Source organism: Lactuca sativa, chromosome 7 (assembly GCF_002870075.4).
Source record: "Lactuca sativa cultivar Salinas chromosome 7, Lsat_Salinas_v11, whole genome shotgun sequence".
Lineage (NCBI taxonomy): Eukaryota > Viridiplantae > Streptophyta > Magnoliopsida > Asterales > Asteraceae > Lactuca > Lactuca sativa.
Window position 1 is genome coordinate 41,549,754 of NC_056629.2, and position 72,089 is coordinate 41,621,842.

At 35.4% G+C, this 72,089-nt stretch overlaps 1 protein-coding gene across 1 annotated transcript; it reads left to right on the top strand.

Annotated features, from left to right (window-relative positions):
* The first annotated feature begins 22,260 nt into the window (after positions 1-22,260).
* On the top strand, positions 22,261-54,932 carry LOC111880847 (dammarenediol II synthase). The gene is made up of 14 exons (XM_023877262.3): positions 22,261-22,461; positions 28,340-28,528; positions 34,011-34,100; positions 51,368-51,562; positions 51,821-51,905; positions 52,065-52,231; positions 52,320-52,508; positions 53,048-53,404; positions 53,489-53,647; positions 53,721-53,767; positions 53,846-53,989; positions 54,107-54,365; positions 54,440-54,523; positions 54,604-54,932. Exons 1-14 carry the CDS (start codon positions 22,261-22,263, stop codon positions 54,712-54,714), a joined length of 2,277 nt encoding a protein of 758 aa, XP_023733030.1. The 3' UTR covers positions 54,715-54,932.
* Positions 54,933-72,089: the final 17,157 nt, after the last annotated feature.

Here is a 72,089-nt window from a genome sequence, read left to right on the forward strand (position 1 = left end):
CTAGAGGGCACAACAAGGAATATAGATGGCGCAAGAGGATTCAAGTGTGGTGCAAGAACATCAAGATTTGAGCAACAACATCACCATGGCACAACAGGCACAAGCAAGGCACCACAAGGCCATGCATGGAACAACAGGAGTGCCTCATGGTGCAAGAGAGGTACCCCATGGCGCAAGAGGGAGTGCCATGGCACAAGAGAATCACTCTTGGGCCATCCTTTTTATTATACGCAACAAGGTCCCTTTGTTGCTCCATATCACTCCCAAGTGCTCCAAACCTCTCCCAGCTGCTCCAAACCCCCCTTATATACGATCTGTTCCTTTGGCACTTGATTTGTTCCTTTATTTGCTCCATGAACCCCAAGTACTCCATTGAGCTCCAAGTGCTCCAAATGCTCCATGAACATGATCCAAATGCTTGAGTCACATTTAACAGTATACTTAACAGTATTAATATTTTTCTATCCATTTTTTAAATTTATTCCGCGTAACACAACGAATGTATATAAGAAATTATTTTTTTACACGCTTTTTAAAATTTATGAAGCTGAAATAGGTTTGTCCATCATTACTACTATCATCGGTCTTGATTTAGACGAAGGCTGGTATTCTTTTTAATGTCGTGATTATTCAAAAAAAGTAAGTAAGAATGATGATGATAGTAACGTTGAACCATTTACTTGTGATGGTTGTGAGGAAGTTTTGATGTTTACGAAAAATAAGTTCACAATTTTACATTTGTAAAGTTCTTGTGACATTAATCTTTATTCAAATGTTTCCATATTTATTTCATTGTCCATTAAAGTATCATTTTATAATTTTAGGGTGAGGGTGGTAATCTGTGTTCAAGATGAAATTGGGTCTACTTCTTTTGTATTGTTTGACTGTCATGATAAATATGCTATTCACTGTGGTAATCAATGGTTGATGGAAAAGATATATGTAACATCCATAAAATTCATAAAAAATTTAAACTTTTCAAATATCCAAAAACCAGCATTTATTACAAACTGTTTTCAAAATGGTTTAACATCAGAGAAGTCCCATAAAACATAATATCAAATGTGAGGAGGTGCACGATCAAGCCTTTGCCTTTGCGCGATCATCCGAAGTACTTGAGTTTCCGCCAAAATACCAACACCAAACCAGATAACATATACAAATGACGGCATGTATACATGGCCTTCAGCATGACTGGAACGCCCCATCGGCCTACAGTCTATCTGGTACGCCCACAAAACCTTCAGCATGACCGGCACGCCTCACCGGGCCTTCAGCCTATCTGGAGCGTTCTCCGGGCCTTCGGCCTGACTGGTATGCCTCGCTAGGCCTTTAGTCTATCCGGGATGCCCTGAGTTTGTTAGCCTTTAGCACAAAGCAGGATCGCCTCAACCTACTCACCATCAAACAACATCACATATCATATCAAACGCTAGCTAGCATATATAAATAATCATACAGGCCTAACAAACCATCAATCATAGCATTATCCTATATACTAGGATACAGATCTAACAGATCACTACACCTAGTGTAACGCCCGTAGATCAAGGCTAGTCAATTTAGAGACGATAAGCGTCAAAAATGACTTTTTGATGGAAGATTACTTAGAAGGATTAATCTTAACTAATTTGTAGTATATGTTACAAGGATTCCGTACATATGAAGAACGTTGAAATCCGAGTTATAACGAAGAAATTTCTGACATGTCGAAGTTTCGCGACAGAACCGGCACGACACAGCGCGACCTAAATACTGAATTTATGTTAGAGCGATATTTGGCCTTAGCGATCTAAACGAAAGTCGTAGAGTTCGTTAAACTGAGAGTGTGCATCAAAAGAACGTCCAAATCTGACTTCGTATGAGGAAGTTATGATTTTTCTAAATTTTGACTTAGCAGTATGCAGCCCGAAACTTGAATTCGAGATCGAGTGATTTCTAGCCAAAACAATCTAAAAGATAGTCGAAGATCTCGTTGATAGTAGTTCAACGGTAAAAAGACAGACGAAAACAAACGCCGGATGAAGAAGTTATGAATTTTTAACAGATATTTCATGTCCCGGCCTATTAAAAATATAATAATAAAAATAAATTTAAAATTAGTCGACGAAGTCTAAATGAAAGTTGTAGAGCTTAGTCTGGATATAAAGAAGGTCGAAAACGGAACTTGTATGCTCAAGTTACGCAATTTTGAAGTTTGGTATGTCGGTGTACGCTAAGTGTAATGGAGTACGCCCAGCGTACCCATATGCATGAACTGAAATGGGCCACGTCGACCTGACCCAATACACGAGTGCATGAGTTCATAAGCGATGACAACTTCGGCCTGGTCCAAAGCGTACACCCAGCATACTCCGAAATTACGCCCATCGTAATCCTCTTTTTAGCACCCTATAAATAGAATGCGGGGGCAGCCGATTCCTTTGCTCATTTTCTCTCCTCTCTCCCATTTTGCATCGATTTTCGCGCAAGAGATACCCCGAAGCCCCGGTATCATTCCCGAGCCCGGAAGCAAGTCCCAAAGCCCCGAAGATCCCGAGAAGTGAAATTTCCAAGCCGAAGCTCCGCCCGCGAGAAGCCCGGTTTTTGTGAAGATCTCCCGGTTTCACTGAAGAATACAACTTCTACAAGCCATAGTGTTGTCCGATCATCTTCTGATCAGGTGAGTGTATAGTTACTTTCTTCTAACACATAAATATAAAGTATTAGCTATGAAATACGTGCTATGTGTTATATATTATTTGTCTATTTGAGATGGGTGTGGAATTGATGTTTTATACGGGTATTAAATGATTTAAACTGTGTAAATATTTATATCTACGAAAATGTTGGGTAGAACATGGGTAGATGGAATAGTTGGTGTGTGATGAACGATGGTATTGAGTAAGCCTTGGTGACGATGCGACTTCGTGCCTCTTTAGTAAACCTTGGTGACGATGTGACTTCGTGTCTATTAAGTAAGCCTTGGTGACGATGTGACTTCGTGCCTATTGAGTAAGCCTTGGTGACGATGCGACTTCGTGCCTATTGAGTAAGCCTTGGTGACGATGTGACTTCGTGTCTATTGAGTAAGCTTTGGTGACGATGCGACTTCGTTCCTATTTGATAAAACTTGGTGACGATGTGACTTCATGCCAACTCCTTAGGTAAATCCTTAGGAATGAATGAATGAAGGATATTTGGTTCTTAGGGTAAAACCTTAAGAAATAAAGGAGATAATGGGGATGGGTGTTAGGGTTAATTGTTTGATGATTGAATAATAAATGTATTATTGTGGGTTGAAAACCCTATATGCTCACCAGGCTCCAAAGCCTAACACGCTCAGTTTTCTTTGTATCACAGGTATCAATACGAAGACATATTTCACTGAGAGATTAAGGGAGATGTAAATCATTAGTGTAAATAAATGTAAGTTCTGTTTATGCTTATGTGGTTGTATCGGAACATGACATCCTGAGATTTTGTTATATAATGAAAATACTTTTCTTTAAGAAATGCTTTCATAAATTATTATCATATTTTGTTTTGGGGACAAATTCCGCAACAGTTTTGTTTAAACGATTACTCTGATTTTAAAAACAAAGCATAAACAAATCGGTCTTTTCTGGCCAGGAAATTGAGGATGTCACACCTAGCATCATACGATAAACAAGAACACAATCAAAAGGGTCGGCCTTGGGTCCTTAGACCCTGTTAATATAGTGAAGAGAACTCACCTCACAAGTAGTGTTGAACTGGTAAGATCAAATCCCAACTCATGGCTCCGAACTCAACTGCCTATAACCACCATGTGTCTAACTTCATTAAATCTCGAATACCCAAAATGCCCTCAGAAGTCAAATGTGGTCAACCATGGTCAAAGTCAACAGTCAACAGTCAAGGTCAACAGTCCATGTTGACCCAACTCGTTGAGTGCACATACCAACTCGTCGAGTTACCACAATACTCAGAAAAGAGAGAAAAACATGATGAAACTCGCCGAGTTATCAGATCAACTCATTGAGTTCCTACAGTATCCAGAAAACGGGAAAACTCGATCCAACTCGTCGATTTGTCAGGACAACTCGTCGAGTTTTCCCAGTCTTAACATGTTCAGCCCATTCCAAGCAAATCTAACGTTCCAAACTATAGATCTGGTCCCATAGAACTAAAATACCACATAAAGTTGTTAACCTTACGTCCATGCATCACATAAGGAAGCTAATACACTTCATGAAAGCTAATTAAGCGACTTAGATTTTGAAGGGGGGGCAAGACTTGATAAAGTTGGCAACTTTAAGTCCATGGAGGCCATGAGATGTCTAGATCTGAATTCATAGCTTCATGACATGCTCAAATCCAAGAATGACTCCAATATGAACCAATAATGACCATAAACTCTCAAGTGAAGAGATCTAACAAAGGAATGATCAAGGTATCGACTTTATACCTCAATGTGGCTGCAACAACAGTGAAAATTCCGGATCTAAAGCCTTCCTCTGAATCATACCTCTTCAAACTTCAAGTTCCTTCCAAAAGAGCACCAAAAGTTACTCTCCAAGCTCACACACACTCAAAATGAGAGATGATGCACGAATTAGGGTTTCTCTGGACCGAGGGGCGTATAATGAGGCCACCTCAAGGAGTAGAAGGTCGTTAAATAGGGTGCAACACCTTAAAAATTAGGGTTTTATAAACAGCCGCCAACTCGTCGACTTTTCCTCAACAACTTGTCGAGTTGAGAGCTTCCAACACGTCGAGTCTGAGGCCATCAACTCGACGAGTTCCAAAAGAGAATTTGTCTTTTAAGCCATAAATATCATACCTGGGAGTCAGGATGTTACAAGTCTCCCCCACTTGATCTAGGATTCGTCCTCGAAGCCAGCTGCGATGAATAAATCCAAATAATGCTCCCGCATCTCAGCCTCTGGCTCCCAGGTCCACTCGGAACCCTTCCGATGCTGCCATTGTACCTTTACCAAAGGTACCTCCTTGTTACGCAGAACCTTTACCCTTCTTTCCATAATGGCCATCGGATTCTCAACATAGTTCAGGCGCTCGTCGACCTAAATATCATCCAATGATACCACCATACCCTCATCCAAAACGCACTTCCGCAACTGCAAAACGTGGAAAGTGCTATGAATCTTACTGAGCTCCTCCAGAAGATCCAATCTGTAAGCAACCTTGCCAACCCTAGCAATAACCTGGAATGGTCCAATAAATCGGGGACCCAACTTTCCATTCTTCGTGAAGCAGATCACACCTTTCCAAGGTGAGACCTTCAATAACACCATCTCACCAACCTGAAACTCCAACTCAGATCGGCACCGGTCGGCATAACTCTTCTGCCGAATCTAAGTAGTCTGTAACTGCTGCCTAATCTGCTTAATCATCTCGGTAGTCTGCAAAACCACCTCTGTCCGAGCCTATGACTTTGTGGCCAACCTCGCCCCAACCGTCTGGGGTACGACATCTCCACCCATACAATAACTCAAATGGTGGAGCACCAATGCTGGAATGAAAGCTTTTGTTATTGGAGAACTCTACAAGGGGTAGGTAGGAGTCCGATCTCCCACCAAAATCAATGACACATGCTCGCAACATGTCCTCGAGAGTCTGAATGGTTCGCTCGCTCTAGTCGTCGTTCTGCAAATGATAAGTCGTGCTTAAATACAGCCTCGTACCCAGTTCCTCAGGGAACTTCTGCCATAAATAGGAGGTGAACCGAACATCACGATCTGAAACAATAGAGACCGAACCCCATGGCGAGCAATCTCGCGAATATACACATCGATCAACTTCTCAGCCGACGACCTCTCCCGAATTTCCAGAAAATGGGAACTCTTGGTCAATCATCCACGATAACCCAAATAGCATCGAAACCCTTTGTCGTTCTCAGAAACTTGGTGATAAAATCCATCAAAATTTACTCCCATTTCCACATGGGAACCTCCAAAGGCTACAGCTTGCCATGCGGCCTCTGATGCTCGGCCTTGACCATCCTGCAAGTCAAGCACCTCTCGACTTAGCAAGCGATCTCTCTCTTCATGCACAACCACCAGTAACTCAGTCTCAAATCTCGATATATCTTGGTGGCTCCCGGGTGAATAGAGAAATGAGACTTATCAGCCTCCTCCAGCACAATCTGTCTAACCCTACCAGTCATCGAGACCCACACCTGACTGCAACGGGTCAACAAACCACAACTGTCCTGAACAAATTTGGTGACCTCGCCCCTGATCATCTCAATCTTACAATTTTCCTCCCGCACTCCCTCGAGTTGAGCCTCTCTAATCAATCCCACAAGTGGAGAAGCCGCAGATATCCTCATACACGATGCCAGAATAGAAGATCCAACTGACTTGCGGCTCAGTGCGTCCGCCACAACATTCGCTTTACCCGGATGGTAAAGGATCTCGCAGTCATAATCCTTGTCTATGTCCAGCCACCTGTATTGTCTCATGTTCAGGTTCGGCTTATCCATAATACGCCTCAAGCTCTTGTGATCTGTGTAGATGGTGCAGCGAACCCCATATAGATAATGTCTCCAGATCTTGAGGGTGAAAACCACCACTCCCAACTCAAGATCATGTGTTGGATATCCTGTCTCATGCGGCTTCAGTTGCCGCAAAGCATAGGCTATTAGTCGTCCCTTCTACAAAAGGACTGCTCCCAAGCCGGTGATGGATGCATCACAGAAAGCCACAAAATCCTCTACTCCCTCAGGGAGGGTCAACACCGGGGCCTCACAAAGTCTTTGTCGAAGGTTCTCAAATATTGTCTGCTGCTCAAGGCCCCACCGGAAATCCACCCCCTTCCTTGTCAGACGAGTGAGGGGGACCGCAATCTTGGAGAAATCTTGAATAAATCTATGGTAGTACCCTACCAGACCCAGAAAACTCCTGATATTCGAGGGAGATGTCGGAACCTCCCACTGCATCACCGCCTCGATTTTGGCCGGATCGACCAAAATCTCATCCTGGTTAACGAGATGTCCAAGGAATTGAACCTCTCGCAACCAAAACTCATATTTCGAGAACTTGGCATAAAGCCCAGGTGCCGGTCCAAGACGATTTGAGGCCTGGGGCAAAATAAAATTTGAGTCCCTTCACTGCCGCACCTCGATATTTTTTGGTAAATTTAAAAACTTAATACAATATTTTAAAATTGTCTTTGATCCCTTACAAACTTTGTTTTTATAGTTTTCATTTTTATTAATATAATTTTTATTATTATAATTTCTTAATTATTATTTACTCCCTCATACATAATTGCTTGGATTGAAACTTTATTTTTTTAAATTGTGGTCCACTTTGCAAATGAGTTCTCCGACTATTGTGATTAAATACTAATCGTATAAAAGATAAAGCTAATACGATAAAACAAAATAAAAAAATCTCGTAAAAATCACCTTATAGAACCAAACATAAACCTAGTATAATCTAATTGATTAAATCAACCACATGCAAAGGTTCACAAAAAAATGACGTTTTGTTGTTGAATCAGAATTTAATCTCCTTTCGGAAGCTGTCAACATGAACTAACAATATTCCCTTCATCATTTTTATGATCTTTCTATTTGAATTTGTATAACAAGATAGGAAATTTTACTGTTGAATCAAAAGTTTTAATAGGATATATTTGTAGAGTGCACTTTTGGAAAAAAAAAAAAAAAAAGGATATGTTTACACACATGGAATTTCAACAATTTCTACTGGCTGATTTCTTCCCATTTTAGTTGCTCCACGTTGCATTTTTAGAGGGGCCATAAAATTAGAGTAAAATATATATACAAAAGCATCTAATTCGGAGTTGTACAAGGTTCGAACACGGAACCCCATATAGATCCATTTCTACGCTTCAACCAGATGAACTACAAGGGTATTTGGTTATTTTAGAGAAAAATATATTTTTATTATCTCTAAAACACAACCCTTATAGACAGAAGAGGCGGAAACCCCGTGTTCGTTGGCGATAGAAACTCGCAACAGACACTCCAACTCTCCCATGGGCATGAAAAACTCCCTACTAAAGGATCGAGAAACAAAATATCGACTCGCTCCCGAGTCAAACAACACTAGGGCAGACAAAGAGTTTACTAGGAACGTACCTAACAGAGGTAGAATCATAAGAGCACAATACAACCATAAACAATAAGATAAGAGATAAAGACATACCAGTCACAACATCTGGTTTTGTCCTGGCCTCCTTGGCAGTGAACTAGAAAGCGCGACCCCGAGCCTTCGGGGGCTCTGCCCTACCCTGACCCTTGTCGGTGATCCTCAAAGTAGTCGGTGTGGGGGCCTGTGCTGGCTTAGCGGTGAGTAACAGACAGTTGACCTTCACATGGCCAACCAGATCACAATGGTAGAAAATCCTCATACTATGAACTGGGGCTAACTGGCGGCAATCCCTTGCATAGTGCCCCTTCCTGCCACACTTGTGGCACACACCCTAGGATCGACAAGCTCCTGCATGAACCTTCCCGCACTTTCCACAAATGTGTCCACGCTGACCTCCAAACCTAGAATCAGTGGTCTTGAACCATTTTGACGCCGGCTACGATTGTGTCGGGGTCTTTCTCTGCTCCCTCAACTGAAGCTTTATCTCAAGCTCACACCGCCTGGCGGCCTCCTGTAACTCCAACAGAGTATCACACCGCTGGGTAGAAACAAACTGTGTGGTATCCGTCTTGAGCATGCTCAGATAACGAGTCATCTGAGCCTGCTCAGAAGCAAACTCAGGGCAAAACATCGCCCTCTCAATAAACATCTGAGTGATCTCCATCACCGACTTCGATCCCTACCTTAAATCCAAAAACTCCTGAGCCAACCTCTCTCGCTCAACCTATGGAATGTAGCGAGTGTGAAACATCTCCCAGAACTAATCCCAAGATACCGCATCTCTCTGCTCATCAGAATACGATCCTGTCATCAGTCTCCACCAATCCTTCGCTCTGGACCTCAACAGGCTCAGAGCTCACCTGACCTTCTGTTTATCAGGGCATGAACACATGAAAAAACATTCCTCAACGTCATATAGCCACCTCATGGCTATGATCAGGTCCTAAAATCCATCGAAATTTGGGGGCTTCGTATTACCGAATTCATGATACTGAAAGGCCCAACCTGTATCTGCCACGGTTGTCGAGGCTGCAACAGCAACTGTCTCAGCAATGGTTGCATAGCGCTCATCAAATTACTCAACCATAGCGGTCTTAGTAGACCCAAACATCTCCGATAACTGAGCCCGGAATAGTACATCAACCTCATCATGTAGGATCTCCCTAATCCTGGCATCCAACACATCTGATCTCATATGACCAATGGTCCCTGGCAAAGTTGGCACGCCCTGACTGTCAGCTCCTGATCCCAACCCGTATCCGGTCTCAAATCGCCTCGTAGTCACCGTACTGAAAATACACCAGGAAGATATCATACATTCCATATAAATAACGGGGAACCAACTCCCAATGAAGCCCTAGGGGTTGTGACTTCCTTGCTACGTGTATAGGTCCTGTGCTTTTAGTAGTACAGGCCCATATTACCTTCCACACATACCCATATTTGTCTCAAGGATCATTACGGCGCCTTAAAATACTCGCAAGGATGGTTATACTCTCAATCCTCACTCTCATTAGGAAAGGCTAGATATCTCCCGACTGGCCGGCTGACCCCACACGACTCATCCATGAAACTTCCACCAACCTTGCAGCGCTCGTGTATGCTAGTCATACATGACGTTGGACCCTATAGATATTCGAATGTCTGATCCTACCCTAAGCCCTTCATCAAACAAGAACAGGAAATAAGGCCAAACCAAACATTCTCAGGCTATAAGATCTTAGTTATATACAACTATGATGCATACACTAAGAAACTACATTAATGATGTCAGTTTCATAAAAGAAAGACCCTAGGTTATCAGGCATCATATAATCAAGCAATTCTATCATGCAATTCCTAAAGATCCCTAGCCTATCACTAGCATGATGTTCTAACATATCACAATATTGAATAATAGTATGGTATTTTGGGGTGTACTTACTGGCACCGGATACTCGTACACATCGCATCCTCTTTTGTATTTTGAAAACCATTTGAAAATCATTTTGAAAATCTTTCCTTAGTTTCAGACTGGATTCACATGAGTGTTCCTCCAATTCACTCAAATCAAACCTCAGATACCAACTTGTAACATCCATAAAATTCGTAAAAAATTTAAACTTTCCAAATATCTAAAAACCACAATTTATTACAAATTGTTTTCAAGATAGTTTAACATCATCAAAGTCCTAGAAAACATAATATCAAACGTGAGGAGGTGCACAATCAATCCTTCGCCTTTCCGCGATCATCCGAATTACTTGAAACAAAATCCACAACTGTAAGCCCGAAGCTTAGTGAGTTTCACCCAAAATACCAACACCAAAACAGATAACATATACAAATGACAACATGCATATGGGGCCTTCAACATGACTGGAATGCCCCACCGGCCTACAGTCTAACTGGTATGCCCACAAAACCTTCAGCATGACTGGTACGCCTCATTGGGCCTTCAGCCTATCTGGAACGTTCTCTGGGACTTTGGCCTGACTGGTATGCCTCCCTAGGCCTTCATTTTATCTGGGATACCCTGAGTCTATTAGCCTTCAGCACAAAGCAGGACCGCCTCAACCCACCCACCATCAAACAACATCACATATCATATCAAATGCTAGCTAGCATATATAAATAATCATACAGGCCTAACAGACCATCAATCATAGCATCATCATATATACTAGGATACAAATCTAACAGATCACTACACCTAGCATCATACGATAAACCAGAACACAATCAAAAGGGTCGGCCTTGGTGCCTTAGACCCTGTTAGTATACTAAGAAGAACTCACCTCACAACTAGTCTTGAACTGGTAAGATTGTTGAGTTATGAGCATTCTAACACTCCTAAGTGTACATGCAACCCTAAATACCTTGGATCTATGTTTTCTCTATTATACATGCAATTATGAACATCCAAGGTATTATCCTAATCTAGCATACAAAATAATGAATATAACAAGATAGAATACATACCTATTTGATGTAGAATGTCTTCATGAAGCTTGAGTGCCTAGTGCCTCAAGTGTGACACCTCAAATGGTTCACACAACACCAAATACACTTGGAATAACTTGAGAGAAACTTGAACACTCCTAAAATCGTCTAGCCCTTTCTTATTATTCATAGTGGCCGATTTTTCCCAAAGAATATGATCTTATATAGTTGTTACAATTAGGGTAAACCCTATTTTTCATGGCCTTCCATTTCCTTGGATCCATGGGTTCAAATACACCATGGAGCATCCATGGACAATCCTATGGGTTTTAGCCCAACTTGATTATCCATGGAGCATTAGCCTACTATACAAGTACGGATGATTTACACAATCAACCCATATATTTAATTAGTCTTCTTTTGATCACTTAATTAATTCTAGATTAATTCTTAATCAATACTAATTAAATAATCCTATTAATATATTAGAACTTATAAAATATTAATCAGCCTTAAGTGTTATTTCTCTCATTATAGTCTATCCAAGTGCATGATGCCATGCAACCCAAATGGACCATGCTTGGTCGGGTCAAGTCTTACCAATTATAGTTATGGACTTAGACATTAATCCAACAGTCTCCCACTTGGATAAGTCTAAAACTATTATTGCAAGTATGACTTCAAGAACCGACTGGGAATCGTAGCTCTTAAAAGCTTCCGTCGAACTCTAACCTTGCCGATGAACTCTGACCTTTGTCAATGACTTGTCCATTAGATAAGTGATCGTATATTCCTCCATTATGGATATTGAATGGACTGACACATGGATTATCAATAATTCTCTCTGTCTATTTGTTGTTTCCCGATTTCCGATTCATGATGACTGACTGATTGAACAAATCAAATCAGTCCTGGCTTGGCCAAGCACTCACACGTGTCATCATTAAATCATCGAGGGGCCCACAGATATCGCTTTTATCCCGAAGGTAAAAGGAATGGATAAACTTCAACTCATATGGCTTGTTCTGCTACTTGTTGAATCATACACAAAGGCACGTTTTATAACATCGAGTTACCAATGCGTTTTCGTGCAATCAATGTACTATCAACTCATAGTAACAACTCATATCTCTAGGTTTGAAGAATATAAGATATTATCGTCTCAAGATCACTCGTGATAAAATCCATGAAGTGATTCAAATGAGTGTGGGTTGAATCCAATACCACGAACTTATGAGCACTCATGAGTGTTGTAGCACAACTTTGTCCACCAACTTGGACCTCTACAAACCAACCCATGACAGTCTTGATTCATATCTACTTCCAACATATGACCGGCTGTGGGTGGTTTGAATAACTTAGTCATTCCGGAATAATAACCTAGTTATTATGGAAGTCAAAACATGCAAAGTGAAACACAAGAATAAGTGAATCTAATATGGTCTCAGAACTTATGAATATAAATAAAACACCTTTTATTTATCACCATATGATTGCACATTATTCATTGTATACTGTTTCAGCTATCAACTTTATTCTTGAATTTAAAACAATAGTTGTCCCATGCTCCAAGCATGTACACTATGTTTTCTAAACACTAGTCATTCCATACACCAAGTATGCATACTATGTTTGTTATGACCCTTACTTTGTGAAATAAACCAATTGACCAAACTTTCAATGATTCTAATTTCACACTCCCGAATTCTTATGGAAAATGCAGGAATTCCAAATTCATGCCATTTTACCTAAATCTGTTAGATTCTCAACTTATATGCAATGATTCTCTTGTAATGATTATGCACAAAGTCACAAAGATTTGACAACAAACATTACAGAGCATTCCAAAGAAGATCAAATCCTTGGAAACATCCTTCATGCATTAAGTTTCCTAATCTTACACAGATTTATTGAACAACTTCCACCAATGGGATCATTTCCACATTCCCTTTTTTACTATCACTTCTGAACAAGAGTTGCCTCTTTTCAGAATATGTCAATATGGTCCTTCCAACAATTAACACTATACTTCCAACTTTCCCTGAGCAACCAATCTTTGGTAAACCTTAGATTGTCCTCGACAATTGTTTAATCCTTTTAGTCATATCCAGTTCTAAACCTTTTCCCTTCTTAATGCCCCAGGCATTTGGAAAATTTTAGAAAGGATGAATATAGCACATGTAATCGATCCTATATCCGAAGCATATGGGACTCCATTCATGATGTCTCACATAAAGACTAAACCAGTCTTTTGCTATAATATTTTCATTTCTATTTGCCAAGTTCTCATAATTCAGATTATGAAAAGGGATGTCGTAATCATAATCGAGATTTAGAACGCAAATAATGAACCCATATATAGAATTTCCTTATGTTGAGCCATTCCAACATGAAATTCATATATATTCTTGACTAAATTTGATTAAAATATCAATCTAAGCTTTTAGAATTGAAATGAAGTATAACTTCCTCTCCCTTACTTATAGCAAAACAACTTTTTTCAACCACTGCAGCCTCACGAATTGAAACTTTTGTTTTCTATAATTAACATTGCTAACTTGCAACCTTTATCATAATTATCATGCTCCCACTAACATGATGATTATTAGAATAACACTTATATTCCCACTAGCTTTGACATGTACTCAGAAATCAGCTGGACTTCTAGAAATCAATACTTTATTGACTTTCTTACCAAAGTTCAGATTTTTGATACTAGATTGCTTTGATAAAACTTTATCAAAAAATACACCTTGCCTTAGATAGCTCACAGGTGTGTCTAAACAATTATGAAAAGGGATGCCGTAATCATAATGTTTAGACCTTTTGTCATTCCCACAATTGCTATCTACTCAAAATCTACTTAGTGAAAGAGTCTCCTTACCATCATTTTCATGAATCGAAGATAAACCTTATGACATTTAGATTTTATGGTGTAAGTGTTCCTATCCATGGGAATTTGTCAAAACCATAATCAAAAGGCTAGGTTAGTGACAAATCCTAACTCATATGGATTGAACTTGTGCAATATCTACTTTTTGCCACCTGGCAGCTCAAGGGCCTGTCATTTCTTCCAAGTAGTTATGCAAACAATTGAGAACTTGTAGAACTCAAATGTATAGCCAACTTAACTGGAATGGGCACAAAATATGTCAACAGGATAGGTTATGAACCTCAAATCGTGTGCTAGTGAAGAACTTCAGGTTTTATTCTTGATTATTTCTTGAGACTTTCAAGACCTTTAAGACTCCCACTGTCTTCTTGACATATAAGACCTTTTTTCAGATATTCAAGAGATAGTGTGGATTCTAATCAAGACAAACACTTCACACAATTGGCCTTAGTTGGTCTTTGCTTTATCCAAAACATAACAACTTACCAATTTCAAATGTACAAGAGTAGAAAACTTTTACTCTTACATTTGACAAGTGTTTTAAACCCTCTTTAAGACATGTCACTCAAGTTACAATCTTAGAGTATAACTCTAAGAATTGTTTTTTTTTCTGGAACGAAGTATGAATCATCTTCTTGATTTAACCACTTCAACAATTCATAGCTCCTCTTCTTAGCTATCAGAATGCACTTAGAGAATGAATTGCGATAAGGTCTCTTAATCATTAAGATGATCATATATACATGATTACTAAAGTACTCTCCCATCTTTTCAGATTTGAGAAACTTTTATCCTTTTGCCTAATTTGATTCTTCTTATTCGCTCTGTCATACATTTAAAATTTACAATGTTTCAGAATTATACTTAAGCTTGTAAGTATAATCATATTTACTAAACCTTAGTAAATCATGACGAATAGTCTTATCCATCTTTTGTGGTGGACTTTGATAAGTGCACAAGAAAGTGTACTTGATCCCTTAGTCCTTCACTTGACTCACACATCCATGTGATCAAGTAGTTAGTCTTAATTTTCAAATGCTTGAAAGTTCTCATTCATCATGCTATACAACTTGCATGATTCCAAGTTTCTATCCAATTGAAACTTGGGTGATGAGGATCTTTCCTTATTTGGTAAATTTAGACATTACCATAAATGAAAGAATCAATTTCATATTTCCACTCTTGCTATTAATGGAATCATATAAGCAACAATTTTTTTCTTCAAATGCCATTGTAAGGATATTTTAAAATAAATAAAATCATCATTTTTTTCCTTTTATTTTAAAAACTTTGCTGAAAAACTATCCTTACAATGCAAAAGAGCATGAAAACTTTGTTGTTATCTATTCCTAAGAAATATATCATAACTCCTAAGAAGTAGCTCAAGAATCCAATCTTCAAACTATGCGATAGAAATCCATCTACGTGATCAAATTCAACATATTCTTTCTTTAAGTTTCTTCACTTTTCTTTGATTCTTAAAACATCAACATGTGACCAAGTCACATCATGTATCAAGAATCTCAGAATAGAAACTTAACAGAGTTAGATAGTGGACTTTACCTGAAGTAGAGTCAAACTTATTGACTTTACCAGCCTTATGATCTTTCAGGTAAATTTGGCAGCTTCGCAACCAATGCCCCTTCCTTTGGTAATGGACCCTTGATAATGGGACTATCTCAGACTTAGCCTTTCTCTTTACCATTTGGTCAACCGAGTTGACTATGGTCGATCCCTTTCCATTGGGAAGAGAATTCTTTACTGAATATCCAATGTCATCATTGTCAATGTCCATAAAGTTTTAGGAAGTTGATCTTAAGGGTCTTGTCATAGTCTATTTCATAGGTGTCCCAAAGGAACTCACTATGTAAGTTAGAAAGTGATTGAGTCACTAACTTTCTCAAGACTTTGACACCCAACTCTCCCGGCTTGTCAATATGTGACTACATCTCCAAGATGTGACCACACATAGACCTTTACTTGCCAATAGGGCTTGAGTGACCTTAAACTTTTCAAGAACTTGTGGGTTAGGGAGAAAAATTAGAGGAGGTGAAAGAAGTATGATTTACATGGGACATCATCTTCATTTAGGAAAGCTTGTTTCAAGAGATTTGGGAAGATCATAAATGTCTAAACCAGACATCTTTTGGGAGATATTCAAGATAGTTGATTTAAATTCCTTAATATGACACCCAATATGAAATATTAAGGCTAGGACCCAACAAACTATTTTATAACTTAGAAGAGGGATGCCGTAACCCAAGCTATAAAATATTTGAAGGTAGGTGAATGACGATTCACCAATTTCCACCAAGATAAACGAAATGTATTATTAGGTTTTAATTGGTTTTGAAACTCCTAGATTCTTTTGAGATTCATTGAACTGTTTAATGGCATGTTTCAATCTCGAGTGTGCCCTTCAGGTTTTGTGACTGGGATGTCGAGGATCACAAAACAAGGTGTGAATAACCATGCAAATATACTTAGTACCCTTAATATTTACCCCTCAATCGATGTGCCGGTTAACCACACACGCTCCATCGATAATATGATAAATATTAAGTTACCCTTTGCCTACCTTGTTAAATACGAGTTAGTGTGTCGGTTAACCACACACGCTCCACTAACCGACTTAAACAAAGTGCAAAGTGTAATTTCATGTATTAGCACCTTATTCACATTTTCCTAAAGTAACTAAGATTGGGAATTATAAAAAACATTTAGTTACTTTATATTTATCATTAATAATTTTAATGAAGAGAGAATTATAGTCCTTGTGGACACCCATTAAACTGCCATTTTATAGGCAGTAACCTTATACCCCCTTATAGACCGGCTTCGTGAATGAGGTCTACTAACGATAAGACTGACTTTACTCTTATACATACATACATACATATATATATATATATATATATATATATATATATATATATATATATATATATATATAAACTTATAATATTATAAAGTATAAGGGTTGAATTTTAACTTTTAAAATTCTAAGGGCTAACTTGGAATTAAAGTATTCATAAGTGAAAACTTTTTCAAATTCCAAAACTTGAGGGCAAGTTTTGAAACTATTCACAACTAATTAATTCCATAACCTATGTGTTTAAAGTAGTTTTAATCCAAAAACTCTTCAAGTTACATAACTTGAGGACAAGTTATGGAAGACTTTAAACTAATAAAAGAATTAACTTTTCTTTATTTTATAACTTATGGAATTAATTAAGGTTACACATTTTTATTTATTTATTTAATGAAGAAAATCTTGAACCTCCATAACTTGAGGACAAGTTATGGAGTCATAAAACCATTTAATTAGAACTAGACTCTTCATTTTGTAACCTTTGCCAACTTTTATGAGTTTTATGATTCTTAAATGTGACTTTTCATATAACTTGAGGACAAGTTACAAAAAAACTCTCTGGAATCAACTCTTAGATTAAAATGGATTGAAATCAACTATTTCACACAACTTTTCTATTAATCTAAGAACAATATAATTCAAATCATCAATCTTCAAGAAATTAGCATGAACATACAAACTAATACAAATCTTGAAATTATGACAATTATCTTAGAAATTGGATTAGCATGAACATTACCACATCAAAAACAAGTTTACAAGTCCAAAAACATCTTAGGGTAATGTTCTTAGTCCAATTCCAGCCAAAACAATCGAATATATGATGTCAGGGGGTCCAACTCTTTGAGTGCACGAACCAACTCGGTGAGTTGGATGCATTTTGCCTTGGACTCGGCGAGTCTGTTGTGCAGACAGCATCAAAACTCGATTTTTTCAGCTACTTTTGCAAGTCTAACAAGAAAACAAGCCTAGGCTCTGATACCACTGTTGGGTTATGAGCATTCTAACACTCCTAAGTGTACATGCAACCCTAAATACCTTGGATCTATGTTTTCTCTATTATACATGCAATTATGAACATCCAATTTATTATCCTATTCTAGCATACAAAATAATGAATATAACAAGATGGAATACATACCTCTTTGATGTAGAATGTCATCATGAAGCTTGAGTACCTAGTGCCTCAAGTGTGACAACTCAAATGGTTCACACAACACCAAATACACTTGGAATAACTTGAGAGAAACTTGAACACTCCTAAAATCGTCTAGCCCTTTCTTATTATTCATAGTGGCAGATTTTTCCCAAAGAATATGATCTTATATAGTTGTTACAATTAGGGTAAACCCTATTTTTCATGGCCTTCCATTTCCTTGGATCCATGGGTTCAAATACACCATGGAGCATCCATGGACAATCCTATGGGTTTTAGCCCAACTTGATTATCCATGGAGCATTAGCCCACTATACAAGTATGGATGATTTACACAATCAACCCATATATTTAATTAGTCTTCTTTTGATCACTTAATTAATTCTAGATTAATTCTTAATCAATACTAATTAAATAATCCTATTAATATATGAGAACTTATAATATATTAATCAACCTTAAGTGTTATTTCTCTCATTATAGTCTATCCAAGTGCATGATGCCATGCAACCCAAATGGACCATGCCGGGTCGGGTCAAGTCTTACCAATTATAGTTATGGACTTAGACATTAATCCAACAAAGATCAAATCCCAACTCACGGCTCCGAACTCAACTACCTACAACCACCATGTGACTAACTTCATTAAATCCTAAATACCCAAAATGCCCTCAGAAGTCAAATGTGGTCAACCATGGTAAAAGTCAAAGTCAACAATCAAGGTCAACAGTCCATGTTGACCTAACTCGTCGAGTGCACATACCAACTCGTCGAGTTACCACGGTACTCAGGAAAACAAGAAAAACCCGAGCCAACTCGTCGAGTTCCTACAGTATCTAGAAAATGGGAAAACTCGATCCAACACGTCGATTTGTCGGGACAACTCGTCGAGTTTTCCCAGTCTTAACATGTCCAGCCCCTTTCAAGCGAATCTAACGTTCCAAACTATAGATCTAGTCCCATAGGACTAAAATACCACATAAAGTTGTTAACCTTACGTCTATACATCACATAAGGAAGCTAAAACACGTCATGGAAGCTAATTAAGGGACTTAGAGTATGAAGGGGGGCCACGACTTGATAAAGTTGGTAACTTTAAGTCCATGGAGGCCATGAGATGTCTAGATCTGAAATCATAGCTTCATGACATGCTCAAATCCAAGAATGACTCCAATATGAGCCAATAATGACCATAAACTCTCAAGTGAAGAGATCTAACAAAGGAATGATCAAGGTATCGACTTTATACCTCAATGTGGCTGCAACAACAGTAAAAATTTCGGATCTAAAGCCTTCCTCTGAATCATACCTCTTCAAACTTCAAGTTCCTTCCAAAAGTCACTCTCCAAGCTCACACACACTCAAAATGAGAGATGATGCACGAATTAGGGTTTCTCTGGACAAAGGGACGGATAAGGATGCCACCCCAAGGAGTATAATGTCCTTAAGTAGGGTGTAAGACCCTAAAAATTAAGGTTTCATAAACAGCCACCAACTCGTTGAGTTTTCCTCAACAACTCGTGGAGTTGAGAGCTTCCAACACGTCAAGTCTGAGGCCATCAATTTGACGAGTTCTAAAGGAGAATTTGTCTTTTAAGCCATAAATCTCATACCTGGGAGTCAGGATGTTACAATATCAAAGGTAGCGTTAATTTTTTTCTGCAATTTCAATATTCGAAACATTAACTATCAATTTTTTACCTATTTAGTGATTCTTTATTTTAGTTTGTAGATACGACAAGTTAACTATATATTGTTATTGAATTTTATTTTCATTGGGTTTTATTAACTGTTCAAATGTTTTAGTATATTTTTCTTTAGGATCAAGAACGTCAAAATATCCCTGATAAGTTCAATAGCTTTCTAAATAGGAGGTTTGTTTTAAAAAGTTTAGATTTCAAAGTTTAATCTTCAGAACAATTATCTCGCCTACACTTTTCATAAGATAAGTGATGATGAAGGTGTAGTTCGTGCGCTTTTCGAGCGTTCACTTGCATATGAACAAGACAGTATTCATTCTGATGGTACAAAACATTTCTATTAACAATGCTTAAATTCAAACTTATATGTATTGACGTTTTTACGTTAAGGCACTTGTTAATTTTGTACATTTTGTTATATTAATTTTGTACAGGATAAGAGTGTTTCAGTTGATAGTGAAAATATTTATGTTATTGAGATTGTTACCACCATCAAATCATTTGAATGTTCTTCTTCTAAAGATGGTGTTGATGCTCCTACCTTGAAAATCCCAAAAATGGAAAAGATGGAATAAGTTTAAGCCAATAATCATTATTTGACATTTTACTTTGAAGACTTTTGTTGAGAGTTTTTAATGTTTGCTTATGGATTTGTTTGACAAGTAATTTGTTTTGATTTTGATGTTTATGTTTGTTTTCATTTGGTTTTAACACGACGGTATTCGTGTTGTTTAAGCCAATTTCATATTTATGTTGACTTATTTATATGAATATTATTTATGTTGACTTATTTATATGACTATTAAGTGTTACATGTTTTGTTTCTTATAATGTCATTGAATGTTTATGTTTAACATATAACTTTAGTAAACAAATAAAATATTTCAATTTAACGAAAAGTCTTATAACATTGACCTTTTTTACCTTGGTTCCTTTTGGGTTGTATGTGAACATTGTCACTTCTGGTGCCTTGGTTGGCTTTCAATTTCTGTTTATTTAAGTACAATGGTTTAATAGAAAAAAATAAATAAAAGAACAACGAATGTTTTATTTATTGTATATAGCACCTAATTGGGCGCAAAATAATAGCAATATCCATCGTATTTTCAAGATAAAGCTATTTTGGTCCCTACAAATGAAGAAGTCGATGCTATCAACGACTACATGTTATAATTGATGAAAGATGAAGGGAAAAGGTATCTGAATTCAGATTCTTTATGTGAGACCGAGACATAAGATTCTTTTAAGGAATCGGTACACTCTCCAAATGTGTTGAATGGTTTTAAGGTTTCCGGAATTTCCAACCATAAACTTATGCTAAAAAAATGTGTTCCGGTCATGTTACTTCGTAATATCGACCAAACCAAAGGACTATGCAATGGTAATATACTATAGATCGTAAGGCTTGGAAGACACGTCATTGAAGCCCGAATCATATCTGGTAGATTTTTCAATGAGACTACTTATATACCTCGTATGAAGTTAACCAAGTCTGATAAAAAAAATTCATTCCGTTTTCAATAGAGGCAATTCCCCATAATTGTTTGTTTCGTTATGACCATTAACAAAAGTTAAGGACAGTCATTATCAAATGTTGGATTATACTTGCATATACTCGTCTTCACTCATGGTCAGTTATATGTAGTTGTTTCTCGTTTCATAAATAAAAAAAAAAAGTTTGAAGGTATTCATATGTGACGAAGAAAGTCATTCAACTAATAAAACAAAAAAAATGTTGTCTACAAAAAGGTCCTTCAAAGATTATAGATATTTATCGATTTCAGTGTATCTTCTACACATTTCAATAATACCAATAGTCATAACAAAAATTAATTATTATGTGATATCTATAGATTTTTGTATGTTTTTTATGTGTTCTTCCGCGTTTAACGTGGGTTATAATATATTATTACACCATAATTAGCTAAATATATTGTTTGAATATTCTAATATTCTGTTATTAGAATATTGCACGTATATTAAAAAACATAATTTTTTTTTTTTTTGAACTGTGGGCTTAGCAGTTGGCAGTTAGTATCATAAAACCGTCAATACCTTGAATAGAATTCAAGATCTCTAATCTAAGAAGCAAAGCTTCTACCAAATAGATTATTCCCACATTGACATTAAAAACGGTAACTAATTTATGTATATTTTATTTTTCTTTTTTTGAACAAAAAATAATATTTAAAGAAAACACGAAATTTTTTATTTATTTTGCATTTTTGAATTTCTTTTTTATTTTTTGTTTTCCAAGATAAATGTTCATCACGGGTGGTAGAAGGGGATGAAAGAAAGGTTTTGTTGTTTAACCATGTTGAGAGAAAAGAAAAGATTTCATTTTGATCATATCTAAACTTAAAATATGATGAAATGGATTATAATATTGGTGAAAGAAAAGAGATGGAAGAAAAACAAAACCAACTCAAAGTTATATAAAAATAATATTTTCAGTAGTCACCTTTAAAGGAGTAAAGTTCCAACTATGACCGTAGGTTGTTAGTTATTACCCCAAGGAAAAAAGTTTAAAAAGAGAACCCAACAAACCCCATATATATATAACACCTCAAACACATATCATTGAGATATATAGCACTTAACAAAGGAAGAAGATGTGGAAGTTAAAGATAGCAGAAGGTAACGATCCTTACTTATTTAGCACTAACAACTTTGTTGGACGCCAAATTTGGGAGTTTGATCCCGATGCTGGAACTCCTGAAGAGCACCAAGAAGTCGAAAACGCTCGTCAACTTTTCCTTAACCGTCAAAAGGAAGGTTTTCAAGCATCAGGCGATTTACTCATGCGGATACAGGTGAATTCATGTCACTAAAAATCTTGCATGTACAAGTTTAATATGGATATTATAAATTTGTTGCTAGAAAACTACTAAAATGAGTTTTTATAGTGATAAACAAAAGAGATGATTTCAGTTGAATGTAATGATGCCTTAACAAACAACAAGTTCATTTCTCATGATGTGTTACAAACAGATCACAATTCTGAATAGATATAGGAGCTGTTTGGAATTGCTTATTTACTTTGTTTATTATCTTATTAGTTTGATAAGGTAAATAAATATTTTTAATTGTCCTGCTGTTAAAAAGAATAACTAAAGACAGAACAAACTGAAAACGCATATTGGCTTAAATAATGTGCTTTTGATAAATTGTTTTTCCATACTAATTTGAATATTATTAATAAAGTTGAAAATATATTTCTAATTATACCCCTATTTTAATCTAAACAAAATTATATATCATTTTTTCTTTTATTTTTCTATATTTTTACCCATAAAAGCTATATTTGATGATTTCACTAAATATATACATAAATAGACTTTCAAAATGAGACACCTATTTCCATTTCTTATGATTGTTCCATTTAGACCGGATGATGTACTGAAATTTCATATTTTATTTTATTTTGATATTTTCCGTGCCACTTCAGAATTATCTCGCCTTTCTCTTGCTCTTATTACTTTTTCAAGGAAGGTGTCATATTTCATATTCCCTCACTTTTTTAGTTAAATTAAAATACTATATATATATATATATATATATATATATATATATATATATATATATTGAAAAAACGTTTAATAAACACAAAATTAATAAATATACAAATATCTCAATACTTTGGAAAAGTACATAACTGTAATAAAAAGTAATAAATATTAAAATAAAAATGAACACAACTAACATTTTTTTCCTGACACCGGCCTTCAACATTAAAACACTATAACGTGCGACATTTCTCATCGCCTCACCACATCGACGATATGATATTTAACCGTTGTGAAATATCCACATCACCCCCACCAAATTGCACGATGGGGATACTCCTCGTAGCCTTAATCTTCTGTGATTATTCACTTACCATCAAACATGTATTTATATTAAAAAATATATGCATTATACTAATAAAAAAATATTATTGTAAATGATAAAAGATCAATTGTTATTTGTAAAAATAAATAAGTGAATAATATGTAAATAGATGTTTTTTTGTCATTTTTACGTAAATAAGTAGAATTTAGTGAAAGCTAACGCATTTAAAAGAAAACCATTTTAACTTTACACAAATTAATAAACATTTTTGTAAAAAAAAATACATAAGTTATTTTAAATAAACAATCTCACAAGACTCCTTAAAACATTTTTTCCAATTGAGTTATTTTAAATAGAGCTGATAATGGATTGATCTGAATTAAATTCGGATTCAACAAATTTGTTAATTGGGTTGAAGATTTCGATCTAGGGGTGTTGACCGGGTAAAATTTTTGGGTTTCGGGTAGAATGGGTCGGGTAATTCGGGTATTTCCTTAAAATAATAATACCCGATACCTGACCTATATTGTAATTCGGGTTCTCGGGTTTCGGGTATTCGGGTTTTAGGTCGGGTCGAGTATTTTCGGGTATACCTGAAAATTACTTAAGTGTCACTTATTGATTTTTTTTAAATTATTTTTTGCATTTCGGTTGCTTTAATAAAAAATTTGGTAACAAAATATTTCATACAATTAACAAGTACATATACGATAACAATACAAGTCATTATAATATGTTATGTGATTTTTGCATTCCATTTCAAAATTTGATAAAAAAAAAACAGTCTATGGAGTACATAATCAATGTTTGATCAAGTTTGGATTAACCAAACATGTTACATGATTTAATGCAAAAGGTGAGTACATAAAAGTTATAAATAAAAAAATTTAGCATGTTATCTAAATTGCATGGACCAATTATATAGCTATATTTCAATTCACAAAGAAGAAATGACAAAAAACAAACATGTGCATAGTTGAAAAAAAGAAACAGATCCCTAGTGCATAAAGAAAATGAAGGGGAATCTAACATCTTATTCATTTTCATTATATTTGTTGTAACATTTTGTTCAAAACTTCATTTCATTTTTACAATTTCTTTTGTATTTATTATATACCGTTCAAATAACGAAGCCATATAACTTTTGGTTTAAACTATAAGGAACACTAATTATGTAAAATAATGATACAACTTTAATAGTTATTATAACTAGTGTATTAATTAGCTTTTTTTGTTTTTTTTTCTAAATCGGGTATTCGGGTATACCCGAATTTTTTTAAACCTACCCAATACACGACCTATTTCAATTATCAGGTTACCCGATTACCCAAATTGTCAAACCCGATACCCGATTTACGTGACCGGATCTACCCGAATTCAAAACGGGTTGGGTCAGGTAATCGAGTATTAGGTAATTTCAAGAGGCCTATTTCAATCCACCCCAACCTATTTATTTACTTGGATTGACATTTCCAATCTAACACAATCTTTTAGATATATAAGTTATCATCAGGTTAATCTGTTTATACAATTTTCAACCCAACCTATTAAATAAATATGTTAAACTTAGGTTAACTCATTTAAAATATAAAAAGATAAATAAATAAACTAAAACTTACACCACTTAAATTAGTTTAAAATTGAAGTAAGTTTTCATTTTATGATAAAAACACAATCTCAAATCACAAATACAAATACAAATAGATTTTCACATAACATTAAAAAATATTTAATTTTCAAGTGATTTTGAAAAGTGGTTAATATTGTTGACGTGAACAACAAAGATGAGAATTGGGATTGTATTTTTTAAGAAACATAAATAACAAAAAGATATTATAATTTATAAATTAATATACTTAGATTAATATATGATAATATTTAAATAATTATTAAATTAAATATATATTAAAATTAAATGGGTTGGTTGGTTGAAAACATATCGATAATTATGAATTTTTTAATACTCAAAATCTTTGTGGTAAAAAAGTGAAATACAAAAATGCTTGTAAACTAAATATGCTAATATCCCAAACCTTTGTGAAATATAAAACTGTTCATTTGCGCTTTCATATATAGTGAAAGTTAGCTATAGTTTAAAACATTTTGGGTATGATGTATAATTATATCCTATCGTTGTAATTCTTTGTAATTTTTTAAGAATTACAATAAAGATTTTCTTTACTAAATCAAAAGTGTTGATTTATTTATAATAATAACAAGTTACATCGAAAGTTTCCAAATGAAATAAACATAACAAACCACCGTCTTTAGGTGTGAGACTCGTATAGTATACGGGTTGATTAAAATAAAAATTAAATATCAAAATGTAAATATTAAAACATCAACAATGTGTTTTAACTCAAAATTAATGATACAATTATCATGTCGTACTATAAAATATAAATTTTAATATAAAAAAAAACTATATTCATACATAGTAAGTGTTTTATTTAAAATATTTATAATGAAATAATTTAGTTTGCTAATAACTTCTATTATTTTATTATTCTCAAAAAAATGTTTAAACAAATTTTATTTGGAAAATAAAAAACAAAGAACAAAAAATCTAAGAAAAATATAAAAAAAAAAATATGTTAGTAGCATAATTTTAAATCCTTATAACATATATAGATACACTAAAAAGTTTTTGAAAACATTGAATATATGTAAATTTTAATGCCATATAATAGCATAAATTTAGGCTAATAATATCAAATAAGAAAAATAAACGAAAAAATGATTTAAATGACATTAAATGTAGGAATTGAATTTTGGAAAGAACGCATATTCTTAAATCCTCATAAATACATAATTAGGTGGCATTTTTAAATAAAATTGATAAATACAAGAAAATGACATGTGAATTATTAAATTCAAAAACAACATAAAATGTCAAGTGTCATAATTTATGACAAAGTGATATGTTGCAAAAAAAACTTTCATTTATTAGAGAAGATAACAACAACAACAACAACAATAACAACAACAACAACAACAATAATAATAATAATAATAATAATAATAATAATAATAATAATTATTATTATTATTATTATTATTATTATTATTATTATTATTATTACACACTTGATTCTCTATTTATCTTATGTGTATTGTCATATAGATAATCCGTTAATTGCTAATGTCGAACTGTAATTAAAGTTTAAAGTTTATTGATAAGTAAGAAGTGGTAAAATACAAAGAATATAAGTTACTTGTATAGTTTTCCAATTCTAGTAATATATACATTAATACAAAAGATATTGATTTTTGACATAACATCTTTCTTTATTTGTGTCATTTGATTTTTTTTTTGGAACCACGCAAATGAATATAAAAAAAAGGTCCCTTAGCAAGAAACTAGGAAAAGACCCAAAGCATATACAATAAGGAAATAAGAGAAAAATAAACTATGTAGACAATTTTAAGAAAAAAACCACCGGTTTAAAATGGTTGTATACTCCAATCCGTCCACTTAAGACTCTCATTACCACTTCTGTGTTTGGACTAGACAAAAGTGGTGGATTTGATGATATCTGCAACTTTTGTAGGTGCTAGTTTGTTTTTATTGAACCGTCAATCATTTCTTTCTTTCCACACACTCAACATCATTTCGTAACATATACCAACGAATATTACTCTTTTTATTGGACAATTACCCCAGTTTGAGGCATAATCCAAAACATCAAACACCGAAGTCAAGCTGACTAAAGGGATATTACACCAACTAAAAATTCACTCCATGACTAACTTTGCGAAAGAGCATTGTACTAAAATGTGATTCACTCTCTCTTCCACATTCCCGCACTATTGACAAATGTTTGGGTCCACCATCACCCATCTTTTGATGAGTTCCACAACAATTGGAATTCTCTCTAATCTAGCCCTCCATATGAAGCTTGTTACTTTTAAAGGCACCTGTTTAATCCATAATAATTTTCCAATGTCTACCGGTTCTTACGTATGCAATCTAACTCTCAATGTTTTGACTATATACTCACCATCAGTCATGAGGCCACATGACCAAGTTACACCAAGGGGTTGCATATTCTTTTTAATCACCTGATCAGTTGAGACTCCTTTTTTCTCCAGATCTTTCTTTGCACCAGTAATGTTTTTCCAAGTTCTTGTCATTGTTTTTTTTTTCGAGTAATATTTTGTTTCTTACATTTATTGTGTGCTAAAATGCACCAATAAGAATTTAGTAAATTAAATAATTATTTAATTATATATATATATATATATATATATATATATATATATATATATATATATTAAATGATTTCCATAATTATATGTATATTAAATGATATCCATAATTATAATTCTCTTTTTATGGAAACTAATTAAACTCGTCATTAATGTCAGCAATAACATTCTTTCAGAATAAATTCGCATCTAGGTTTTTATATATGAGTTCATATTTTGTTTCAGGACTCACACACTTAAAATACAATAAAGTTGCATGGAATATGAAGAACGAGAGTGTATTCTACTAAAATACACTCTCATTCTTCTAGATATAAATTCATTCTGAAATAATATTATTGTTAACATTAATGACGAATTTAATTAGTTTCCATAAAAATGAGTTATAAGTATTGATAGCATTTAATATACATATAATTAATACTAAATTTCTATTGGTGCATTCTAGCACACAATAGATGTGAGAAACATTTGAACCTATCTATCTATCTATCTATCTATCTATCTATCTATATATATATATATATATATATATATATATATATATATATATATATATATATATATATATAATGGCTTTTAACGTGATTAATAGTTTTTTAATCTTAACTATTACAGTGTTCTATGTATAAAGTGGATAATCTTTTGTAGTTAATCAAGGAGAATGAAATTGATATATTAAGCATACCACCAGCAAGGTTAGGGGAAAATGAGGAAGCGAATCAAGAAGCGGTAACAACCACGATAAGAAAAGCAGTCAGATTTAATCGTGCCATCCAAACAAAAGATGGTCATTGGGCTACTGAACATGGTGGCCCTTTATTTTTCACTCCTCCACTTGTAAGTTTCATCAACTACTCTGTTTATTCATAAGATATCTATTATTTGATTTTGTATATGTAGTGAAAAACGTTAAAAAAACCAATATATTATCGCATAACGGTTGCGGTAACGGTTATATCTAGGTGAGGAATTAAGATTAAGAGCCTGGTTAATTAAAAAAACAGAACTAAAAGGGTTAAATAAAGGCTTGAGATAAATATATGTTAAACTCCTTTCAAACTCACAATATAACACCAATAAACATCAAGAGTTTGTTAGATGAGAAACGAAACTTAAAGCCATATGAACTTTACTATAAGTATTAGTATATTGCAGAGCTAAAGGACATAAGACAGAGAGATGATTTCAAGTTGGAGATGATAACACATGTAATGACAGTCAATCTCAATATGATTCGCCTACTAGTCGAAAACAAAATTATGATCGGTATGCACTGTACTTGTGTTGTCTCAATGTATGATGCATTGTACTTGTATTGTTACAATGTATAGGAGTGGGCTACGAAACATCAAAACATATGTCCACAACAAACCAACAAAACTTAACAATCCTATAACTAGTAACGACCATTTTGTGATATTCAACCTCTATGGAAGAACGAGAAACAACATTATAGAAAACAATATTATAATTGGGATCATTGGCATCATCATTCCAATCAACATCATTATAAGTATGCATCTCTAAATAGGATGTCAAAGGGAAAACAAGACTTTGAAAACAAAGTAACTGCGAAGACCTGCTCCCTAGTGAATGATACTAGGAGTCGTAACAAATTGGCTAACTACATTAATAACATGTTCTATGTCCGACAAAGTAATAATGTTAAACCAAACTGCCCACAATAGTAGGGTATAAGCACAAATCTGATGAATGACCGCTATAAGTAAAGAGCATTGGTTGAAGGGTGTGTCTATAGTCTTGTTTTCAGAGAGCCACGCATTCTCAAATACATCTTAAATATAGTTCTACTAAAACAAAAGATAACACTTTTGGATTAAGAAACTTTAATAACCAAAAATAACATACCATTCCAAAGTCTTTCATAGTGAAACAATATGCCAAATCACACTTTTGAGACTTAAATCCAGCATAGTCATCACAAGTGGTAATCATGTCATTTACATATATGGGTAATAGAATTTGATTTATCATTGTGGATTTTAAAAAACAATGTCGAATTGTGATTACAATAGACAAAACCAAGAAAAATATTCATTTTATAGAACTTATAAAACCAAGCAATAAGAGATTTGTTTGAGTTCGTATAGGGTTTTGTTATCCCGACAAACTTCACTGGGTTGATAGAAATACCCTAATGATGTGTCATATAGACCTCCTCACGAATATGACCAAATAAGAATGTGTTCTTGATATCTATTTGAGGGAAACCAGTTCCTCATCCAGAACATCTTGCCCAATGGGTTCAATAATAATCTCTCTATAGGGCTTAGTTTCACATAAAATGATGTTTTTTATCAATAAAAGAAGCAAAAGATGATGAATAAAAGGAGTAATAAAAAATGGAGGTTGGTAGGATTACTAGGATGTGTGGACTATTGTAGAAGAGGGCCAATTGTAGTTATAGTAGATAATGGAGTTGTCATGCTAAGTAACAGTCGTAGACGTCTTGTGAACAAAAGTAATTTATGTAATATCCCCCTCTAGCGTGTATCACAATATTGTCCGCTTTTGGCTCTCGACACGAAAACTTATTAAGGGATCACCCATGGTGGAATTTCCATTACCCAAGCACGCTTAACTGTAGAGTTCTTGTGGGATTTGCTACCCTCACGACATTAAAACACGTTGTGATAGGAAAGGTATCCACACACCTCATAAGGAATGTTTAATTCTCCTTCCCAGCCAATGTGGGATCATGTGCATGTATATGCCCACCTTCACCCCCTTTACATGTTTGATGTCTCTGTCGAACACATCGACATGCACCCTGGATCTGATACCAACTTGTAATGTCGTGAATTTTTACTCAAATTTGACGTTATTTTTTTTCAAAAATTCTAACACAATACATTAGCGGAAGATTTTAAATAATTTTTTATTTAAACAGAAACCTTCATTTAAAACCACAATGTCACCTTCGTGACAAAAATCCAAAAACACATTATTCAGACGTTGTATGAAAGGGTTTATAAATTCAATAACAAAGTAAATACCATATGTTCCAATAACATAACTGCTAAAAAGAACATTAAATGTAAACTACCCAAAAGAATCCCAAACTCACAAGCAATCTCCTATGAAACCTGAACCAACGCAATGCAAGAGAAACAAGCAAAGAATAAGTGTCAGCAAGTGTAAAGTGAGCCAATCATAGGTACAATGTTAAATGAGAACATGCATATCCCAAAACAGGACAATCAATCATCACAGAGCATGTAATCAACTTCACACATTATGTAGCCTCACATACATCATACAGTTATCACTATAATATGTTAATACTAATCTTCGTTTTAATCTTCGTTGTGTAGCGTCCATGTAATTATTCATCAGTTTTCAGCACTATAATATTTTAAATATTAATATTCATTATTATCACTTTACTTCATTATTGAGGTCTTTATGTTCATCACTAACCCATAAGAAATAACACATTTTCACTACTAACATGATCGGCTCGGTGCAATGCACTAAGTAAGGCGCGACTGCAGAAACCCCCAATACCCCTCGTTTGCTACTCTGATGATGCATGTAGAAGTATGGTGTGTTGTCTTTCAAGATTGATAAAAGTACTATTTCCATCTTTATGCCTCCCACTCAAACCGCATAACGAACATCACTCCAGTACAGCCACTGCAGAGACCATGTACCAAATGGTTGTCTAGAAAAACACTCGACTTCGTTATTGGCTTAAGCTCTTATCCTATAGGTACTCTTTCAAACTATTCGGCCATCATACAATCCAGATAGGATACACACCTAACTCTAGGTTACTACCATTTCCTTTATAAGTATGTTTTCCCCCATTATTAATTTGTTACTAATTTACATACAAAGGGATATTTATATTTCATAATTTTCTCATCACCGCATAACATGCATAGTACATCCTCATACTATTAGAGCATAATACATCACTAGCATGCATTGTCCTATCATCATTGATAACTTATTCTACTAGAACATCACACAACATTATCAAATCATACCCCTCATACTAGCACAAACCTATCCACTCAATTCATACCAATGACAACATTGAATGAATTGATCTTGATCGAAGTCAAAACCAAAGAAAAAGTGTGTCTAGAGATCACAATAGAATACCCATCAAACTTCTCCCGAACAGGAACAAAATCCCTTACTATTATCTCAATACTTAACACGGACTCCAAAGGACTCTAAGGTTACACAAAACGAGCATAAAAAGGCAATGACACAAAAGATCTACCATACATACCACTATTCCATTCATGAGTATCGTCCACCAGGTATGTGGGTTTCTCATGGTTCCTCCGATCCCAAATATATATCATGTGCTTATGATAGTATTGGCCTAATAATAATGTTCACACACACACACACACACATATATATATATATATATATATATATATATATATATATATATATATTTGCTTCTAGAATTACCACAAGGTCCCATATGTTGTTGGTTTAGGTTAAACACTAGTACACCTAATAGTTTCGATATTTCATACTCTTCTATAAACCTTATACTATATAAAGGTTCTTTTTTTGATCTAACATCGTCCGATAATAAAGCAACAGCTTGCAAGTTCTGTCGAATCTATGCAATCCAATCATCATCCTAATATGATATTCCAAATCCTCAATACGCGTCCCACTAGTCAAACTACGAACACTCTATGATAACTAAGCTCGTGGGTCACAAGCAACTTAAGGCATTGGGAATGCAACCCGTCTAAATCCTTTTTGGTCATTCAGACTATTTCCTGCCCCTCATGGACTATTGTTCCTTTGATATGAAACATTTCCCTTTACGTCAAGAGATATTACCCATCACATGATACGCAAGAAAGAAGAGATGATGTTCAGATATCGAGAATAATAAGATTCCTACATGTATATAACAAATAATCTTTAACTCCCAACACCCCGTAAAAGTATTAAAAAAAACTAATTAAGACAATCAAAATTATGATTCTGAACATTGGCAATGGACTATTGTTCCTTTGACATGAAACATTATCCTTTACGTCTAGAGATATTACCGATTACATGATCCGTAAGAAAGAAGAGAGGATGTTCTTATATTGAAAAGAATTAGAGTCCTATAGGTATATAACAAATAACCTTTAACTCTCACATCGACTAGGAAGGAGAACTAAATATTCATTATAAGGGGTGGGGGTACCTTCATTATCACAATGCTTTTTAAAGCCGTGAGGCAATATCCTATAAGAACTCTGCAGTTAAGTATTCCCGTGTGAGAGCAATTCCAAGATGGGTGACCCCCTGGGAATTTTTCGTGTTGGGAGCCCAAAACAAATAATATTATGATACGTGAAAGAAGGGGATGTAACAAATGATGTTGTAGATCTCATGAAACAAGGTATTTGATGGATTTCCATCAATGCCAACACTAAATGGATCAATAATCTAGAGGTCTGACTTTGTCATGTCATGAGACAAAGTAGGATTGGAAACAAATGGAATATACTCAAAAATATGACATGATGTGAGAAATAATTTTTTTAACTAAACAGACCAAAGAAACTATACCCTTCCGATCGATATCATATCCTAAAAGGACACATAGCACATACCGAAGAGACAACTTGTTATGCTTAACACGAGGACAGAGAACAAATTATCTGACTTTGTCATGTCATGAGACAAAGAAGAATTGAAAATGAATGGAATATGCTCCAAAAATATAACATGATATGAGATGTAATTTTTTTTAACTAAACAGACCAAAGAAACTATACCCTTTAGATCGATATTGTATCCTAAAAGAACAAATAGCACATATCGAGGACACAACATATTATGCTTAACACGAGGATGGATAACAAAAGTGCAACCAAAGACACACAATAAGGAATAATCATGTAAGTGCAAATATGGTTTTTCAAAAGGACACCAACCAAAATTATGTGAGGTAGGAATTTGATTAATAACATGAATAAAGGTTAGGATAACCTTTCCCTACAATACATTAGGAACCTCATGAGATACTAATAGAGAGTGACTAGTATCAATAAGATGAAGATGTTTTCTTTCAACAAAATGATTTTCTTAAGGATTGTCAATACATGAGGGTTGATTGGTGTATGGTACCATCAGACGCAAGTAAATTGAGCCATAAATTTTGCATTATAGAGAAAGTGCATGTGAATTTTCTCAAAAGTGTAATATATTATAAATCATAATGATCGATAGTTGATTTATGTTCTAGTATGTAGATTTAAAATCAATATTATACTGTTATTACATAGAAAAATGAGGATAACACAATTTAACTGTGCAGATTATTATCTTATACATTAGTGGAGCCATCGATACACATTTAACAAAGGAGCACAAGAAAGAGATGAAACGCTTTATCTACAATCATCAAGTAAGAATCATGTCTAAATCATTGTCTTTTCATTTTAATACATTTGTACTACACACCGTTATACTTTTTATTATCTTTCTTTTTGTTTTATGGAATACCATTGGTTTACCAAAGTTTGCTTTTCTAAGTATAAGTTAGATCTATACCACATGAAATACAATGTACATGATGACTTAGATTTTTTTTCCAAATTGCATGCAATTTAAACCAGTAAGTGACCCTTTCTCTATACATCATGTTTCTAACAAATCAACTCATCGACATTAGATATTAGTACAAAATGTTATAGTGGCTAGCCATATCATTTAGGCTAGATAAAAAGATGTATGATGCCAATATAATCAATGATCATCAAGAGGCAATGCATCTTTTCATATTTATAAATACATAGCGCCAAAATCTTTTTAGGTTAAACCGTCTTGAATCCTCACACATCAATCTTGGTAAAATAATAATTATATATATCCTCTTTCCAATCCATTAGTTGTGATCTTCCTTAATAGTTGTGACACTTCAAATCCCATATTATGTACTATACTCTCAAGCCTTCCATATATTGATACATCGTTATTAATCGACTTGAGACACTCTAGCTTCAACCATATTTCACTCATATAAATTTTCCTCCACTTTAGAAACTTCATGTGGCACAACCTTAAATCATGTAACTTTTATTCCACTTAAAAATCATGTATATTTTGTAGCAATTTCACTAAAACGTTGGGAAATTGGTTTACCTATTATGGAAAATGGGTTTTACCGATCTGTAATAAATATTTTGTGTCTTATACCAACTTAAAATGGAAAGATGTTTATGATTTTATATTCTCCTCTTTAATATCTTGATTTTTTATATTTAATGTTCAAAATAGACAATAGATGAATGAAAATTTAATCTACAGGTTATGGTAAGTGAATGGTTTTTTGAGTGGTGATGTGAGCGCATCCCACCTAGGTGAAAGAATAAAACGAAAGTAAGTTTACATAAGAAGGAATTACATGTGCTTGTAAGCATTAATAGCACAGAGGTCTCTCTTATATGTGACGAGTGCAAACGCAAACCTAAATTAGCTACTAAACTTGTGTGTGAATACACATCATGTGGATATGGTTGCATCAATGCTCGACCATAAAAGTTAAAACTACATGTTGCCACAGTTTATCGTTTTGTTTTTTCTATTTGAATAATGATTGATTTTTTTTCTTGTTACAATTCTTCTATATGAATAGATCACTATGTATACAGAAAAGGCACACTGAAAAACCGATCACTTCCTATTTTCTTCCCTAATACTGCTACAACGAATTTTGAAGTTTTCAACATGGCAATTGTAGTCATATTTGAGTTCTTCTCCCTATGGTACTACTACAACATTTGAAGCTTTCACCACAGTAATAAGTATGCCCAGTTGAGTTTGGCAATAGAACTAATCGTTGCTAATATATCATAGGAAACATGTTCGACAATACTACGAATTGTGTTTTAGGTATACTATGTTTTAAACACAGGCCCCAATCTTTGTTTAATTCTATGTTTTTTTATATATACATTATATTAGTACTTTCCTATAATCTTAGAAAAAAAAATATTGTATAGAAATAAATACAAAATTAGAAGAAATAAATTTTGAACTTGTTGTATTTTATAAGAGTTATTTTTCTTTAATTTTTAAAATGATTTTTCATACTTTATAAAAACGGATTTCTTGTGGTTTTGAAGGGAAAAAAACATTTCATATGTTTATGCTTCTTATACAAATTGTTCCATATAGAATTATAATAATTAAAAAAAAGGTATCTTTGTAGTTTTTACAGAAACCAATAGTTCTATAAAAACATGCACTATTTGTAATCTAATGTACCTGGTTAGTTGCACCATAAGGTTATGTAGTAGGCAAATGAGGGTTATACTTGAACCAGTGGTGAGTCTTGAATAGATAAAAATCATATGGTTCACTAATTTTTCTATAGAAAATTTTCTATATAAATTTAAAGATTTTATTGGTAAGATAGGTCATAAATTTTTTCTACAGAAATTTTAGATAAATTAGAAAAATTAGGTGGGCTATTGGACCTACCTTCCTTATGCATAACCTCGCCATTGACTCGAACTCGTATTGTGAAATTTTTAAGTTTAAGTATAACATGAATACCATAAGGTTTCACTTTACAAGATATCATGAGATAATTGAAAGGTAGATATATATATTGGATCTTTGATATAAAAGATCCACATTAAGCAATATGATTATGTTCACACTTAGTGGTAGAGCTATATCATGTACAGGGACGGAGCTAGAATTTTTGATTGAGGGGGCTTGAACTTACAATGTAATATATATATATATATATATATATATATATATATATATATATATATATATATATATATAATAAGCCATTAGAATAGAGATATATGTCTATATTGTAATTTATAGTCCTATATCATAAAACACATATTGTAATAAGAAAAGTAGTAGTACGTAGTGCGTTGTTACTTGTAGAGAATGTGTTTGATGTTTTCTAAAAATAAATAAATAAATAATAACAACACATTAATATCCAATACATTAGTTACAATTAAATTCCAACGAAGAAGATGAAGCATATAGGTGACAATGGGCTTTGAGGTGTAATACATCAATATCGATGGAGTTAGGGGGTAGGGGGCAACACCCACTAGTCCCCCGTATTGGCTCCGCCTCTGATCATGTAAATCATCAAATAAAATAAAATATCAAGATCTACAATGCAATCTAAGTTTAAAGCACTATCAATAAGAAAAAGACGCATAACTGCTATATAAACTAGTCTATGTAATATGTAAAGGTTGTGATAGGCAGTGAACGATCGGATGAGCGTAAGTTTAATCTGTAATGGTAAGTCTTGAAATATATATATATATATATATATATATATATATATATATATATATATATATATATATATAATATGATTAGATAACTACTATACACTTGCTTGTTTGTATCTAACTATATAAAATCAAAGGATGTTATTGTAGATCTAATAAGCAAATAGTTAAATAGAGAGTTAGTTATTGCTAACAAAAAATTTATGATAGTTCAAGTCTAATGGTTTTCTGGTAAATAAGTATATTTCTCAAATGAGTCTACTCGTCCGCTAGTAAATAAGTATATCTCTCAAATGAATGTTCAAATGGTAACACATATCTATCATTTTTAGGTACCAATTGTTGGACTTTATATTGGTGGCTAATAATTTATTGATCAGTTTTCATTTATATGAGGGTTGTTGGAAAAAATATAGGTTTACCTATTTAAATAGGTTTTACCCATTTTGGAACATGATGTAGGTCTTGTATAAGCTTGAAATGGAAAAATCATTATTTGTTTATGTTTTCCTTTGTAACAGCTACTAACTTGTATGAAAGAGAAACGAAATGAGAGAGAGAGAGAGAGAGAGAGACAGAAACAATACTTTTCTCATTAGATCAATACTAATTACAAAGATGATTATCATATACAAACTTACGATACAACCTTAATGCTAACATACTCATTTAGTTACTAATTACTTCTAACTAACAGCAATTAACAAACTATACTGTTAAATTACATTAATACCCCTAATATCCCCCCTCAAGATGACCGTGAAAAAATTGTTTTCAAGGCCATTTTGGACATTAAAGGCAACAGTTTAGCACGTGGCAACGGTTTGGTGAATATGTCTGCAAGCTGAAAATGAGATCGTATTGGAAGAAGTTTAATGGTTTGATCAATGATTTTGTCCCGAATGAAGTGACAATCAATCTCCACATGTTTAGTTCTCTCATGAAAAGTGGGATTGGATGCTAATTGGATGGCAGATTCATTATCACAGAAGATGAGATTTGGTTTAGTTTGCTTTACACCAAAATCATTCAACAAGTGTCTTAACCACATAAGTTCACAAGTGACAGCAACAATGGCTCTATAGTCTGCTTCCGTGGATGATCAAGCTACAGTGTTTTGTTTCTTAGATCGCCAAGAAATAAGAGAATCTCCAATAAAAACACAATATCTTATGACAGATCTTCTGGTAGCTTTGCATCCCGCCCAATCAGCATCACTAAAGGCTCTCAATTGAAGAGAAGAAGTAGCTGAAAGAAACAACCATTGTCCTGGATTAGACTTTAAGTATCTAAGAAGATGTGTTGCAGCATGCATATGATGAGTTCTGTGTTTATTGAGATATTGACTCAAACGATGAACAACATAAGTGATATCGGGCCTTGTGATGGTCAAATATAGCAAACGACCGATAAGTCTTTTGTATTGGAACTTATCTTGTAAAAAATCTCCTTCAAAACTTGATAATTTGTACTTGGGATCCATAGGTTGTTGTGTTGGATTTGCTGCTAAAAGTCCCATATCCTCAAGAAGCTTTAAAGTATATTGTCTTTGTGAAAGAAAAATTCCAGTTTTTGATCTAGCAATCTCAAGGCCTAAAAAATGTCTCAAATTCCCCAAATCTTTTAATTTGAAACGAGCACTTAAAGCCTTTTTAACCAACTGTATTTCAGATGTTGAAGCTCCTGTGATAACTATGTCATCAACATAGACTAGCAAAGCAACATATGATGAACCAACACCTTTAAAAAATAGAGAATAATATGATTCTGATTGTGTGAAACCCAAAGTATTTAAAAAACTGGAAAATTTAGAATACCATTGTCTAGAAGCCTGCCTTAATCCATAAAGAGATTTTTGGAGTTTACATACCATTTGTTGGTCTCCCGAAGAAGAAAAATTACCACAATACCCTTGAGGTAATTACATGTACACCTCTTCTTCTAAATCTCCATTTAGAAAAGCATTGTTCACATCTAATTGGATAAGTGGCCAATTGTTTTTAGCAGCCAAGGCAAGAAGAAGTTTCACTATAACAAGCTTGGCTACAGAAGAATAAGTGTCTAAAAAATCAACTCCTTCTTGTTGATTGAACCCTTTTGCAACAAGGCGTGCTTTAAATCGTTCTACTGTTCCATCGTCTCTTCTTTTGATCTTATACACCCATCGACAACCCAATGGCTTTCTGTCTTTTGGAAGAGGAACAACAACCCAAGTATTATTCAATTCCAAAGCTTGTAACTCATCATTCATAGCATGTTGCCATTCAACAGATATGACAACTTCATTATAGTTTTTGGGTTCTTCTAAAGCAGATATAGAAATGGTGTAAGCTTTGCAGTTTTTACTAAGATTATCATAAGAAATAACCTCAGATAAAGGATATCTACAAGAGGATGAACTGGAATTTGTAGAACATGTATGAACTTTTGTGAGGTTACAATAATAATCCTGTAAATATGATGGTCTGGTCCTAACTCGTTGTGTTCTGTTAGGTTGTGCTTGTGATAAATGTGAATCATTGGGTAAGGGTATATTTGGAATATCAGAAATTGGAATGGAATTAGGTGAAACGGGAATAGAAATGGGGTATGGAACATGTTGTAAAATTTGAGATGTAGATTCATGATCTGAATCAAAAGCTTTTGGTAATACAACCATGGAAAAAGGATCATCAACAAAGGAATGAGTTGTATTTAGGAATGGAAAAACAGTTTCATGAAATACAACATCTCTTGACATGAAAATTTCTCTTGTTGACAAGTCAAGCAACTTATATGCCTTCATGCTAGGTGGGTAACCTATGAAGACACAAGATTTTGCATGTGGTTCAAACTTGTTTCTATCTGCTGTTAAAGTAGAAGCAAAGGCTAAGCAACCAAAAGTACGAAGTAGATTATACTGTGGTTCTGCATTATAAAGTTTTTGATAAGGTGTAAGATATCAAAGCAACTTGGAAGGGGTTCTATTGATCAGATATACAGCAGTTAAGACACATTCTGACCAATATTCAATTGGTATATTCGACTGGAAATACAGTGCCCTTGCAACATTCAGTATGTGTTGGTGCTTTCGTTCTACAATAGAGTTCTGTTGTGGTCTCTCAACACATGAAAACTGATGTATTATGCCTTTAGCTTGGAACAATTCAGTGAAAAGCAATTCTTTGGCATTGTCGGATCTGAAAATTTTGACATTAGCATTGAATTGTGTGGCTATCATGGTCAAAAACCTTGGTATCACATATTGCACATCAGACTTGTTCTTCATCAAATAAATCCAAGAAAATCGTGTACAATCATCTACGAAAGTAACAAAGTATTTATAACCTTGATATGAAGAAACTTGGTAGGGACCCCATACATCACAGTGAAGTATATCAAATGAACTACTAGCAACATTGTTTAGAGAAACAAATGGTAATCGTCTTTGCTTAGCTAAAGGACAAACAGGACAAAGTAAATCATTATCATCTTTATTACTAATGCCAAGATTATTAGAAATCATCTTTATCTTGTCATTTGAAGGATGTCCAAATCTGGAATGCCATTGTTGAATGGAGATAGCAACATTAGTTGAAATAGTAGTAGCTTGAGGAACATCCAACAAATATAATCCCTCATGAACATCACCCCTGCCAATCATCTTCTTGGGGGAAATCTGTTTGATCAAGGCAAAGTTATGGTAAAATTTCACCGTTAGCAACTGTGATTTGGTCAAACATGTGACTGATATCAAATTCAGTTATATGTCACTTAATGTACAAAGTATGGTGGGTCAGTGGTCGTGTAAGTGGTGATGTCTGTTCATCCTATATAGGAATAAGATTGAAAGGCGACTTTACATATGAAGGCATTGAATGTTCTTGTCAACCTAAATACCATAAATATGCTCTCTATTATCTCTATGAAGGTGTTCAAATATGTACCAAAATTATCTTTCGCTAACTAAGCTTATATGTGAGCACATGCCTTCTAGACATGCATGTACCGGCGATCGACCACAAAAGTACATAATAAGTTTTCATAAACACTTTTTTCGGTTTGCAATACATATGTTTTAAGATGAATTTCAAAGAATAATTAAATATAATTTAGGTTTTGTATTTTGTGGTCAACCCATAATAAAAATTAATAACTAAACATGATTTCAGTTTTGTTATTTGAATTTAGTACTCGATTAATTTTCAGTTTTGATTGTTATAAAAATGTTATATAAATATAGCCTTCCAATACAAAAGATATAGATAGAAAAATTGTTAATTTCCTCTATTCTACCACCATATTACTACTACAAGTTTTAAAGCTATCACCAAGGTAATATTCAGGTCTAGTTGAATTGTCGGGATTAAAGAATTGTTCGTTGGCGTTGTATCTTAAAAACAAATATACAATAGTATGACAAAGTTCTTTAAAGGAAATGGTGACACATGCACTATTCTTTTTGTGTAGTTATTGTTAGTATAACGTCTTCGATTTTCGTCCTTGAGAGGTTCCTGTAAAGAAAGATTAGATGCAAACGATGTGGCTGAGGCTCGAGTTGGACTCGATTCCCTTAAACAGATTCGCCGTCTGTTCCCAGGGTACAACAACCTAAACAGTATTGTGTACTGCCGGAGATAACCACTTGCCTGAAAGAATCGTCGGAAGCAGAAATGCAGAGAAGGAAGAAGAAGAGTAGTAAATTCATTTGTGTATCTGAATGAGAAGGCAATGGTCTTCTTTTATAGTCGAATTGTGAAACAGAAACAGATCACTAATTGATTGAGCGTTTAATGGCAATAAATGTCATTAATTACGCAATTAATGCATCCGTTACAAAATTCAAAAATAGGGACCAAAACTGTCAAGTTTAGCAAAAACGAGGGTAGCGTGCGCCCGAGTTTTCAGAGCTGCATTCGTGTCTGCAGGTCGCGCCCATGCACGAGTTCGGTGTTTTTGGTCTACGGAACCAAGATTTGCACACCCCCCCCCCCTGCGCGCGGGTAGGAATTGTAGCATAACCATAGACACAAGCTTGTAAGCCTTCCATGCAATGAAACTTATAAACCTTGTTAAGTTTGGTATCTCTACCAATGTGGGACTCATTCCCACATTCCTCTTTTTTTTGCTAAACTTATTCTCAAATACCCATCTTTGAGTGTCGATATCTCATTCACTTATACTCTATTTTGGACATATAATACATCGTTTCGAAGCCCTCATGGAGGAGAACACAAACCCACTTAGAGTTCGTTATATGTACAACATATGTATATATTTATATATGTCCAAAGTTAGTAAAAAATATAAATATTTTTACTAAATTTCCAACAATCCCACACATGAATGGAGATTGATCTCTGCACATCTAATTTCCAGACGAAATTTTCAACAGTTGAATCCTGCATAGGATAGGTAGGTATTACCCTTTGAACCTTCCCTTAAGAAGTTACACTTAATCTCCTAGCAGTTAGTAGATCTCGATGTCTTTGAACTAAGCTGCCATTTATGTAGACGACAATGTAAATCTCACAGGACTCTCCCTGACAAGGTCATATCCTCATAGACGTGTTCGTTTTGGTCATGAACACTAACCTGGTTCTGCAAGAGCTTTAGAAATTTTTGCGCCTATAATTCCCTTCGAAGCGACCCCACTTCTCTCTCACATAGGTGATTCCAAGAATCATTAAAAAACATATGTTTAGCCTAATTTGGTCACTACATAAAGGAATGGACTAGGATGAAATGTTAACTCCCCCCATAGTGACCTGCCCCACTCATACAATTAGGTTATCCTTTTGAACCCAGATCTTGGGATCTCCAGTCTTCTGGGTAAGGTTTCCTTCGTATGAATTTATTGATTCATGGGCTTTAGTCTCATTCCTCTTGACGACTTATAAACTACATCTCTACTCAAGCCTTTTGTAAGCGGATCCGCAATGTTATCCTTTGACTTCACCCAGTCAACCGTAACTCCCGTAGAGATTAGTTGTCGCATCGTTTTATGTCTACGTCTAATATGCCTTGATTTCCCATTATACATTGTACTTTGAGCTCTACCAATTGCTGATTGGTTATCACAATGTATACTTATGGTCGTTACTGGCTTAGGCCATTCGGGAATGTCCTCTACAAATTGACGTAGCCACTCCGCCTCTTCAGCACAAATATCTAAGGCGATAAATTCATATTCCATCGTAGATCTAGATATAACTGTTTGCTTGGATGATTTCCATGCTACAGCAGCACCTCCAAGTGTAAACACATATCCACTTGTAGATCTGGAATCTTTTATGTCAGATATCCAATTTGCATCCGTGTATCCTTCGATAACTGCTGGATGTCTGCCGTAATGCAGTCCATATTCTCGCGTGTATCTCACATACCTCAGCAACCTAGTAATACTCTTCCAGTGTTCAGAACTGGGTTTACTAGTGTCTCTACTTAGTCTACTCACAACATATGCTAAGTCAGGTCTGGTACAACTCATTAGATACATCAGACTGCCAATAATTCTTGAATATTCCACTTGATTAACACCATCACCTCTATTTTTACGTAGATGTTGACTAGTGTCAATTGGAGTTTTAGCTATGCTAGTATCTCCCTTAGCAAATTTTTCAAGAATTTTATCCACATAGTGTGTTTGACTCAAAATCAAACCACTTTGGGTTCTTGTGATCTTCACTCCAAGAATCACATCTGCTAAACCCATATCTTTCATGTCGAACCTGGATTTCAACATATCCTTCGTGGATCTTATCATCTTGTCATCACTACCAATGATAAGCATATCATCAACATACAAACACAATATGACATATCCATGAGTGGTGTTTTTCACATAGATACACTTATCACACTCATTGATTCTAAAGCCACTTTCCATCATGACTTGATTAAAATTTTGATGTCATTGTTTAGGAGCTTGTTTTAATCCATATAGAGACTTAACAAGTTTACAAACCTTGTTCTCTTGTCCTGAGGCAATGAATCCTTCAGGTTGCTCCATATAAATTTCTTCTTCCAACTCCCCATTTAGGAAAGATGTTTTCACATCCATTTGATGAACTTGCAAGTTCCTGATAGCTGCAATGGCAAGAACTAATCTAATGGATGTTATCCGCGTTACTGGCGAATAGGTACCAAAGTAGTCTAGACCTTCCTTTTGTCTATAACCTTTGATTACTAGTCTCTCCTTGTATTTATCAATACTGCCATCAGGTTTCATCTTTCTCTTAAAGATCCAACGGTAACCTAGTGGCTTGCTACCTGGAGGTAGATCTACTAGTTCCCATGTATGATTTTGTAAGATAGATTCTACCTCATTTTTGATGGCTTCTTTCCATTGAGGTCCCTCAGAAGAAGTTACCGCCTCTTGGTAGGTTTTAGGTTCACTTTCCACCACATAGGTGAAAAAATCATCACCATATGATTTTTCAACTCTAGCCCTCTTACTTCTTCTGGGTTCTATCTCTTCCTCCTCAGATTGAGCTTGTTCTTCCTCTCGAACAGCTTCGTTATTTGGTAAAGCTGGGCTTTCAACTTCCTTGTTCAAACAAGGAAACACATCTTCAAAGAATGAAGCATTCCTTGATTCCATTATAGTATTCTTGTGTATTTCAGGATTCTTAGAATCATGCACAAGGAACCGATAAGCACTAGTACTTTGTACATACCCAATGAATATACAATCCACTGTTTTAGGCCCTAACTTTTGTACCTTAGGTGGTGGCACTACCACTTTAGCTAGGCACCCCCACACTCGTAAGTACTTATACGATGGCTTTCTACCCATCCAAAGTTCATACGGTTTTTCATTCTTTTCTTTGCGAGGTATCTTATTTAAAAGATAGTTAGCTGACAAAATAGCTTCCCCCCACATTGACTGGTTTACACCTGAACTAATTATCATGGCATTGACCATTTCTTTCAAGGTACAGTTCTTTCTTTCAGAAATTCCATTGGATTGAGGTGAATAGGGTGATGTGAATTCATGACGAATTCCATTTTTAGCACAAAAATCAGCATAGGGAGAAACATATTCCCCACCCCTATCACTTCTAACCACTTTAATTCTCTTGTTGAGTTGATTCTCAACTTCATTTTTGTACAAGACAAACTTGTCTATTGCTTCATCTTTACTCTTAAGTAAATATATGTAGCAATATTTCGTGCTATCATCGATGAATGTAATGAAGTATTTGTTCCCACCTTGAGTAGGAATTGACTTTAGATCACACACATCAGTGTGAATTAAATCAAGAGGTTCGGTGTTTCTTTTTATTGTTTGGAAAGACAATCTAGTTTGTTTAGCTTCAACACATGTGGGGCATTTGTGACTTGAGTCAATATTAAGTTTTGGTATGTATTCTAGTTTAATTAATCGCTTAATTGAGTTGTAATTTACATGTCCTAAGCGACCATGCCAAACATTTGAACACTCAAGCAAATAAGCAGAACTAGAACTTTCATTATTCATTTTGTTTGTCACCATTACATTCAATTTGAACATGCCATTCAAGGCATATCCTTTTCCCACAAACATACCATTTTTGGACAAAACAAACTTGTCCGACTCAAACACTAGCTTAAAACCAAATTGGTTAAACAAACCACCCGACACTAGATTCTTACGAAGTTCAGGAACATACAAGACATCCCTAAGCTTCACTTCTTTCCCCGGAGTCATTTTTAGAATGACATCACCAACACCTTTGATATCCGCGGTAGCAGCATTTCCCATGTAGAGCTTTTCACCATCTTCAACTTCTTTGTAAGTGTTGAAAACACTTTTGTCATGACACACATGACGAGTAGCTCCCGTGTCAATCCACCACTCCTTTGAATTTGTGTTCATAAGATTCACTTCAGAAACCATAGCCGTGAGATCAGTTATCATGGCCACCAACTCCATGTTATCATTCACCATGTTTGCTTGACGGTTTTCCCTCTTAGGTTGAGGGCACTCCGAAGCCTTGTGACCCGGTTGGCCACAATTGTAGCACTTGAACTTCTTCTTGAAAGTTCCTGCCTTTGGGCCTAGATTTTTGCCCTTTGCTTTCCCTTTGTGAGGTCCCTTGCCTTTTCTTTTGGAAGTTTGACCAGCTTCCACCATATGAACCTTAGAAGATTCAACTTCACTGCCTTTCTTCAAGGCCATTCTATTGTCTTCTTCAATGCGAAGACGCACCACCAGTTCATCCACAGACATCTCCTTTCGCTTATGCTTAAGGTAATTTTTGAAGTCTATCCAACCAGGAGGAAGATTTTCAACCATTGATACAACTTGGAATGATTCATTAAGATCCATCCCTTCTGCATTGTTATCATGTATGATGACCTGAAGGTCTTGGACTTGACTCATAACAGATTTCGAGTCAACCATTTTGTATTCCAAGAACTTAGCAACAACATGCTTCTTAGTTCCAGCATCTTCTGTCTTATACTTCCTTCCAACGACTCCCATAGTTCCTTAGCAGTTGCAACTTTACAATAAACATTGTAAAGTGCATCTGTTAGCCCATTCAACACATAGTTGCGGCACAAAAATTCTGAATGCTTCCATGCATCCACAGCAGTCACAGATTGAGCATCAGCCTGCCCCTCAGCAATTACAGGAGCAGTTTCTGTTAGGAACCGAGCCAGGTTCAAGGTGGTCAAGTAGAACAGCATCTTCTGTTGCCACCTCTTGAAGTTCAGACGAGAAAAATTTTCAGGTCTTTCAGCATGATTAGCCATGATGTTTGGAACCGGTGCATTTGGGTTCACAGCAGGGGTAGCACCAACAGCAGGAGTTCCAGTACCAACGGGAGTTGCAGACATACTAAAAGAATCGCAACGACAATCAAATATATTATTACAGGAAAAAAATTGATAGAAACTCGATTTTAGAATAAAAGAACAGAAAAACAAAATTTTTTAGAAGAAGGAATAAATCTGTTTAAGACTGTTAGTATAACGTCTTCGATTTTCATCCTTGAGAGGTTCCTGTAAAGAAAGATTAGATGCAAACGATGGGGCTGAGGCTCGAGTTGGAATCGATTCCCTTAAACAGATTCGCCGTCTGTTCCCAGGGTACAACAACCTAAACAGTATTGTGTACTTCCGGAGATAACCATTTGCCTGAAAGAATCGCCGGAAGCAGACATGCAGAGAAGGAAGAAGAAGAGTAGTAAATTCATTCGTGTGTCTGAATGAGAAGGCAATGGTCTTCTTTATAGTCGAATTGTGAAACGGAAACAGATCACTAATTGATTGAGCGTTTAATGGCAATTAATGTCATTAATTACGCAACTAATGCATCCGTTACAAAATTCAAAAATAGGGACCAAAGTCAAGTTTAGCAAAAACGAGGGTACAAAAATAGGGACCAAAACTGTCAAGTTTAGCAAAAACGAGGGTAGCATGCGCCTTTCGGAGCTGCATTCGTGTCCATGCACAAGTTCGGTGTTTTTGGTCTACGAAACCAAGATTTGCACACCCCCCCCCCCCTACGCGCGGATAGGAATTGTAGCGTAACCATAGACACAAGCTTGTAAGCCTTCCATGCAATGAAGCTTATAAACCTTGTTGAGTTTTGTATCTCTACCAATGTGGGACTCATTCCCACATTCCTCTTTTTTTTTGCTAAACTTATTCTCAAATATCCATCTTTGAGTGTCGATATCTCATTCACTTATACTCTATTTTGGACATATAATACATCGTTTTGAAGCCCTCGTGGAGGAGAACACAAACCCACTTAGAGTTCGTTATATGTACAACATATGTATATATTTATATATGTCCAAAGTTAGTAAAAAATATAAATATTTTTACTAAATTTCCAACAGTTATATGTGTTTTTTCTATATATTACATCAATATATCTTACAATTATAAAACAAGTTCTCTTGTACGAAAAAGAACAAGTTATAAAAAGAAAATGCCTTCAATTTCCTGCAATTTAAAAAATAATACTTTTTTTTGCAATATTTATAACAATTTACTGTAGGATATCTAGTGTAGATTTCAGTAACTACACCAAGGGTAATAAAGAAAGGGTTCAAGATTGTTGATTGTATTTTTATTTGAAATGTACCAAATGATAGTAGCTATCAATTTCTTATACACAAGTCTAAATTACTTGACGTTCACAACCACATGATAATGGATTATAGAAATGCATTGTTCTTTAAACATGTATTTCCCCTCTTAATAACGAAGATATAAGTATTCCAAAGGAGCTCAATACAAAAAAATAAATAAATAAATAAAGTGAATTAGATTGCATCTTGCAAAACCAAACAAGAGAGATAGTTGATCTACCTACATGAAACAAACCACTAGGATATAATTTTTTCAAGATAAAAATGAACGTAGATGGATCCACTGAAAGATATACTGTCATATTAGTAATCAAAGGATACAAATGGAAAGGTGGCATTGATTACATTGATATGACCTCTCATATAACACGTTTAACATGTGTTATATAGGTCTTGGTCATTGCATTAATTATAAATTTAGAAGTACATCAAATGGATGTTAAAACAAATTTTATAAATATATGTCTAGAAGAAGAAATCTATATGAAACAACCTCAAAGATATGTTTCCTAAGGTAAGAACCCAAAGGTTGAAAATTTATGAAGTCGTGCTATAGGTTGAAACAAGCCCTAAAGAAATGGTATGCATGTTTGACTACATGAAGTTGGAATGCGGATTTAAGGTTAAATAATATGACACATGTGTTTATTTAAATGCACAACTAAATATGTGTTATATCATGTCTTTAAATTGATTATACTATTATCATTGGTAGCAATAATAAAATTATAAAATCAACGAAGATCATAATGGAAATATTTCACATGAAAGATATAAGTTTGTATGTCAGTCTTGAAGCAAAAACAAAAAGAACATAAAATTGAGTTGTATTAAGTCATACCTATTATCTATACAAAATTTATGAGAAGTTTAATTCTAGAAATTTTGATATAGGTAGAATATTTAATGATGTGAGTCACCATCAGAGTAAGAACGTACGTGAAGGCATTGTATAAGTAGAACACTTGAGAATTATTGGTAGCTTGATGTATTTATGAGTTGATCCATACTTGACTTGGATTTTTCTGAAAGTATACTAAGTAAATATACAAGTAAACTATGTAGTGGACAGTGGATAAGTACTACTAGAGTGTTTTGTTATCTTAGGTATACTAAAACTTATATGTCACGTTATGAGCGAAACCTTTAGGTAATCAAAAGGTATAGTGATGCAAATGGATATCATGTATAAAAGATTCCAAGTCACTTTCTACCACACTACCTAGAAAACAAAATCAGCATTAATAATGCCCATTAATTGCAATTAACTTTTGAATAACATCTCAACATCCTGTTCAATTTAGAACTACCGACTGTTTGATTTTAATAAGAAACAAACTCAAAACATGGAAACTTAAACTTCAGATTTGGATTTAGTCAACGTAAACAAATCAAGAGAACATTTCATACATGCTTCAATAGTGGTGCTAGTTTTTTAGGTGTGTTTATGCCTATTATTTTGGGTGTTTATGTCACATGTTCCATTTAGCAGGTTATCTAGCGGTTTCCAGGTAACAAGAACCCTCTTATTGTTCATCATCTTAAACCTCCCACCATCATCGTCATTAAGATTCATCAGAAAAAAGAAAGGGAAGAAAAAGCTAAATTGAAAACCCTAAACCCATTCTATTGTTCATCATCTTCTCCAGCTTCTTGCTAATCGATTCATCACACAGACCTGAAATCATATTTTGTTTTGAAGAACCTACCTGAAATCGATTAAACAATAAGGGGCATTAACAAGGGGTGGGTCTTTGAATCTCAACCCATCAGTCAACAAGAAAAACACACACGCACACACTATGTGTTCATCTTAAAAAACCAAGATTTGTGTTTATCTTCAAAAACCCATCTTTTTAGAATCTAAATCTTCAAAGAACATTAGTGGTATAAGTTTATGTGGAGAAGACGAGAACAAACCCAGATCTACGATCTGGGTTCTGAAATGTTGTTTCCAAAAATCTTGTTTGAAATTTGAGTTCTTTGAATGTGTGTGTATGTGTTTTTCGAGAACAAGCCCAAAAAATCTAAGTTCTTCTTTGAATGTGTTTGTATGTTTTTTCAAAAACAAACCCAGAACTTCAATCTGAAATCGATGAACACCAGGTTCTGTAGTTTTGAATCTTAAATCCTTTCCTTGTTTGAGTTTGTTCTGAAATCTTGAGTTGTTCTAAAATCTTGTTTGAGTTCTGAAAAGTTGCAAAAATCTTATTTGAGTTCTGATTTTTTGCTTAAATGTGTGTATGTTTGTGTTTCGGTTATGAAACCATGCGTACTTGCATAAAGAATATGATGATAGTGTGATGAACAGTTGGGGTGACCGGCTAACAGGTGTGGGTGACCAGCTAACAACTGTGGGTGACCTACTAACATGTCTTTGACCGGCTAAATGGAAAATCTGAAGAAAAAAAAAGCTGCATAAACACAACTAAAATCGTTGGAAGGACAAAACCGCACAAAATTGAAAAAATTAAGGACTTTTATGTCAATAATCCTAGTTTTTTAGTTGATCTAAAAACTTTCTCTAAAATCTCATAAATAAACTAATGAATTCTATACGTAATTTGTATATCTGATTCGTGCATTTATGTGCATGAATATGTAACTGAATTTGAACAATTTACATGATTAGAAGAGTTTGAGTAGATCATGGATTCAACCCACAAGATATTCGTCATAGATTCAATAATGTTTATCTTCTTTGATATTATTCATCAATAATTTTAAATAACACATGTTGCACTTTTTAATTCCATGTGAATTTTTGAATTTGATGATAACATAATACATATACATTTATTAAGAGGTCCAAAAATGTCTAACAATCTCCCATCAAAGTAGGTATATCACACACACACACATACATATATATATATATATATATATATATATATATATATATATATATATATATATTATCATAACATTGATACCTTAAACAATGTTGTATATTAGTCATAATAGTATAGGACCAAAGTAGTCTTCATTAATAACTATCATCATACCAATAATCATAACCCTTCATAACAATGATTAAAACTAACTACATAGTGATAACAACAACCATTGATACTACTCCCAAGAGCCTTTTCACTACACATGACAACATGATCCACCAAAATTAGTTTTCATAATTTCCTATACATAAACGACTATTCCTTGTGTAATTCTGCCAACACTTTACTTTCATTATATTATTATATTATGTTAAATGCCATGTAATAAAATTACCATGCATATTTGCAACTTTTAACTAAGCGTTGGCTTTATATTGTTAATTTTACTGGTTTAAGCAAATTAATTAGAGAATGTGTTAATGTTGTTAGAATGAAGATGGAGGATGGGGATTTCACATTGAAGGACATAGCACTATGTTTGTGTCCGTGTTAAGCTACATATCCCTACGACTTCTAGGGGAAGAAAAAGATGACAAAAATGTTGCACTTACTCGAGCAAGAAAATGGATACTTGACCATGGTGGTGCAACCTATGTACCATCTTGGGGAAAACTTTATCTTTCGGTAAACATTTTTGCATCACATTCATCTATACAAATTTTGTATTGTGTATATCGTGTTTTCCATATCTCATATTGTTCATTTGTATCGTATAAATAAAATATATTAAAGAAATTAATACTTATTTATTTCTTTCAAACTTTCATTTTTTTCCTTTAAAAATCAACTTTGTCAACTAACAATATTGAATATATTGAAATTTGTTGCATAATATTTGAAAAATAGTCATTTAAATGCTTAACACCTTTTAGTGTGTATTAGGTGCTTGGTGTATATGAATGGGAAGGATGCAACCCAATACCACCAGAATTTTGGATTTTCCCCGAGTTTCTACCCTTTCATCCAGGTACTTACATAGCAAGTCATCTCAAAGTAAGGCTTACAAAGTAAAACGAAAAATTGGAAAAGTCGAAAAGATTAGGATAAAAGCCAAGCAATAATGTTTTAATATTGAAACAAAAAATTTAGTTGATCAATCTCGCCATTTTTCTTGCCCATTGTGTAGGAAAAATGTGGTGTTATTGTCGAACGGCCTATATGCCCATGTCATACTTGTACGGAAGAAAATTCCATGGCCCAATCACTGATCTTGTTCTTCAACTGAGGCAAGAGATTTATCTTACCCCATACGATGAGATAAATTGGAATAAACAACGCCATAAATGTTGTAAGGTTGTCAACTCATCAACTTTTTAATCATGTATATCATGAAAAAAAGTTCTTCGACTAACTAGTATCATGTTATTTTCATGAAATACAGGAAGATCTCTATTACCCTCACACAATAGTCCAAGATTTGATATGGGATGGTCTTTATTACTTAAGTGAGCCACTCTTCAAGTACTGGCCTTTTACAAAACTAAGAGAAAAAGCTCTCAAAAGAACAATTGAGTTAACTCGTTATAACGCTGAAGAAAGCAGGTACATTACCATGGCAAGTATTGAAAAGGTAAAGGTACTCTCAAGTATTTTGAGTGATAACACATAAGGGGAGATGGATTCAAATTTCCCATCTCAAACCTACAAATGAGTAGCAAAATTTACAAAACAAAAATAACTTTATCTATACATGTAGGATTATACTTTCGACCACTTTATCTATACATATGACTTAGGTTGTGTTTGGCACGCCACAGCTAGCCGATAAGTTGGCTTATTTTTCAAGCTTTTTTATGTTGTCGTGTTTGATAAGCCAAAAAGTAGCTTATAAGACTAGCTTTTTATGAGTTTTTTTTTTAAATTTCTAAATACACCCCTTAATTATTTATAGAAACACATACTCTTACATGTCCTTTTATGTAATTTTATATATTTCAGCTAGTTTTATCAAATGTTATTTTTAATCAGCTAACTTTTCAGCTATCAATTACATTTTTATTTAACAGCTAGCTTTTCAGCTAACAGCTAGTTTTTCAGATAGTACACCAAACATAGCCTTAATGAGAAAAAAAACGTCCCCTAAATTTATAACTTTGGTTTTGGATGAAGGGTTTTCAAATGATGTGTTGGTGGGCGGAGAACCCAAACGGGAATGAATTCAAGCACCACCTTGCTAGATTACCGGATTACTTGTGGCTAGCAGAAGATGGAATGAAGTCGCAAACATTTGGTAGTCAATTATGGTGTAGTGCATTTGCAACTCAAGCAATAATCGCAAGTAATATGCCTGAAGAATATGGGGATTCTCTTAAAAAGGCCCATTTCTTTATCAAAGAATCTCAGGTTAAGCAAAACCCAAAAGGAGATTTCACTAAAATGTGTCGACAGTTTAGTAAAGGATCATGGACATTCACAGATCAAGATCATGGATGGCCTGTCTCGGATTGCACAGGAGAAGCATTGAAAGTGATATTGCAACCTATTTTATGTTCTTATTTTTTCACATGTTGGAGGAAATATTGTTTAACACTAAACAAATTAATGTTGCAGTGCCTACTTTTATTATCCCAAATGCCCGAAGAAATTTCTGGAGAAAATGTAGATAACCAGCGACTGTATGATGCTGTTAACTTCCTTCTTTATGTACAAAGCCCTACAACAGGAGGTTTTGCTGTTTGGGAAAAACCAATCCCACATCCATATTTACAGGTACAAATGTTATCAATAAATTCCTTTAGAGATAAATAAAATGCTAACACTTTTATGCCTTCTCTCTATGTAGACGTTGAATCCTTCAGAAATGTTCGCCGACATTGTTGTTGAAAGAGAGTAAAGTCTCTACCGAATCCTTCCATTTAGCAAAATTGTATAAACCCTTACGTTTCTATTTATTGGTGATCTAATTAGGCATGTTGAGTGCACAACTTCAGTGATGCAAGCTCTCATAGAGTTCAAACACTTCCACCCCGGGCATCGGGAAAAAGAAATAGAAAAGGCTGTGGCAAATGCAGTGCGTTATCTAGAGGATATACAATGGGAAGATGGTTCATGGTAAGCTTTACTTAAGCGTTGTTTGATAGTTGTTGATTGAGTCAGATATTATAATATCTGAACGAGTAAAGGTCTGATTGTGAACTTATTGATCTAAAAACTTTTGGATATATACAGGTATGGTTATTGGGGGATATGTTTCATATATGGCACATTCTTTTCGTTAGGAGGCTTAGAATCAGCTGGAAAAACATATAATGATTGTGAAGCAGTTCGCAAAGGAGCCAAGTTTTTACTTTCGATACAAAATGAAGAAGGTGGTTGGGGAGAAAGCTACAAATCTTGCCCTAGTGAAGTCTACACACCACTAGATGGAAATAGAACTAATATAGTTCAAACAGCATGGGCTATGCTAGGTCTCATGTCATCTGGACAGGTTAGCTTATACCAATCACTTTTTCTTTTGATTACTTGAAAGCAACTAACATTCATTTTTCGCCTAATCATCAGGCTGAAAGAGATCCAACACCATTACACAAAGCAGCAAAGATCTTGATCAATGCACAGATGGATGATGGAGATTTTCCACAACAGGTAAATTTGAATGTGAACTGAAAGTCTGAAACACATGGTTTATTGGTTTTAATTAATAATGTAATTAAATGATAATGTAGGAGATGACTGGAACTGCAATGAGGAACTGCATTCTACATTATCCGTTATATAGGAATATATTCCCGTTATTGGCACTTTCGAAATATCGCAATATATTTTGGGCTACATAAAGCTATAATAAATTGGAGCTCCTTATTCCAACAATAAGACTAGAAAATGCATATGCATATTACAAGCGGATTAGTGTCATGTAGCTTAAGTTGTGGGGTATTTTATATGCTATAAAAATAAGTTGTCCTATAGCCTGGGGTCTGATATATATGCTGTGAAAAATAAGTTGAACATGTACTCCAAAACTTTTGAAGTAATGGTTGCATCATTTTTCGTATTGTACTTTACTCAAATAAACTATATAAATATAAATAATTAATATGTTCGACAAAGAAGTTAACACAATTTTTGACGTAAAAGTAAAACTAATAGTTGCTCTTAATGGATCAAAGTTATGTACTTTGATTAAAATTAGACCTAGGGCTATAGGTGGGGCTATTTTGTCAATATTCAACTAATTTGGGACAAATTGCAACCACTATTCATCTCAAGTGTGTGATGAATTCTATTATCATTCCCAAGTTCCAAATGTTAGACGTATGCATCCAAATGCTAAAAAAACGTAGATGATAATTTCTTTTAAGAAATTGAATGGCGATGGGAAGGGGATAAAACCTACTGTAGCATGACGTAATCAAGGAGATCATCGGTGCAAAATCCTCCTATACTGAAGTCGATCAGTTCCCCACAGCTGAGATCGACTGCCTGCTTAGTCAGCATCTCGATCTCGAGTTTGTAATTCGTATCACTACCATCCCGCCATTTGTTGATATCGACGACCTTCCACATCGTCGGATCCTTGCAAATTCTTCGCCAAGTTTTGCATACTTTTCCAGCGCTCCTGATTTTTCCACGCTATTCAATCTTTGAAGTATATTTTCCATCAGTTCGTCAGGCATTAACAACCAATTTGGAGATTTCTTCGACATTTTATCTTAAGAAATATGAAGATAAAATACGAATTGTTTTTATCTTGCCAAGAATCCCCCTTTCAATCGGAGAAGGACCGAGTACAAAAAATTCCCCTGACTACAAATACGATCAACAATTTGCATAGTCAGTTTATCCCTGTTCATTTTAAGCGTGAAATACAGAACTGGTCCCTCTACTTAAGTCTACGGGACTTTTTTAGACAAATTTCATAAATGGTACTGTGGTTTCATAAAATCTGAAATTTTATCCCTAGTTTTAAAAAATCTCATGGATGGTCTCTGTGGTTTCAAAACTTTTAACAGATTATCCTTTTAGCTGATGCTATCATCGTTTGACCGTTAATAGCAGGGCAGTTTCGTCATTTCACAAAAAATGGACTATTTATGAAGTTGTTTGTTATTAAAAAAAAGATAAAAGAAAATGGAACTATTTAATATATAAAGGGTCCCACCTTTCTCTCTCTCTCTCTCTCTCTCTCTCTCTCTCTCTCTCTCTCTCTCTCTCTCTCTCTCTCTCTCTCTCTCTCTCTCTCTCTCTCTCTCTCTCTCTCTCTCTCTCTCTCTCTCTCTCTCTCTCTCTCTCACACACACACACACACATAAACACACGCCCACCGTCCTTCATCTCAAACTTCCTCTTACTTCCCTTGTTCTCGCCGTCGTTCCACAAAGTATCACCACCGGTGACCCTTCCGGCGAAGCACCAACGATGTCGTTTCATTCTCTTTCACAATAACATTGTCGACCCTCTTACCCTTGTCGGAGTCCATCACCACAACCATTATGTCGCCCACCACACTAAGACCTCGATCCACCATCTAGTCCGAAATTTATCTGAAATCCTCTATCATCGCATCTCGTTCCTCTTTTCTCATCGGGAACCTGCAAGTTCGATCCACCCTCTAGTTGGAATTTATCTGGGTTGGATTTGGTTTTTTTAAAGCAATCGAATTCTGAAATGATTGATTTTGATTTGGATTTTTTGAAACTATTGGCTTGTTTGACTTTTGGTTTTGTTTGAGTGTGTTTGATTCTTGGTTTGTCTGTTTATAAGCATTAAAATCGATAGCTCCTCCTGTAAATTTGATTCTAGTCTTTGTTTAATTGTGTTTCATTATTGGCACGCTTCTTTAATTCTCGCCTTTTTTTTACTCTGTTGGATTCTTGGGTTGTTTGACTTTGATTGAAATCAACTGATTCTTAGTTTGTTTGATTTGGTAATCGTGCATATGGTTAATGATTGTAAATAACTCTCATTTCATCTCAAATAGCCAGAACTTTGTCAAATTAAGCAGTTGGAGACGGTTTTATCAAATTAAACAGTTGGAGACGATGGAGCCTCATTGGGTTCGAGATCGTCGGTGCTAAAGGGTTGCATTGGTTATAGATGACAGAATGAGGGAAAGGGGAGTCATGTATGGCGTTTTTGGAATGAAAGGATGAGACATGTGTGGTGTTTTTGGAATAGAGAAATCAATGGTCGGTGATGGAATGGTCACCAAAGTACATATGTCGCATTTCTGGAACAGGGCACCCAATGTCAAACATTGATATATATATATATATATATATATATATATATATATATATATATATATATATATATATATATATATATATATATATATATATATATATATATATATATATATATATATGGGGAGAGAGAGAGAGAGAGAGAGATGAGACCCTTTATATATTAAATAATTACATTTTCTTTTTTTTAAATAACAAAAAACTTCATAAATGGTCCTTATTTTGTGAAATGACGGAAATGCCCTTCTACTATCGGTCAAAAGATGACAGCGTCAGCTAAAGGACCATTTGTTAAAAGTTTTTGAAACCATAGGAACCATCTGTGAGGTTTTTTAATTCGGGACTAAACTTCATATTTCAGAATAACAAAGGGACCATTTATGAAGTTTTGTCATTTTTTATCACAATTCCTGTCTTTAGTCTCTAGAAATTAATCACATACCTGGCATCTATAATTCCTTTTAAAATTATTCATAAAAATGATGTATTTTGAGATAGCATATTTTTATGGAACCAATTTTGCCGTACTTTATTTAAAGGACCATATGTTTGCTAAAAGTCGCTCGCGAATTAGCTAGCACCTTCGACATAAAACAAATCAATAATCTTTAGCGATACTATATAAATCTTTGTGTATACAATTTAAGATAGCTTCTTTTGTCCTCATTTGATAGGTCTTGATAATTGTAAGAGGATATGTTTTCCCTTCGTGGATCTTAAAATTTTGCTTTTTGCTTTTATATCCATAAATACTCATGGGGATCATATTTAGTGATGTAGGGGTTTGGAGCTTTATATCTCAACTCCATGTACGTGATATCATTTACAATATGATTTTTGGCAAACATGCAGCTTAGCCTTTCTATAATATTTGAATTCTCATATAGAATTAAACATCATTAAATTTGTAACTCGGGTTGTAGAATTCTCTATGTCCGCTTTCTTGGAATCATATTTAGCAAATAACAATATGTTCGTTTCATTTGTTGGTGTAATCATTTATAGTTCACGTAATTGTATTGATTTTTTAATTTCTTATCATATTCATTAAATTATATTCTTGAAAGTTAACGTCCACGGATAAATATCTTCGTAACTACTTTTAGGATATGTCCATATGGACAACATTTATTAAGTTTTTACAAGTCAACAAGCAATATTCTATTGACATTACAACTAATAAGTCTTCTAGCAGTAGTGGTTTCCCCTAGTTTCCCCTTTTTAGGCATACATAATTAATCAATTAGTTTGGATTATAAATATTAGCAATAAGTACTACAAAACCGGAATAATGACAAGTATTCACTCAATCATAAACATTTTGGTATCACAACCATGACGGCCTTATAACGTGTAGCAACAACTAGCCAAACAAAGTGAAAAATAGCAACGACCAGTTATAGACAAGGCCGACTCAACGAGTTTGGGGGCTCTAAGCGAAACCAAAAATTTAGAGCCCCTTGACATTTACTATACTTAATGTTATAAACCCTCCTCCTTTATCCGAGCTTGAGACCAGCAATAATAAACTAAAAAGTTTACAAATGGCGGAGTTAAATTTTTTTTTATGTATATGTTTTTTCTGAATATATTTTATGATGTAAAGTTAATTTTTCTAGCTTTTTTAGATGCAAATTCTTTAATGAAATTTTCATAATCAATTTCTTTTACTAACTGTTTTTCAATTGATAAAATTGCTGATCCATTTAATCTTTCTTGTGACATTGTAGATCTTAAACAACTTTTTAATAGTTTTAATTTAGAAAAAAAAAATCTACAGAGACAACGGTTACAGGAATAGTTAACATAATCATATAGGCAACATATGCATTTGGAAAAGAACTAAACTTTTTAATATAATTAAGTATATTAATAATTGTATCACGTTCAAAATATACAATATGTCTTAAAAGTTTTAGTTCATGAAATAAATATAAACCATTAATATCTAAGCTATCATCATGCTTTAAAGTTTTTTCAAGATTTAAACAATGTTTTTTTAAAGTATTTTCATCAAATGATTTTGATTTTTCTATACTAAATAGAAAACCAAAAATATTTTTGAACTCGTTAAATTGCTCAAATCTACTTTTAAATGAAGTAATGGCTTTGTCTACTTTATATAAAAAGTAATCAGTTTTAAATAACTGAATATGAGTTTTAATAGTTTCATTAGCAATATTTTCATCATATCGTCTATTTCTTTGAATGATACGTTTTTCAAGAAATTCTGGTTTTACATCATTTCTAAAGTCAATTCTTTTGCATAATCTAAAGCCTTTTCAAATCCGTTTTCTCTATATTCTTCAAAGAAACACAAAAGTCCATTTAGTTGATCTATAGCATCATCGATACACATATCATTTGATTGCAAGCTTTTACTAACAGTATTAATAGCAAACAAAACATCATACCAAATAATCATTCCTAATAAAAATTCATAGTTTTCAAGTTCATATGTAGCTAAACATTTAACCTCACTTTTAATTTTTGGATCTCCACAATTTTTAGATAATTGTAAAAGTGATTTTCTTAATTGTGGTGCTTGAAATCTAATTGCTTTTACACTTTCTACCCTACTTTCCCAACGAGTTTGCGATAATGATTTAAGTATTAGGTTTGATATATTATCTTGTAATATTTTCCACCTTTGAGTTGATGAAGCAAATATCGAATATATACATTGTATAACTCCAAAAAATTCACTAGCTTTTTCACATGAATTAACCATATCACAAATTACTAAATTTAAACTATGACAACCACAAGGAGTGTAGACTGCTCTAGGGTTAATATCTAACAATCGTTTATGTACACCTTGATGTTATCGATTTCAATATTAGTTTGTTCATTATTATTTTCACTATTAGTTTGTGCGTTATCAATTTCAATATTAGTTTGTTCAATATTATTATCAACATTAGCTTGTTCTGGTTCATTATCAACATTAATTTGTTTTTGTTCATTATCAACATTTTTGTTTGTAGTTAAATATTTTAAAAACGAACCTTTTTGTTTATCTATAAAAGCTTCTTCTTGTATTTTTCGTTTCCTTTTTGAAGCACCTGATTCGTATTTTCTCTTTGACATGTTTATTAATTATTTGATTAATAATAACTATAAGTATAGAAGATATGAATTAGGATTATACCGCCCTCAAGATAATGGAAAGCTCAAAAACAATGGAATCTGCCAATCTAGAATCAATGAACAATGGAATCTACCAATCTGAAATAAAAAATCAGAAAATTGAAAAGATTAACAAATTTGATCATTCATGTCATTTGGAAAAAGCCAAAAATAATTAGAATACAAATTACATAACTTAATAATAAAACTTTGTTTTTAATTAGAAGACATTATATAACTACATGTCAAACAAGAATCTCATTAAAAACAAAATAAAATTATGATGTCAAACCACATAATTCAAATCAATTATCGTTTGTTTGATCAAAAAAACTTGTTCTATCATTCTATATTATGGGTATATTCTATCAAAATTTAGTTTTGTAGTATTGATGAAGACTTTTCTAGATATTCGAGTTTGGGGCCAATCAATCAAACCAAGAGCCAAAAAGCATCAACCTTTTGAGTAATGATTCACCAAACAAAACAAATTGAAGCAGTGGGATAATCACATAACACATTACCCCAAATCCCCATTCCCCAATTATATAATCTGATAATTAAACAATAGGAAAATAAAAAATCAAAAGGTTATGGTGGTGTTGCATTTTTTGTAATTGTATATATTTAAAGGGTACTAGTCTTTCTCTTTTTTATTTACTAATTTGCCCGTATCATTACTCCAAAAATATCCTCAACAAGATGATCCATCTAATTCAAGTATTACCCTTCTTCTACCATCTTCTTCTACACAACAACAAGTTACTCATCAATATCAAAGTACCAACTTACTGAAACAACAGATTCTTGATTTGGAGGTCCACTCTCACTACAGATTCTTTAATCCATTCACCAATTATATAATCTGATAATAGAGTTCTGACAATAGGAAAATCAAAAATCAAAAGGGAAAATACAACACATTACCGTTTCAGTTCAATGCAGAATCGATCATCGATGGAGAATCCGAACAGCAGGTGATTTTGTGATTGTATTAGTTGAATCGTTTCTCAAATCATTCAATCGATAGGCTGTGGAACAGTGGATGAGTGGAAGAATGAAGAATCGATTGACAATTGGAGAAGAAGGCTAGAATCGAGTCCGATAATGGAGAAAAGAAGGGAAGTTGAATCATTTCTCAAAATCGCAGCGTGATTAGTTGTAGACTCGCAAGCGTGATTTTTTTGTTGAGGAATGTCGTTGTATCGGGTTCAGATGGACTGTCAATAGAGAACTGGACTTGAAAATGGGGCCCCTTACAATTTGGGGCCCTAAGCCCTACCTTTACAAACACAACCTTAAGGTCGACCCTGGTTATAGATTACCAATCAAGTCCACGTTATATATAACATAAGTGTGTGTTTGAATGTTATTATGGTATTTATGTTCCAACTAATTTGGTACAGATAAAACAATCCAAGAAACATTGATGATAAATTTATATCTAATTTGTATGCATGAACTATTTTTTGGCATAAAAATGAAGAAAGTGGCAAAAATGTATATTTTCCATAAGGGAAATCTCCAGAAAAGTCCTAAAATTTTAGTCTAATTTATGAAAAAGTCCCAAAATAAATTTTATTTACAGAAAAGCACAGAATACCGGTTAAAACTCTGAAAAAACCCTTTTCGGCCGGTTTCGCAGATTTTGCCGGTATTCTGTCCTTTTTCGTTAGTTTGCTCAAAATTCTGGGACTTTTCCAAAAATTACATAATAACCAAAATATTGGGACTTTTTTAAAAATTACCATGAAATTAATGGATATTATTATTAACAAATCATTTATAAATTACATAATAACCAAAATATTGGTATTCTAAGTACTCTTCTATTGTTTCCTGACCACTCAGACTCTCTACGTTCTTCCTATGCATTGTTGTGGGTATGATGGTGAGATGAAGTTAGTTAGCATTCATCTAATGTTAGTGTTCCTCTTATGTTGTTTAACCTAACTACCAACCAACATTCATACCTTACATGTTAACAACAATCGGCTAACACACATCTATAAAATGTGAAAAATGAACCGTGAATGATAATTTATATGGAAACAAGTGAAGGGTGATTATCTATTTAAATTGTCATTCAAAGTTTACTTTTCACTCTCGATAGATGTGTGTAATTTTATGCTTGTTATCGGGTAATGTTTGGAGGTTAGGTGGTAGTTAGGCTAAAGAACATAATGAAAGATCTATATGTTTGTATAATGATATTTTCTTATAACACATGATCATATAGTATCACGCCTAATAGCAACTAGACACTTATTGATTGTGTATTAATAAATATTATCAACCCTTGTATTGGTCACGCCTAATAGAGTACTTCTCACTATGACACCCACAACGATACATAGGAAGAACATAGAGACTTTGAAGTGGTCAACAAACAATTGAGAAGTACATAGTTAACCATTTGATTCCTAGAAATTAGCAACAAATGTATTTCCTTTGTTTATTATAAAAAATATTTTTTATGTTTATAAATGATTTGTTAATAATAATATCCATTAATTCCATAGTAATTTTCAAAAAAGTCCTAATATTTTGGTTATCGAATAATTTTCAGAAAAGTCCTAATATTTTGAGCAAACTAATGAAAAAGGACAGAATACCGACTAAATCTACGAAACCGGCCAAAAAGGGTTTTTTCGAAGTTTTAGCCGGTATTCTGTGCTTTTCTGTAAACAAAAACTAGTTTGAGACTTTTTCATAAATTGGACTAAAATTTTAGGACTTTTCTGGAGATTTCCCTTTCCATAACTTATGGTATGTAGCTTTGTAGAATGAGTTGAAATTGAATACCGATGGGAAGGGGATAAAACTATAACCTACTGTAGCACAATGTGATCAAAGAGAACATTGCTACATCATCTGTTTGAGAATGAGATCGACTGCATGCTTAGCCAGTATCTCAAAATCATAATTTGTATCGCAACCATCAAGCAATGTTTGGATACCGATGACCTTCCACATTGTTGAATCCTTGGAAATTATCTGCCAATTTACGCATGCATGCTTTCTATGTGCTCTTGAGTATTTCCAAGGGACCCAATCTATGAAGTATATTTACTATAAGTGTAACGCCCGTCTCTCGAGGTATTAATTATTTAATTTTTTTTCCTTAAATTATAGTTGGGCTTAGTATGGAAGGAAAAGAGTATTGGATTTGGAATTATGCACTTGGGCCAAGTTTTGGGCCGCCCATAAGACATACGTGGGGCGTAGCCTGGGCGTACGCGAGGCGTAATGGACCACGTTGGAATCGGGCATGCGCACACTTACGCGCAGCGTACCACTAGGTACGCGTAGCGTAAGTAAGCAGATGAGAAAACCCTAATTTAAAGGTTTAAGACCTATATAAACCCCATTATAGCCTCCCTCTAGATTCTTACCAGCCTCCTCACCCCCAAAGAAACCCTAATACGTCCTTACTTTCTCTTTTTTGTGATTTTGCTCCTTATGAGAGTTTTTAGTGAGGAAGAAGTTGTGAAGAAGGAAAGCAAAGGTTGGAGAAGAAGCTTGAGCTCAGAGATCTGGACTAGACTCACTATTTGTCACCAAAAGAAGGTATAAAGCTCTGAACTTTCTTCCTCAGATGTTAGATCTAGAGTTATTGAAGTTCTGGACATCTTTAGGTCCAAAGGTTCGACCTTGATCATGAAGAATCGTTTTTGAGCTTGGGATTGCCATCCTTTAGGCTCAAAACACCTCTTTAGCAATAAAGTTTTGATCTTGGAGGTTTGCATGAGGCCATGCAAGTTATCTAGTCATTTCTATAGGGTTAGGATATTGCTTTTTGAAGTTTGAGCCTTTTTGAGTTATCCAAGCCATCAAGTAAGCAACTTTATGGCTTAGGATAGAGAATAAGACATGGATCTGAATTTGTAGCTTCTGAATCGAAGGATTGAGCACTTAGTAGGAAGTTGGCTTAACAGGGTTGTACGCTGGGCATACAAGACGCACGGCGTACAAGCCAGCAGCCAGTACGCCCCGCGTTGGTTGTCAGTTGGGCTTCAAGCATTTGGGCCTCGGTGTGGGCTGTGCTTTGGACTTAGAGCCTTTGGGCCTTAGGAGTCATTAGAAGTCAGTGAATTTGGGCCTTGTATAGGTGTTAGGCCTAGGGTGAGGCCCAATAAATAGATTTGGTCTGAATGTAGAAATGGGGCCATTTAGTGGGCCTTTAGTGGGCCATTGGATGAATTAGAAGGAATTAAGGGTTTGGGCCATGTTTGTGACCCACACCATAGCAGGGGTAAAATAGTCATTTTACCCAGAGAATAGTTATTAGTATCTGATTTAGTGTTTATGGGATTGTAGTTGGGGAGTTTCGGAGTAGCAGTCATCCAGTTTCAGATTTTGCATCTCAGCAGCCAGCGTTACGAGGTGAGTTTCCTTCTAGTAGGAATGGTTCTATGGCCACAATGTCGGCCCGTTTAGTCAGCAGTAGTTCCGGACTTCGGTCCGATGCAGTAGTTTAGTGTGCTTGATATCTTTGTGTTATGTGTTCCGGACTTCGGTCCGATGCAGTACGGAGTTTATGTGTTATGTTAGTAGATATGATTTTGCAATGCTATGTTCAGTCAGTTTCCGGACTTCGGTCCAATGAAGTTTCCGGACTTCGGTCTGATGCAGAGGGCAAGGCCCTGGTTAGTTCTGGACTTCGGTCTGATGCAGCTTCTGGACTTCGGTCTGATGCAAAAGGCAAGACCATGTTTAGTTCTAGACTTTGGTCCGATGCAATTTTCGGACTTCGGTCCGATGCAGAGGGAAAGGCCCTGGTCAGTTTCCGGACTTTGGTCCGATGCAGTTTCCGGACTTTGGTCCGATGCAGTTTCCGGATTTCGGTCTGATGCATCGGCCAAGGCCCAGTATGTGTTTTATATGTTATTGTATGGTATGTGGTAGTTTGGGGGAACTCACAAAGCTTCGTGCTTACAGTTTTCAGTTTTGGTTTTCAGGTACTTCCTCTAGCAAGGGGAAGAGCTCGGGATGACGATATGGCACACACCACAATCACAGTTTTATCCTGGGAGTTTTATTCAGATATTTTGATATGATATTGACTTCAATTTTGATTTGATACATTTACTATGGCATTTTGAGACATAACGATTCGTGGTTTTATTAGATAACATTTGATGTTGTGGTTTTAGTTATATTAAAACAATTTTTTTTTGGGTTGTATTTTTGGGATGTTTCAAGTTGGTATCAGAGCCTTGGTTTTAAGGATTCAGGCACACTTTCGGGTATGACTGGACTCAAACTAAGGAAATGGTAAAAGGTTTTCAAAAAGAAAAATGTTTTCAAAAGAATTTTTGAAAAAGAAACTTAAAAAGAAAAGAGTTTTTGAGAAAGAGAAAAGGGTGTGGTGCATGCGATCAGCCGAGCTCAAGTAAGTACTCCCAAATTACCCATACAAGTTTATATTATGATTATATGTTTCAGTTTCGGTAGAACAACATGCTAGAATAGGACTAAGGGTCTAGGAGGATGCCTTATGTGCCTGATTTATATGCTTCAGCTTCATAAGAATTGCATGCTAGTATTGAGTAGACAATAGTAGGATAGCCTGTTAGGGTTATGCCTGATAGTATGAGCTTAGCATTGTATACTAGTATATTTTCTCGTTATAAGGATAGATATGCTTGAGTAGTTTCCTGTGTCTGAATGTTGCTTGATTTGTGCTTTGTGGGACTCTGAGTGATGGGAGTTAGATATTAGGTGAATACGTCACATCACATGTGATCAGGGTTGAATAATCTTGGAGTGTTGGATTTGGCCCTATTGTGCAGCTCTTGTTTGAGTCTAACCATTGTAGGGACGAGTCTATTACTCGAAGGATTATCTGAGCCTCATCACATGTGATAGTATTCAGGTGATGACTAATTGGAATTACAAGGAGGCCTTCAGCAGTTGAGGACTAGTTTGGGTGGAGTTAGAGATTTCCCTAGGGAAATCCTAGGATGAGAGTAGCAGAGATCAGTAGCAGTAGAAGTGACTTGGTGGAGTTGAGGAAGTTCTTGAGGAAAGTACGGATAGATGTGGAAGGTAGTATGGGCCCGTACTACTAAAAGTAGAGGATCCGTACTTGAGTCAAGGAAGGTTGAGATGAGACCAGGAAACTTGTAGTAGTAGCGATCCCTTGAAATATATCAGTGTTTCTGACATTTATCATGATGTGTTTTCAGAATGGTGGTTTTACGCCCTAGGCCAGCTGTCGGCAGTTTAGGAGCTGACGAGGGATCAGGATCATGCTCGGGGGCTACCCGATCATTTGTCTCACTTGCGCTTAGCAAGAGGTTTAGTATAGCTCCGGGGGAGTTGGATTGTCCACTTGAGGTTGAGATAGCGGACGACAGGACCGTCAGGGTTGTGAGAGTACATAGGGGGTGTTCGCTGCAATTATTTGATGAGTAGTTTTCAATGGACTTGGTTCCTATTGCCCTACGAGGGAATAAGGTTATAGTGGGTGTGGATTGGCTAAGCCCCACTGGGGCAGTGATTGATTGTGAGTTGCAGTTGCTGAGGGTTCACGCTCCCAGTAGGGGAGAGTTAGTGATTCAGGGTGAGAGGCCACAGCGCGGACCAGTCATTTGTTCAGCAGGTTTGTGCAGGGTACATCGCCTATGTTATAGATGCCCGGGAGAAGGGTAAGACGACAGTTGATGACGTACCAGTAGTGTGAGAGTATCCGGACGTATTCCCGGGGGACTTACCTGGGATACCTCGGGAAAGATAGGTCGAGTTTCGAATTGACCTGGTTCCTGGTGCGGCTCCGATAGCCAAGGTACCGTATCGATTGGCTCCTCTATAGATGCAGGAGTTGTCTACACAGCTGCAGGAGCTGCTAGACAAGGGTTTCATCAGGCCGAGTAGTTCATTATAGGGAGCCCTGATCCTATTCGTAAGGAAGAAGGATGGGTCGCACCGTATGTGCATAGATTACCGGGAGCTGAATAAGGTAACGGTGAAGAACCGTTACCCACTCCCGATGATAGATGACTTGTTTGACCAGCTTCAGGGAGCATTTTGGTTTTCCAAGATTGATTTACGGTCAGGTTATCATCAGATGCGGGTCAGTGATGAGGATGTGCAAAAGACCGCTTTTAGGACTCGCTATGGTCATTATGAGTTCGTGGTGATGCCGTTTGGGCTCACCAACGCTCCAGCCACGTTCATGGTTCTCATGAACCGCGTATGCAGACCAATGTTGGATCGGTCTGTGATAGTGCTCATTGATGACATCTTGGTTTATTCTAAGACTCAGGAGTAGCACGGGGAGCACCTGAGAGAGGTGCTAGAGACGTTGAGGAAGGAGAGACATTTCGCGAAGTTCTCCAAGTGCGAGTTCTGGTTGCGGGAGGTGCAGTTCCTTGGACATCTCGTCAACCAAAAGGGTATACTAGTAGATCCATCCAAGATAGAGGCCGTGATGCAGTGGGAGGTCCCGAAGTCTCCATCTGAGATTTGGAGCTTCCTAGGACTGGCAGGGTACTACAGGAGATTCATCCAGGATTTCTCCAAGATAGCAGTTCCACTCACTCGACTGACCAAGAAGTCGGTGGTGTTTCGTTGGAGACCTGAGCAGCAGGCAGCTTTTGAGACCCTCAGACAGAGATTGTGCGAGGCGCCGATTCTTACCCTGCCAGAGGGTGTAGAGGATTTTGTAGTCTACTGTGATGCTTCGATCATAGGTATGGGAGCAGTGTTGATGCAGCAGGGGCATGTGATAGCTTACGCCTCTAGACAGTTGAAGCCTTATGAGGCTAACAATCCGACACATGATTTAGAGCTGGGTGCAGTGGTGTTCGCCCTCAAGATTTGGAGGCATTACCTTTACGGGGTCCGTTGTACCATCTACACGGATCACAAAAGTTTGAGGTACCTTATGGATCAGCAAAATCTGAACATGAACCAGCGTCGATGGTTAGACGTGGTAAAGTATTATGATTGTGAGATCCTTTATCATTCGTGCAAGGCCAACGTAGTGGTCGACGCCCTGAGCCACAAGGCGGTAGCAACCCCGATCAGGGATATATGTCTGAGGATAACAGTGATTACCCCATTGCTGGAGCAGATTAGAGAGGCTCGGGTTGAGGGCTTGAAGGAGAAGAGGCAGAACTGTGAGAGGAATGTTGGCCGAGTAGCTTCCTTTGACTATGACAGTCGAGGATTGTTGACCCTTCATGGGAGAGTTTGGGTACCGTAATGGTACTGGGGCGGAGTACGGCAGGTGTTGATGGAAGAGGCTCATAAGTCTCGTTTCTCTATCCACCCACGGGCGATGAAGATGTACATAGATCTTTGACCCAATTATTGGTGGCCCTGCATGAAGCGGGACGTGGCTTGGTATGTGGAGAGGTGCCTGGCCTGCAGGAAGGTCAAGGCGGAACATCAGAGACCCCACGACAAGATGCAACCGTTAGACATTCCTGTGTGGAAATAGGAGGATATCACTATGAATTTCATCACTAAGTTTCCCAGGACCGCATGTGGAGTTGATTCGATTTGAGTCATAGTGGATTGCCTGTACCAGTAGTATCAGATCGAGACGTCCGGTTCACTTCCAGGTTTTGGAAGCGGTTTCATGACGAGATGGGGACTCGTCTTCACTTCAGCACCACTTTCCACCCTCAGACGGACGGGCAGAGTGAGAGGACGATTCAGACTCTCGAGGACATGTTGCGGGCATGTGTTCTAGATTTTGGTGGCAGTTGGGATACGTATCTTCCATTAGCGGAATTTTCATATAACAACAGTTACCACGTCAGCATTGACCGCCCTCCTTTCGAGATGCTTTACGGAAGGAAGTGTAGGACCCCGATTTGTTGGGGTGAGGTCGGTCAGAGAGTCATCGGAAGTACGGAGGTAGTACTTAAGACCACAGAGTTGATCCAGCAGGTCCGTAGCAGACTGCAGACTGCACAGAGTCGGCAGAAGAGTTACGCCGACAAGAGGCGTTTAGACTTGGAGTTTCAGGTGGGCGATATGGTCCTCTTGAAAGTATCACCCTGGAGGAAGCAAGGCAAGCTGGGTCCCAGATTCATTGGTTCGTTTAAGGTTTTGGCCCGGGTAAACCGAGTTGCTTACCGTTTGGATCTTCCAGCAGAGCTCAGCCAGATTCACAACACTTTCCATGTATCTCAGTTGCGAAAGTGTTTGGTGGACGAGTCAGCAGTTGTACCATTGGAGGATATTCAGGTTGATAGCATCCTGAATTACATCGAGAGACCCATAGCAATTTTGGATCGTAAGACGAAGGCCTTGAGGAACAAGGTAGTTCATCTAGTGAAGGTGCAGTGGCAGCACCGGAAGGGTTCAGAGTGGACGTGGGAGTCCGAGGAGGAGATGCGGGAGCATTACCCAGAGTTGTTTTCAGATTCATTAGCAGCAGACTTCGAGGACGAAGTCTGATTCAAGTGGGGGTGAATTGTAACGCCCGTCTCTCGAGGTATTAATTATTTAATTTTTTTCTTAAATTATAGTTGGGCTTAGTATGGAAGAAAAAGAGTATTGGATTTGGAATTATGTACTTGGGCCAAGTTTTAGGTCGCCCATAAGACGTACGCGGGGCGTAGCCTGGGCGTACGCGAGGCGTAATGGACCACGTTGGAATCGGGCATGTGCACACTTACGCGCAGCGTAAGTAAGCAGATGAGAAAACCCTAATTTAAAGGTTTAAGACCTATATAAACCCCATTATAGCCTCCCTCTAGATTCTTACCAGCCTCCTCACCCCTAAACAAACCCTAATACGTCCTTACTTTCTCTTTTTTGTGATTTTGCTCCTTGTGAGAGTTTTTAGTGAGGAAGAAGTTGTGAAAAAGGAAAGCAAAGGTTGGAGAAGAAGCTTGAGCTTAGAGATCTGGACTAGACTCACTATTTGTCACCAAAAGAAGGTATAAAGCTCTAAACTTTCTTCCTCAGATGTTAGATCTAGAGTTATTGAAGTTCTGGACATATTTAGGTCCAAAGGTTGCACCTTGATCATGAAGATTCGTTTTTGAGCTTGGAATTACCATCCTTTGGGATCAAAGCACCTCCTTAGCAATAAAGTTTTGATCTTGGAGGTTTACATGAGGCCATGCAAGAGATCTAGTCATTTCTATGGGGTTAGGATATTGCTTTTTGAAGTTTGAGCCTTTTTGAGTTATCCAAGCCATCAAGTAAGCAACTTTATGGCTTAGGAAAGAGAATAAGACATGGATCTGAATTTGTGGCTTCTGAATCGAAGCATTAAGCACTTAGTAGGAAGTTGGCTTAACAGGGTTGTACGTTGGGCGTACAAGGAGGTACACATGACGTACAAGCCAGCAGCCAGTACGCTCAGCGCCCCAACGCGTTCGCTGTCAATTTGGGCTTCAAGCATTTGGGCCTCGGTGTGGGCTGTGCTTTGGACTTAGAGCCTTTGGCCCTTAGGAGTCATCAGAAGTCAGTGAATTTAGGCCTTGTATAGGTGTTAGGCCTAGGGTGAGGCCCAATAAAGAGATTTGGGCCCAATTTAGAAATGGGGCCATTAGTGGGCCTTTAGTGGGCCATTAGAGGACTTAGAAGGAATTAAGGGTTTGGGCCATGTTTGTGACCCGCAGCATAGCAGGGGTAAAATAGTCATTTTACCTAGAGAATAGTTATCAGTATCTGATTTAGTGTTTATGGGATTATAGCCGAGGAGTTCCGGAGCAACAGTCATCCATTTTCAGATTTTGCATCTCAGCAGCCAGCGTTACGAGGTGAGTTTCCTTCCAGTAGGAACGGGTCTATGGCCACAATGCCGGCCGGTTTAGTCAGCAGTAGTTTTGGACTTCGGTCCGATGCAGTAGTTTAGTGTGCTTGATGTCTTTGTGATTCAAGCATGTCTTTGTGTTATGTGTTCCGGACTTCGGTCTGATGCAATATGCAGTTTATGTGTTATATTAGTAGATATGATTTTTCTATGCTATGTTCAGTCAGTTTCTGGACTCTAGTCCGATGCAGTTTCCGGAATTCGGTCCAATGCAGATGGCAAGGCCCTTGTTAGTTTCGGACTTTGGTCCGATGCTGAGGGAAAGGCCCTGGTTAGTTTCCGGACTTTGGTCCGATGCAGTTTTCGGATTTCGGTCCGATGCAGTGGGCAAGGTCCAGTATGTGCTTTATATGTTATTGTATGGTATGTGGTAGTTTGGGGGAGCTCTTTAAGCTTCGTGCTTACAGTTTTCAGTTTTGGTTTCAGGTACTTCCGCTAGCAAGGGGAAGAGCTCAGGATGATGACATGGTACACACCACAGTCACAGTTTTATCCTGGGAGTTTTATTCAGATATTTTGATATGATATTGACTTCAGTTTTGATTTTATACATTTACTATGGCATTTTGAGACATAACGATTCGTGGTTTTATTAGATAACATTTGATGTTGTGGTTTTAGTAATATTAAAACAAAATTTTTTTGGGTTGTATTTTTGGGATATTTCAATAAGTTTGGAATCATTTATAACCATTTTGAGATATGAAATACATACCAAAGTATAAATTGTATTCCTTTTTGGATGACCCGAAATGGTGGGTCTAGATCAGGCAACTATAATGGTATGTTTTCATATTATTTTGGGTGACCAGAAATGGTGGGCCCAGATTAGACAATTGTAATGATATGTATGCATATTCTTTTGGGTGATCAGGAATGGTGAGCCCATATTAAATGACTGTAATGGCATGTCTGCATATTCCTTTGGATGACCAGAAATGGTGGGTCCATATCAGGCAACTGTAAATATATGCCTGGTCATCTTCCAGATCACAATCACTTGATTATTCTAACGATTCATCAAGTGAGATAACCCTTCTTAATAATCGTA

Coding starts and splice junctions, on each gene's coding strand:
- LOC111880847 (XM_023877262.3), top strand. CDS start 22,261: ATGTGGAAGTTAAAGATAGCAGAAGGTAACGATCCTTACTTATTTAGC. Junction 22,462..28,339: donor ATTTACTCATGCGGATACAG/GTGAATTCATGT, acceptor AATCTTTTGTAG/TTAATCAAGGAGAATGAAAT. Junction 51,906..52,064: donor GTTTCTACCCTTTCATCCAG/GTACTTACATAG, acceptor CCCATTGTGTAG/GAAAAATGTGGTGTTATTGT.